We start from the raw sequence: 72,089 nt of genomic DNA on the forward strand, positions 1-72,089 counted from the left end.
TTTTTCAACAAAAATCGGACGGTCTAGAAGTTTTGGAATGGGCTGATTTTTTGCCAGGATGATCCCCTCACCATAGAGATCATCCTCACAAAAAATCAGCCCATTCCAAACATTTTTTCCCATATAAGACAAAAAGGTGTGTCGCAAAGGGGGTCGTAATAACGCTGTTCATATATATATATATATATATATATATATATATATATATAGAGAGAGAGAGAGAGAGAGAGAGAGAGAGAGAGAGAGAGAGAGAGAGGATATATATATATATAGGGTCACGTTCAATGGCAAACTTTCAGGCAAAACATTTTTCAAAACATGAGTTAGAAGTTTTGGAATGGGCTGATTTTTGGTGAGGATGATCTCTACGGTGAGGAGATCATCACCACAAAAAATCAGCCCATTACAAAACTTCTAACCCTATCAAAAACAGTTTACAAAAATGGACGGTCCACGATTTTTCAACTTGTAAACATGGGTTAGAAGTTTTGGAATGGACTGATTTTTGGTGAGGATGATCTCCTCACCGTAGAGATCATCCTCACCAAAAATCAGCCCATTCCAAAACTTCTAACTCATGTTTTGAAAAATGTTTTGCCAAAAAGTTAGACATTGAACGCTACCCATATATATATATATATAGGGAGCGGTTCGGCAGCCCTAAAGTTTGCCAAGTTTGGTGCCAAACATTTTTTGTAAATCACTTTTGATGGGGTTAAAAGTTTTGGAATAGGCTGATTTTTCGTGAGGAGGATCTCTACAGTGAAAAGATCATCCTCACAAAAAATCAGCTCATTTTGAAACTTCTAACCCTAGTTTACAAGTTGAAGAATCGTGGACCGTCCAATTTTTATAAATCACTTTTGATGGAGTTAGAAGTTTTGGAACAGGCTGATTTTTGGTGAGGATGATCTCCTCATCATAGAGATCATCCTCACAAAAAATCAGCTCATTCCAAAGCTTCTAACCCATATTTTGAAAAATGTTTGGCACCAAATTTGGCAAACTTTAGGGCTGCTGAACCGTCCCATATATATATATATATAAATCATCAAAAAGAAGTTTATTGGTTTAGAGGAAAAATTGATACATTTTTCTATTCCTCCATTGGATTTCTTTAAACTTGTCGAATACACATCCCCAAATCCATAATTTGTTATTGAGTTTAGAGCCTCTACTCTTGATCGGGGCATCACCCATTCTCCATTCCTAAAAAGATCCCTTACTACGAGAGCACTTTCCTCATGGGAATCCGAAATCGAGTGGATCACAAGAAATTGGAAGGGTAATGAACCGGCCACTGAGGTCAAAAGAAGCAGCTTTTGTGCTTTCATCTACCATGTATGGATAGAAAGATGCCGGAGAATTTTCCAAAATGAATACCTGCCAGCTTCTCAGATCGAAAGACTAATTGGTGATGTTGATGGTGATGGTGGTGATAATGAGGACATTGAAGTTATTCTTCTATTCATTTAAAAAAAAAAAAAAAAAGACCAAAGCCAAGAGACAAATTATCAATTTGAAAAATAAAAGTGTAATCTCAAATAAATGTAGAGAGCCATGTCATTATTTTTTTTAAAGATAAAAAAATGACATTTGTCACATAAAAAAGTGGATTCCTCCAAGATTTTGAAGAATGTCTGTTTTAAAATTGACTTGTGTTACACGCCACAATTTTCAAGTTTACACTTTGCAACATACAATATGTTATAGTAGCATATATAAATATATTTTTTTTTCCATTGAGTTTTATAAAAATTTGTAGAAGTAGTAAAATTCGTTAAAAAAAAGAAAACATTTTACTCTTTTTAAACTTAACATTCGTGAATTATTTAGAATAGTTCAATAATCCGGAAAATAGAAGTTTCATTGTAAAAAACGAAAAATTTGTGAATTTTTCAAGAATTAAACGGGATTGCCTGATCTCTCTCACATGTACGCACCAACACAAAATCACCTTCTTTGAGACTTCGAGTGGCACCAAAAAAGGACCCTATTTTTCTTTTGGGAACAAGATTCAAGATCAGCCTAATGCAGCTTTTGGAGACAAGAATCAAAATCAGATTTTAAGATCAATCAATCGTCTCATGCCCACCCAAAAAAGAGAGTAATATTGTCCAAGAAGCAACCCTTTTCATCAAAAGAGTATAATTTTCCCTACTTTTATAGAAAATTCTAGCCTCATGTGTGTGGTTGAGATGGGAAGATATTCCCAAGATTCCCTACCCACGGATCTCTAGAAAACCAATAGCCCTAAGAAATCAGTTTTTTTTACTTCCCACCAGTCTTATGTCAGCAGTTAGCACATGATCATTTGTTGGATCACACGATGAATCCACAACTCATCGAAAGAGATGTTTGAAACTTAATCTAAAATGGGTTAGGTTCTGTTAATTCAAGAAATGTCACAAGATCTTGACCGAGTGAACACAAAATCTAATGGTTGAAAATTATTTTCGAGATAAGTATAATCGGAATATGTATTTTTGAGATACACATAAAATCTCAACCATTAGATTTTGTGTTTATACAGTCAAGATCTTGAGTTATATTTCTTGAGACAACGAACCGACCCATCTAAATATAGACAGAAAGAAGTAAAAGGAAAAAAAAAGCTTCTATTAACATACCAACGACATCAAAGGGTGTCAAGGGGTACCCATTTAACCAAATTGGAATCGAAACCGAAAACCCCCATTTTGGTTCATTAAAGCCTGTTCTAAAATGGAATCGAACCGATAAGAACTGGAACCGTTAGGTTCTATCTAATGGGTACCTGGAATTGATTTATTTTTTTCTTTTCTTTCCATCCTATATATGATTTAAGGTAATTTTTTATTTCAAAATAAATACATGTTATATAAAATTCTTCAAGTTTTCATATAAATTATCGATTGGAGCTTAAAAAGAGCTACTCTTCTAAAAATTTATTACTTTTAATTAAGATAAATTTTTATTTTTGAAAAGAACCATTCATTTGTGTCTTTAATATAACAAATTATAACTAATTTAATAATTTTGTTGATAATATGTTAAGTTTTGGAAGATTTTTTTTTTTAATAATGATTTGAAATACTTTTTTTGTCATTCAATTGTTGAGAACTAGAACCGATGAGTACCCCTAATTTTTAGTGTTCTGGTTCTATTTATTTTGGAATCAGACCTAGAATCGATAAGAAACAGAACCGAACTAAATATAATGGTTATGATTCTAAATTCCTTAGGAACCAAACGATCGACACCCCTAATTAACCATTTAATTTCAAAAGGATAGGTGTGTTGTTAGTAAACGTTGGTATGCTAATAAAACTTTCTTAGATGGGAATTTTTTTTTTTTTTTTTTCAATGTTCAGGAGTCCAAAATGATCTGTTAAGAGGCAAAGGGGGGCATAAAGCCCATCCTCCACCCCTTCACTAACATGGAAACTGTCACATAGATTCTCAAGATACAAAAATGCTCCAACATTTAGAAAATGAACATATTTGAGGGGTAATTTGGTCTAATGATTTATAGCACTAGGATTTGAAAAACTAGACACATAAGGTATTTTCAGTAAGTTGGTTGAACTTTTTATCAAAAAGAATTTTATTCAGTAAATACAATTACTCATATGGGCTCATAATCCATGCTCAGACCGAAACACACAAATATGTGGTTATCCTAGTCTTTGTCCAACATTAATTTTTAGGCAAAATTTATCAAAATATGCATCGAAAATTGAATAATTTTCAAAACAGAGCACTTTTGAAATTATTTTCAAAAATGATAATTTTACTGAATTTATTTTGGTAAATACAATACTCACATGAGTTCATAATCCATGCTCAGACCGAAACACACAAATATATTGTTATCCTAGTCTTTGTCCTACGCATTAATTTTTGTCAAATAAATAAAGCATGCATCGAAAATTGAATAATTATCAAAACATAGAACTTTTAAACTTATTTTTGAAAACGATAAGTTACCATTTTTGAAAATATTTTATTTTACAAAATAGTAGAAACAGTAATTTCTAAAATTTTAGTACTGACAATATCATTTTTTTTAATAGTTCAGTGTCAAAGGGATCCTTTGTATACTATACAAAAATAAATTCTTATCTCATGTCAATGAATTCTTGTTGACATTGAATATTTAAAAAAAAAAAATTCATTGTCAATGAGATCCTTTTGACATTGTATAAAAAAAAATTATGACCTCATGTCGAAAGGATTATGTGGATATTAAGTATTTATTTATTTTTTTAAAAGTTCTTTATTAATAGGATCCATTTGATATTAGACAAAAATAAATTTTGATTTAATGTCAAAGTTTTTTTTTTTTTTTTAAATATTCAATTTCAACAAGATTTTTTTGATATTAGATCAAAATTTATTTTTGTGTAGTGTCAAAAATAACCCATTGACATTAAACATTTAAAAAAAAAAGTATTTTCGGTACTAATATTTTGGATATTACTGTTTGTATCATTTTGGTAAAATAAAATAATTTCGAAAACAATTTTTTTTAACAATAATTTATCGTTTTCGGAAATAAGATGTATAATGCCCCGTTTTGATAAATTTCTCTTAATTTTATGTGAATTTTGGGGAATCTCTTTTAAATTTTACGATTTTGTTTACATGAGCAATGTGGATCAAAATAATAACCAAGGTCAGAAACAAAATACAGGTTGAAGGAGGCTATTTTGGGATTATATATTTTCATTCAAAACTAAGCTATAATGTTATATATAAGATGACAATCATAACATCACACAGTAGGGCATACAAGGCCCAATGCGATTTTTTTCAAAAAATGGGTCCAAAGAACCCACGCAATCACTTGCAAAATATAAAATGTCATATAACTTAACAAAAGAATATCCCATGATTCATAGTTTGTAATTGTTTTCATCATTTTGATTTAGAAAAAAAAAATCCAAACCTATTTTTTATTTCTTAGGGCCTGATTGATTCAGCTGTCAGCTTCTGCTGTCAGAATCTGCTGTTAGAATCTGCTGTCAGAATCTGAAACACTGAAAAACTTGCTTGATAGAGCTTTCTAAAAGTGCTGTGCTGTCAGAATCTGGTAATTACTGCTTGATATAGCTTCAAGAATTTACTGTATTAGGGTAAATTGACCAAAATACCCTTAAGGTTGATAATGCACCTAGAATACATTAAAAATTATCAGAATACTCCTATAATTATATAATTACACTAAATATATATAAATATAATAAAATTATATAAAAATTAAAATAATTATTATTTTAATTTTAAAATGTCTATAAAAATTATAGAAAAATTTATAATTCTATAGAAATTTCGGCAGCATCTCCTCTTAAAAATGAACATATGAAATTTTCCTAATAAACAAATACCTGCATAATACGCAATCCAAAATTCACATTGTACATAACACATCCACATTACATCGCATATACATAACACATCTACATAACATCTAATTTACATTCTGACATCATTTAAACATAATAATCATAGTTAATATAATGAGTAAAACTGAAATAAAAAAAAAACATGAGTAATAACAAGAGTAGCGCATAGAATGGAACATGTCATATTCTATTTCAATAATATAACATGATTCATTGGTTGAACAATAATTGTTGTGTGTGTGAGCGTGTGTAAGTTAAAGAAAAAAAAATATATATTTTAACTTTTGCACAGTGTATAATCAAAGAGAGAAACCAGGAGGCAATGTCAGGTTACCATATAGATAGCCGGAAGAACGCACAGTTCTCAGTCCCACGGTGAGGGAGCCCTGTGTTCTCAATCTTTGATTGTACAAAATACAGTAATTATTGTGTATGTGTGTGTGTATTTGAAGTGTGTTATTTTATTTTATAAATTTTTAAATTATAAAAACAAAACAACTCTATTGAAAGAACATGTAAGGCAAAAAAATGTTGTGATAGGACAATAATGTGAGCACCTTGTGTGATATAGCCTTTTACTTGTATGTTGCGTTGGACAAGGACCATATGTGATAAATATCCTAGCATAGTTTGAGAATGACTAGTTTAACAAAAGAAAACTACAAATAACTAAAAATAATAAAAAAAATCTATGGCTAAGATTAGAATTCATATACATAAGTAGGTCCAAATGGAGTTTTTTTCTTCAAGAACCAGTCTACTAGTTTAAACTTATGATAGAGTAATAGAAAATGACCTAAATTCTATCATGTTCAACTTATATTCAAATACGAATTTTTGGTAAGTATAAAATGATGGGTTCTAGATAAGGTTGAATAAATTAAAAGAAATTTAGTAAAGAAGAGAATAGATGTAGAAATATGGAGAGGTATGTTAAATCACCCTATGAATTATTATCAGATTGCCTTTTTAGTTTCAAATTTATATATCACAATAGTCCACCAAATATTGCATAATGGACAAAATCATGTCTAAATTCCATTTGCCCATGATTCACCTATTTGACGAACAATGCCGAAGGAAAAAAAAAAAGAATCATAAGAAGTGTTCCTATCTTCTTAAATAAAAATAAGTTGAGCAGAGCAGTTAAGGAGAATTTGTTGTTCATCATAAAAATAAAAATAAAAATATTGAAATACTTATCACCATAAACTTGTTAACCATAAACTTCTAAAAAGCAATTCATCCATAACCAGGTATGTTTTCTCAGGTATGTTTTCTTCCAAAACCATACTTGTTCACCATAAACTTCTAAAAAGCAATTCATCCATAATACTTAACATCTCTTTTCTTATCAAAAAGAAAAACAAATACTTATCTTCTTTGTTCAGTTTTTTTAATTTTTTTGAAAGTTCACAAGCATAATAAACACTCTTCTAATGTCTTTAAATGGGTCCCCAAACCAGAAATTGAGGCAAGCAAATATACATGGGCTGATATTTACTCCTCCTGGCTGATCTAGCTAGCCTATTACAGTTAGAGGACTTAAAAGGAACTTGTAGAAAATCACATTTGACAGAAAAATAGTGTGCACACATTGTAGATCTTCAGGTGGGGGTATAAACCTATGTTAATTGTAGATCTGGATAAGCAAATCGACATCAATTTTTTTTCATTAGGGGTTTCAGATCTTGGTGAGTTGTGTTTGAGATCGATAACGTGATGGGTATACAAGGTAATCTGATGCTGTAAACCAAAAACCCCAAACAAAAAATCGTATTCGATCCACATAAAAAAAACCCCAAACAAAAAATCATATTCGATCCACAAAAAAAAAACTCAAATTAAAATAACATTCAATGGAGAGAGAGAGAGATAGAACTGAAAGGGTTGATGAGCGGCGCAGAGGTCGAACTCCTGCTGTGAAGGCTCTGTCGAGAGAGATGTGCAAGAGAGAGAGAGACAGTGAGGTCTGAGACGTAGATATGTGCGGGTTTGAGATCTACCAACTGTGTGAGTTTGAAATCGATGAAGACGAAGAAGACAATGAGGTCTGAGACGTAGAAGACATAGTGAGGTTTGTCGATGGAGAGAATATAGAAACGATGAAGAGACAGTGAGGTCTGTCGATGGAGACAATGAGATCTGAGATGAAGAAGATAGTGAGGTCTAAGACGAAGAAGATAATCGATGCGAAGAGACAGTGAGGTCTGTCGATGGAGAGAATATAGAAATGATGGCGAGAGAGAGGTCTATCGATGGCGAGAGAGATGGCGAGAGAGAGGTGAGACAGTGAGAGTGAGGTGAAACAGTGAGGTCTGTCGATGGAGAGCAGATAGAATCGATGGGCAGGGGCAAAATAGGTATTTCACGTGAACCGTTTATTCGGTAATCTAATTCCCGTAAACGCAAAAGAAAAAAGCAACTCTTAGCCGCTTCACCGATTTGCGTTTCAAACCGCAAATTACGAACGCAAATTTTGAAATTTGGAAAATCTGCACGAAGGTGTGATTGATTCAGCTGCAAAACTCAGGTTTTCACCGCAAACGCAGGAAAATCCGCGTTTGGAAGCGGAATCAATCGGGCCCTTAATTTGGATAATCAGATATGAACATACTTTCAATAATAGAAGATTGTCGTGTAATTGTCTTGTATTCTATTTCCTTTATTAAGTTTACGAAAAAGGAAATTATGAAATATTTTCTTTTAGATTTTTTCTATTTTTGGGGAGATAGACACGTTTTAGTAACTCTCAATTTTATAAATAAAAATCTCTACGAATGTAAAACCCAAGGGAAAATAGTAATTGTTCTTGATCTAATTGGTGGATGTAGATATACTGTCAGACCACGTAAATTCTTGTGTTTGTGTGATTTTCTATTCTCTTTGTTGCTTCGTTTTATTGTTTCATGAAGACGTAGCTCTAGATGTAATTGAATGGAGGAACACTATTCATTTAGTGAACCCCAAATCTTCGGAATAAGGCTTTTGATGATGTTTGACCCCCGAAAAGTAAGAAATCAGTTCCAAGTGCTGTAGGAGGGAGATGCAGTTAACTTATCTCTTCAATAATTCAAGACTCTTGTATTCCTATCATTTCACATGACCTTTTCCTCATTATAGTTATTGATGGTGGTGGTTCCTACCCACAATGGTGGGAGCTTCACTTACTGCAATTATGTTTTTTCTTTTTTATCACTTGTACAAAGAAATTTAGGAGCTATATGGCAGATGTAGGCCTTTTAATGGGGCACTCATCCTTCTCTTGTCATTCATACATGTTCATGTTTGACAAACACTAGAACATCATTGTGGTCCTCAATTTCTCTTCATTGCTTCCATCTTCAACTAGGTCCCATTTGAGCTTCATTATGTCAGTTACATATATATTGGGTATTGCAGATTCCTTCTAAGACTTTACAGTCATTTTCAACTCTCATATGAGTATGTATGCTTTTTTAAAATAAAATAAAAATGGATACCCACTTGGAGTCTTCTCAACTCTTAGTATAAAAATAAATAAAAAATTCATTTGCATTTTTTTTATTTTTTATTTTTTATTTATTTCATTTATGGGAAGCATTCGGAGGCCTTAAAGAGAGCCAAGCATTGTGCCAAACATTTTTGAAAATATGGGTTAGAGTTTTGAAATGGGTTGATTTTTTTGTGAGAATGATCTCTATGGCGAGGAGATTATCCTCACCAAAAATCAGCTCATTCCGAAACTTCTAACCTTAGTTTACAAGTTGAAGAATCGTGGATCATCTGATTTTTGTAAATCACTTTTGATGGGGTTAAAAGTTTCGGAATGGGCTGATTTTTGGTGAGGATGATCTCCTCATCATAGAGATCATCCTCACAAAAAATCAGCCTATTCCGAAACTTCTAGCCCCTATTTTGAAAAATGCTTGGCACAATGTTTGGCTTTCTTTAGGACCTCCGAACACCACCCTTCATTTATAAGAAATTGAACATGGCAGAGTTGGATAAGTCGAGAGACTAGGAAAGCTAAAATTAGAAATGGACATATTTGGAAAATATATACGAATTACTCAAATAGATGATGAACTAAGAGAAAGTCGGTTGAGATGATTTTGGCATGTTTAAATAATGCCGATTTTAAAACCAATTAGAACAAATGTTCAATTCAAAATCCTAAAAGAGCAAGAGGAAGTATATATATATGGCAATGGAAAAAAGGGTCACTTTTTTTTTTTAATATTCAAAATAGAGCTATTTGCTAAAATAACTCATATTTTTGGACAAAAAGGCCCTCGCCTATAGTTTCTCTAATAAACCTTTGAAAAATAATCTTTAAAATTGTTACTTCCTCCCTTCCAACATTTTATGCTAGAGAGAGATCCATTCTTTCTACCAAAAAGTTGTTAGAGTTCACTATAAATGCTCTAGATTTGAGGAACAATGGTGAATCTTGTAGATCGACGCATTCTCATGTTCAGTCCACAATCTATTGAAGATTTCTACCTAATGTTGACAATTTTTTTCAATTTTTTTTAATTGTTCATATATTCTTATAATCTCACTACATTTCTCATCCATAGTTATATAAATAAAAAATGATAGCAAAAAAATTTGATTTCATGGAATTTTTATGAAATTATTTTAACATCGAGCCTCAACAATATCTATTGTCAAGGTTCAAAGATGTCTACATTTTTTACTTGCAAAAACTTCTGTTAGAAAATTTCATCGAGGTTTGACTATAGGTTCAATACTAAATAAATTTTATTAAAAAAATCATAAAAATTTCGTGAAGTCAATTTTTTTTGCTACCATTTCCATTTATATAACTATGAACGAGTAATATACCAAGATTATAAGAATAGATAAAGGATTTAAAAAAAATGAAGGAAATAGAGGAGAAATGATAATATTGGTGGAAATCTTCAATAGATCGTGGATCAAACACGAGAATGCTTAGATCTACAAGGTTCACCATTGTTCTTCAAATCTAGAACGTCTTTGGTGACCTCCAATGAATTTTTTGTAGCTTTTGATAGATTGAATAGATCTCTCTCTCTCTCTCGGTGAATTCCAATGAATTTTTGATAGCTTTTGATAGAGTGAATAGATCTCTCTTTCTCTCTCTTTCAATGATATAAAATGATAGGAAGGATGAAGTTACAATTTAGAAGATCATTTTTCAAGGGTTTATAAGATAAATTCTAGGAAAGGGTATTTCTATCCAAAAACATATAGTCCTATTTTGAGTATTAAAAAAAAGTGGCCAATTTTTTTGATTGCCATAAACCTATGGAATTTTTATGCAAAATGTTATATATATTCACTCTTAATGACAGAATACTTGATTTTGGACTGAGTGGAACAGTGGAATCTGAATCGTTTAACTGATCCCAAACTTTTGGGATAAGGCTTTGTTGTTGTTGTGAAGTCATTAGTTTAGGCTGTCTATGAAATCATATTCAATGACCTAGATTTACTTACAGATAACTGTGTCAATAATTTATTCTTCAACTTATTCTCCATCTCACCTAAATATGAAAAAGAAACTCATAAAATGGACCTCGAGGGAACACCTATTTCATGGTTTACTTACTTCTTATTTTTATTTTTATAAATTAATATAATAGCTTGTAAGTAGTTGAATCCTATACAGTTTTACAGTGATCTTTACTTCAAATTACAATCCATTGTTTATAAGATATGTGTTGGGTCAGATGTCTTCAATTAAGTTCCTGAGAGGTACTGTCCATGAATTACTCAACTTGGGATATTTGATATAAGGTCAACTAGGGAATGTTAGGTTTCAGGTTTAACCGAACCACATAAATCTTATGTTTCTTGATTGTTCATTGTTTAAATCGAAAGAACTAAGGTTCCATGTTCACAATAGGAATGGTTGTCAAGTAATTTGAACAATCTAATCTCCTCTTTGGTGTCATTAACCACACCCAGACAGGATCCAAGACTCAAGTTCCAATTCTGCACACAAGATTGAATTATCACCTCAAATAATGTTTGATTTTTTATTTCCATCATATTTTATTGAGAGTGTCAGATGAGGATGGATGGATGATGATGGACCGTATGGGTCCACCAAGACCGTTGGTCGGGGGACCCAATCGCACTGTCCTGGCATATGACATGGCAACCTTGGCTTGTTGCATGTGATGGGGGGACCTTATAAGGGTGTCTTTTAAGTATAGTCTCTGTCACCCAAAACCAGGCAAGCTTAGCTAATGTATTATGAGTAGAACCCTCCCTTTGATTTTAGTTTTAGTTTTTTTCTCTTTTTCTTTTCTTCCCTTTCAAGCCCCCATCAAACACTCCATGTGCTTCCCAGCTTTCCTTCCCTTACTGCCCCTTTACAAGGAAAGAATCTTTCTTTAAAATGGATGAGTGAGAAAGAGTGGCACGTGCCAATCATGTAGGTTCTTCTGGCACATCATGTGCATCAATCACCAGTCCTCTTCATATTATTCTTTCTCTTCTAATCCTCACTCTCTTTATATATCAACTAATGTATCAAAACCACAAAGATGAGACTCAACAGAAGACACACAATGAATGCATCATCATAATGCTAAGATGAGCAGCCTAGCTCCCTGCACCCACTCCTGGTAATTAAATCTTCACAACCCAAACTCCTGTTTCATCTTCAATATTGATTTTTTTTTTCTTCCTGTTTAGGTGCTTTTCTTGATTGATTCTCTTTTATGGGTGTTTGAAGGTCAATTAGTGAGGACTCACTTAGAAGGTATGTACACCATGCAAGTGAGAGTTGCATACAGGAGCTGTTGTCTGCTTCGGACTCCAACAGGATTGAAAGTGGCGACGATGGATGGAAGATTCTCACACTCGAGAATGGCGTGGAGATATCAAAGCGTCGTCGGTCTAATTCACTACATATCTTCCGTAGCCGATGGTTACTCAAATCCGTCTCTCCTCAACAATTCATCACTGTGGCCAACGCTATTGATGCTGCCAAGGTGAAATTTTTTTTAGTAGATTTGAATTTTTTATCCGAAGAAATGCATTTGTGTGAATTTTAGACACAATAGTGAAAATTTCTCTTTTGTTGCATTAGCAATGGGACTCTGATCTGGTAGAGGCCAAGTACATAAAGGATCTTGGCGACAACCTAAGCATCATTCGTCTCAGATTCGGAGACGGCTCGAAACCTCTCTTTAAGAACAGAGAATTCATTGTATACGAGCGACGTGAAACCATGGATGATGGGACCCTGGTAACAATTATCTCAATTTAATTTATTTTTATTTTAAAAAAATATCACAGCACAAGAGAAATACTAAATATTGCGGTTTTAGGTGGTTGCGGTTGCTTCACTGCCAAAAGAAATTGCAGCTGGACTGCAACCGAAGAGAAATAATGCAATTCGAGGACTCTTGTTGCAGTCAGGATGGGTACTAGAAAAGCTGGAAGATGATTCGTGCATGGTAACATACATTGTTCAGGTAAAATCTCAATTCAATGCAATGTTTCGGTCAAGATAAAAAAAAAATCGAGCCATTTTTTAAATGGCACGAAATTTTAAACCATAATAACAACTAAATTTAACTCAGTAGTAAAGATGAGGAAACTGAAAGCTAACCAATTGATAGGTGTTTTTTTTTTTGGTTGTTGATTCAGTTGGATCCAGCGGGATGGCTACCCAAGTTCTTCGTGAATCGACTCAACACAAAGCTGGTCATGGTCATTGACAACCTTGAGAAACTAGCACAAGCTTCTCCCATCGACGGTGAAATATGATGAAGCAATGGAGAAAAGAAGTGACAATGAATTATAATAGCAATATATATATATATATATATATATATATATTTTAAGGAATCTTGATCTTAAGCGGTTTTATACAAAATTGAATGGAGGAATAAGATTCATTTGACCAACCCCAAGTTTTTTGGATTTGATATTGATGATTATAAAGTGAAAACTTGGGCTCCTTTGTGTAAGACTTCATCACGTCAGTATGTACATTAAAATTTCAAAACAATCTTCTATTACTGGTTGAATTCACTCTAAATAACAGAAGACTTGACTTTGGACATAGTAGAATAGAAGAATATGATTCCCAAATCCTTGGAAACATGATACTAAAATGGTGACGTAGTTGGTTCTTCCGACCCCCTCAATCACGCCATTTCTCTTCTTCTAGTTCTATATTGTTCTTAATTCCGAATACGTGAACTTTAGGCTTGCATTGCCACTTGCAAACCCAAATAAAAATATTAGGGGGCACTTCAAGTTGACAGCCAACTTAAGTGATATAAAAACCTTCACATGGATCATTGACTTCTTAAAGATATGTATGCTGAAATACAACTAGCATTAATAGTTTCTTGGATACGATAGATTACACGAAATCAGCAATTTAACACACTACTTATAAATGGAGTAATCCTAAAAGCAGCAAGCTTATATCAAAAACTGTCACTACTATGCACCATAAAATAATTCGATTTCTTGAGGACAGTAAGGATTTGTTTGTTACATATTCCAGTTTCTGCTTCAAGATTCTGTGTCTAGTAGAAGCAGAAGCTCAGAGCCTGGGAAACTGCGTCCAAGAGAATCTTATTTGTTACAGAAGCTGACGAAGTAGTAGAGAGAGGTCGAATTGATTATGTTGTTTGATCGATGAGTTAAGAAATAAGGTCATTTAACATCATACGTTTTTTGGGTATTGGCATCTCATTGTGCTTTGCGCGTGAAAGCAACACCAAGAAGGCTTCTCAAAAACACAATTTTGGGTTTCCCACAAAAGTTATTGAAGCAGAAGCCATTTCCAACAAACATGCTTTTCCGGCTCAAAGCTCAAAAAACTGCCGATAGCAGCTGTAACAAACATACGCTAAGTATTTCCAAGATGGAACTGCTTCTTGATGCTTCCAATAAAAGGGAATAACTGTGCAACTTTAGTGAAATTCAAAGGTGGTAGCATTGCTATCAAGTCAAGCTTTAAAGTCCAGTTGTTGAGTCCTACACGATCAGCAAGCTAAGCTAAGCCAGTCCAATCGAAGAGGGACCTACCACCTCATGGAGGTGGCTGCTTTTGATTTTTGTTAAGATTCAAAATTGACTTGTGATGAGTGCTACATTTCCTGTGTACATCATCAAATTCCATGAACTTCATTCTCAATCAAGAAAGAAGGAAATTATCATTAACCTTCCCGCATGGTTTTATTTTGGCATAATTAATTTTGTATAAGTACAAATAATTTTTTTACACATTCCAAATATTTTATAATATTTCAATTTTGTTTGGTGAACAAGGAAAAGAAAGATGAGATTTTGACCTATGTATGTACATGGGAGGATAAGATCTCAGACAGGGCACAACTTGACTATAATAAGCTTGAATAATTGGGTCATAGAGCACTTTAGTAGGAGAGGTCATAGAAGTTTAACAACTTGTCAATATTGAATCTCAGTAGGTAACAATAACAACATAGCCTTGTCCTAAATATTTGGAGTCTACTAAGTGATTCATGTTCCTCCATCCCACTCAATCCAGAACCAAATCTCATGTTATTGAAAGTGAGCTCATATCTAGTTTCAATTTGATATTTCTTTTAATAGAGCTATAATTGGCTTTTGGTGAACATGCCCAAACCATGTCGACTTCGTAGTTGTTTATCACATATTGGAGCTATTCCTTTTATGTAGGTCACATTATTATGAAAATTTAAGTGTACAAGTCTAACTCTAAGATTATGACGAGTTATGATTGTGCTTTTACACTTATTTCTTTCCTTTCATAAAATCCCAATGCACACTTCCTAAGTTTTCCCGTGATTTTTGTAATGTTTCAAGCATTTCCACACTGATTGAAATATTTTCTGAGCTAATCAAGATATATAACAATATTGAAATTTAAAATGGTCACCCTCTACTAACCCTTGGATTCAATGTCATTGGCCTGTGAGAAATTGTTGATGAATTTCTAAAAGTTCATGAAAAGAGAACCATCTTGGACCTTTTAGTAAATAAAAAAATAAAAAATAAAAAAAAGCCTTATCCCAAAGATTTGGGGTCAGCTAAACAAATCACGTTCCTCTGTCTAGAACCAAGTCTTTTGTTATTCAAAGTGGGTTCATAAAAATGAAAACAAAACAAGACATTGAAATTCCATATGAATAAATCATGGTGTTACCAGAAGGATTGCTTTGTTCAATAACTCTTATTGCTGCTCGCTGACTTCTTTGATTTCATCGAAAGATCTAACCAATAAACAAATATTGATATAAAGTAAGGTGAGAGATGACCAATATTGCAGCTAGTTTCATTAATTTTCCAATTACCTGCAAAGTCTCCATACTCTAAACCAATGAAAAAGAAGGACCCAAAAATTTCAAGGGCTTGATCCTTGAAGCTTCTGACTGATTGAACTGTTCTTTACTAGACGAAAAGATATCCAAACTTGATTGAAATGTTTTTTGTGCTGATCGAATATGGTGTTGATTATAGTAGAATCATTCGGTATTTCGCCATCACTCCTGTTTCTTCACAAACTGGACAACCTAGGAGTCTGCCAAAAAAAAAAAAAAGTACAAAATAAAAGGTGAGAGATCAAATTCACTATGAATAAAGATGATAGTATTATTTTGCATTAATAATGATAAATAGAGTGATAGGCTAAGCTGCCCGCCACCACAAACTTCAACAAATAACTGGCTGAAGATCCTAACTTGATCTCTGTCACTGAGATAATAAGGTTAGAAGAAGTTACAAATCATGGTTCACATCAACTTGTTTATGGTATGACATCACACCTACCAGAAACAAGGGTTATTGGAATGAGTACATTAGAAAAATGCCATGCATTTTTGGCAGAATAAAATGGTGAACGTTAGCTCGGGAAAAAGTGATGGAATATTTAATATGCCAGTGTTGGGAAGTCCAAATATTCATACATGTGAAAGATGGAAAAATCATGAATTATGGCACACAAGGTCAAGTTTATGTGAACAAGTGAAGCTTTTAGTGAGACTTTCCCCAGTGGAGAACATGAGAACCTCTTAACTCTAGCACCACCATTTCTTGCCTGGAAATTTTGCAGCGTAACGCATAAGCCCACATGAATGCAAAGTAGAAATAGTAAATAGAGCCCACTTCGCCCAAATTACTTATAGTAACTTCTCAAAAGTAAACAATGGGTACATAAATGTATGCCACAAAACAATTACTATAGCAAAATGAGGCATTTGAAATTACATTTTTCTTTGCAATGGCCACACATCAAAAGCTAATTTCTATATTCAACATAAATTGACTAATATACCGCCAAGGAAGTTAAGTTCTCTGTAAATCTTCATATCTATCCAACAGCGTGATTTCCAGCTTGTTTTCATGGTAGAGAGAACCCACTCATGAAGCAGGAAGATTAGCCAACCAAGGGAGCATCTTTGCGTGGACTAAGTCAGGCCTGTCATCATGGGGGCAGTGCCCTACTCCTTCCAGGACAAAAAGGCTTATATTTGACAGTCGAGAAGGGAGGGAGGAGAAGTATCTCCCCACAGGACCATCAAGAGGGGTAAATGGGTCTTGATCACCCCATATAACAAGAATGGGTAACGAGATCCTCGGCATTAACGGCACTGGGTTTGGTCCTGGTGGGCCTGTCACGATAGAAACAAAGGCATCAAGTGCCCCTTCATCATCAGCTGGTCTCTTGATTATCTGCATTTCAGAAAACTCAACCATTCAGTAGTCAGAATGTGAATTTTTCTTAAACAAGAAGTTCAACAATAGGAGGGTGATTTTACCTCTACCAAATCTTCGTCTACAGAATCCTTATTTCCATATACAGACAGCAAGATATTCTTCAGATTCTCTCTGTGACAACCCAATAGTATTAGATTTTTTGTTTATTCTTCTTGGCTTCCAAACTAGAATAAATATAGCAAGGGTGAGTACCTCTGTTTGACACGCTCGAAGATTGCTGATGCAATAAACCGTTGCTTTAATAAGAAATCAATCAACAAAAACAAAGGAAACAATAGTTTGATTCTCCAATCATCAACAATTGCCTTGTTGTTCATGCCACCAGCACAGTTTAACAACACAAGCCCTCGAACAAGACCATGTGTTGATTCTGGTACAAGGAAATAAGAATTACACACAGAACACAACACATATTTACATATTGATACATATCATAACATAATGCAATAGGCATACTTAGAACAATACAATATATCGGAGGATAATTTATCAAAAGATATGATATTTTCCATGCTTCATTTTTTGGTTTGGGTTAGTTAGACACACTAAGAGAAAATTTAAAAACCCTATGTTACCCAGATATGTGACAAGTGTATGGGACTGCTATGGTGTGGATACAATGTTTATACTTAAATTGGAAGTACTCAAAACAGAAATGAATTTTGAAGTTATCCATGAATTGTAGTTAAAACCATGCTGGTCTGAAGATTTGCTGTAACTTACCGGAGGCAGCAATAACACATGCAAGGCTGCCAACAGAATTCCCAATCAGCACAGTCGGCTTCTGAACAATTTCATCCAAGAAATCCAGTATCAACTGTTCAAAGTGAACATGGTCAGGTTAGTAGGAAAGAGAGGTAGAGGACGAGGAAACTTGATGATAGTATAATACTCCTCGTAGAGCATAGTTAAAAGTATACCTCAGCCCATAATTCCATGGAATAAGCGAAGCCTGACGGCTTATCCGAGGCACCAAAACCAATCAGGTCAATGGCATAAACAGTGTTACTTTGGGCTAGTATTCCAATATTCCTGAAACTCAGGAAGATAAGAAGTGGAGTTTTATACCATCAAAACCTTAAAGAGAAACAATATAACAATTAAAATGTGAACAAGTGTAGGAGGATTTAGTATCGAAAAACACAACTAAGGTTCTCCTTAGAACAAGTAGAAGGAATTGAATACATGTTGAGAAGTAGTCACTGAAAATCAATGACGATGTTGGCATTGAATCCATAAAGAATGGGTTCAAATCTATCTTCACAATTCTACCCATTAAGCAATTTGTTATCGTTCACTGGTAGATCAGGTTCAATTCTGTCTCCATAGTTCTACGGCCCAACCCAAATCTTTCTTCATAGTTCTACCCATTGAGCAATTTGTAACTGTTCACTGGTAGAATGGGTTCAAATCCTTCTTCACAGGTCTACCCATTAAGCAATTTTTCATTGTTCACAGGTAGAATGGATTCAAATTTGTCTCCATAGTTCTATCCATTAAGCAATCTGTCATTGTTTCAGTAGTGTAATGGGTTCAAATTCATCTTCACAGTTCAATCCATTAAGCAATTTGTCATTGTTCACAGGCACAATGGGTTCAAATCTATCTTCACGGTTCTACTTCTACCCATTATGCAATTTCCCATTGTTCATCAGTAGATTTTTCCTGGCCTTATTGTTGAAACTATAAAAGTGAAGAAAGAGTATAATTAACTAATACCTGCGCCAGTGAGGGATGGAAGCCCCAAAGCCATGAACAAGAAGCAGAGGAGGAGGGCATGGGTCCAATTGTTCATTAGGAGAAAGTTGAACAAAGTAATTGATTTTGTGTCCTTTCCACTCCCAAGTCTTGCTTTTCTCACTTAACTCTCTCACTTCCAATTCCAAGCTGTTGTTGATGCTTGTTAGAGATGCGTTGGTGATGGGATGATGATGAAAACGATGGATAAGGGTCCTTCCTCCTACACTGAAACATTGTCGTGGCTGCACAGCTGCAGAATATGTGGAAGAATTGATGAATTGTAGAGGATGAGTTAGTGGTGAGAGAAATGTTGGAGCAGCAACACCTACCATTTCTCTTGATTTTCTTCATTTAGTTTTCCTTATTTTATTTCCTCTCCTCCACACACCCAATAATTCACCAACCAATGGAAATGGGTCGTGTCATACTCATCAAGAATATCTATGGCTATGTGATTATTTCTTTTTCTCTTTTTGTTTTTTATAGAGCTGCTATTAGCACACCAACTTTTACCTATCAAAAGGGTTGATGCGTAGTAAATAAAAGTTGGTGTAGAAATATAATTTCTCTATTTTATAAAGGGACAATGATCCCCAAAAACCTATTTTTTGAAATATGTACCAAAACGTCCTTTATAAATAAAATATGGACTATTCAGTATTCATTTTATTAAATATTAGCCTAAAAAAGATTTTTAAAGTGAAAATATCATAATTACCTTTTCCATAATCTTGAGATTTTAAGAAATATGTTTCTTTAAGAATATTTGAAGTAATCTTATGTTTTAAAAGTTACTGGCTTGACTCTTGATTATGGTCATCTCTTCTATAACATTGGAAAAAAAAAAAAAATTTCTCTTCCAAAACTAGTGATTTTTAACTCATATAGATGATGATGATGATGATCTCCAGATTGTACCTCATCACACATCCTAATGTGAAAGTGTAAATAAACCATAAATGCTTTTTGACTTGTGTCTTGAAGAAAATATATATGGTTCTTATACACTTTTCACTTGATTATGTACGATGTAAGGTTCAATCTTGAGGTCACTTTAGCATTATTCTATAAAAATAACTTTTATTACAAAGTTGCTGGGCTCCCTTTATTTCACGAGCCCAATGCGAAGTGGTTTGATTTGAAACAAATCACAGTTTGCTACAATAACAACAAATTAAGTAATGCGAATTGGAACCATGATGAGATTTGATCCTTCTCCACACCCAGCTCGAAAAATATTAGTTACAGACCTTGGAACCAGCTCTATGATGTATGAACAACTTCCCTCCATCTTTGTTAACTACTTTTTTTCTCATCAATTGTTGAAAATAGACTCAATATTTTACATTGAAAAGTAATAATATCTACCATGTTGAAGCTACTTGGAGTTAGGTTGCGAGATTAACAAGATAACAATATTCGTAATGTTAGTCAAGACATGGCAAGAGTGAAATGAAACACAAGCAGCTGTGGACATAGGATGAGTGAAACTATAATGGGAAAATTACTTAAAGGACCCTAATCAAGGGAATTTTTTTTTTTAAATAATCCCTAAATTTTGAGCGGTCTCTTAATAGTCTATTAAGTAAAATTTTCTTTTCTTGACAATCTTTGAAAGTTATCTCTCACATTGAAAAGGATTTAAGAAGGAAAAAGAAGTCATTTTCAAGAATTTTTTTTTCAAACATTTTGAATTTGTATGTAAAAAATTAGGGTTTTTTCTTAGTTTTTGGATGAAAAGCAATCAAGAATGATTCTTATGTTATAGATTGAAATCATTTAAACAAGTTGGTATCTCAAGTTTTTAGTCAATAATATTTCTTGTATTTTAGTCGAAAAAACTCGAAAATTGAAAATTAGTGGATTTTACCATTGTCGAGTTTATCACTTTTTATTTAAAAAGTGGTGAACTCGACAATAAATAAAAAGCGTCGAGTTCAATAAATAAAAGGTGGTGAACTCGGTAATAAATAGTGATGAGTTTGACAGTAAAAATTGTGAACTCGACAATAAATAGTGGTGAGTTCAATAGTAAAAATTATGAACTCAACAGTAAATAGTGGTGAGTTCTAAAGTAAAAATTATGAACTCAACACTAAATGAAAAAAACGTCAAGTTTAACAATAAATAAAAAGTGGTAATCTCAGCAATAAATAATAAAAAAGCGATCAGTTCGCTAATAATGAAGGACCAAGAAATAAAAAATTTATTAGATGTCCTATCAAGCTACCACTCAAATCTTAGGGATTATTTAGAAATAAATCATTTCACCAAGGTCCTTTAAAGTAATTTTCCCAACTATAATTGACCTATGAAAAGGAGTGAAAATATAATTTTCTTTTTTGAAGGCATGAATTAGTTAAATAAAATTTATTTACTTTCTTAGAGATATTCTCATTTTTATGTTATAAAATAAAGGACATTGTTATGTTAATATGCATGAGTAGTCAAACACTATACAAGCAAGTAATATAGCATTTGAGTAAGGTAAGAAGGTTCATGAAAATGGATGTTTAATAGACATATTAAGTTAATGCACACCAAATTTGCCCAAGTTCTCATCTCTCTCTCTCTCTCTCTCTCTCTCTCTCTCTCTCTCTCTCAATATATATATATATATACATGTTTGATTTTGTTAGCATGTGCCCTAAGTGCACACATTAAGGTGCAATAAATACACTTTGGAAATTTGAATGTGAGGGTATTTTGGTAAAAAAAAATTAAGGGCATTTTCCATACAAAATCTGATTTCCAATAGTATATTTATTGCACTATAACGTGTGCCCTAAAAGACCCTATATAAAAATGTGGGACATATAAGATTAAGATGATTATTACATCTCCTAATAGTACCATAGTCTAAGGAGGGATGTATAATCACCATGGTTTTTTAAATCTTCTGAGACCGAAACGTATTGCTCGAGTTAACTTGATTTCAGAGTAGAACGAGACCAACTCACAAAACCATTTTTTGACCTAGAACTATGACTCATGTTCATTTTTTATTTGACTCACGAGACATCTCAAACGTATCGAAAAACTCGTCTGAGACGACTTGGTATCGGGCCTGGACGAGACGAGACGAGATGAAAATACTGAGTTTAAAAATCATGATAATCACTTATCGAACATAGAACATGATTTAAATTTGATATTTAGATTATTTCTGAGATTTTTATACAATTGCACGTGCCACTTTCTATCATGTTTTAATTACATTTGTTACAATAACTTGACTTGGTTTTCTATGTTAAATACAAAAATAAAGAATATAAAATCAAAATTCTAATTTTTATATAGCATATATTTAGTAAGCTATCCGAATTGACTCATTCCACATCGAGTTCACCAACTGAATGAACTTTACTATGGTTTAATAATAGGATTAAGAAGGAGCAGGGCTGTCAATGGGCCGGGTTTTGGCACAATCAGTCCAGGCCTGCTATGGACCAGGTTTATTTTTAGTTATTAAATCCTTTTAGTATTTGGTCGGGCAAAGCCCGTTTAATAATAGGGCCGATTTTGGGTTTTGAATGTAGGCCTGACGGGTGGCTACTATATTAACTCATATATAATGTCCATCAAAACATAAATGAAGTCAGAAAGTCGTTGTCATATTCTTGAGAAAAAACGAGAGAAAGGAAGCGAGGGTAAGAGAGAAAAAGAAAGAACGAGAGAGAGAGAGAAAGAGACTGCTTGAGAGAGAGAGAGAGAGAGAAACTTGTTTGGATCGAAAGAGAGAAATGTTGTTTCCAGCAGGTTATCGGTTCGTTCCAAGCGACAAAGAGTTGGTGACTTACTTTCTGCTTCAAAAAACGTTGGGAAACAGTCCATCATCTCATGGTGATGTTATCATGGAGTTTAATGTTTACTTAACGGCACCATGGAATCTTCCAATTATCAGTTCAGATATCAGTGGAGTTATTGAAGAACGATACTACTATGCTCTAAGAGAGAAGAAATGTAAGAATGGAGGATCTCGAGCTAATAGAGAAGTAAGTGATGGAGGTGGTCGATGGAAAGCCTCACGTGGAGACAAGAACATTCTTGATGCACAAGGAAATATAGTTGGTCTCATGAAAACTCTAAACTTCTTTAAGTTCGATAAATCTAGTAGTAAAAAACAAGTGAAGACAAACTGGATCATGCATGAGTACAGACTTGCATCAAATATTGGCCAACAAAATGAGGTTTGTAGTCAACTTTGTTTATTGAGATGTTTACAAAAACATGACCTAGATACTTTTGATGAATCCGATTCACTGGTCATTTTAATTACCAAAACATGAATGAAAATGATATCAGACGTTTTAAACCTATGATCTCGCGTCACTGAAAGACCTCTCGTTCAGGTTTTGGTAATTAAAATAAACACTTAGCCGAAATTGTAATTTCGTCAAATTCGGCTCACCAAATGATAATTTACCCTTTATTTAATTATTTATTATTTTATGTATTTTTTAATGACTTTCTTAAATTATTACTAAATCTTTATTTTATGTATTTCTAGATTCATGAACTAGTTCTTTGCAAGATCAGAGAGAGAAAAAATAATGATTCTGAAAGACACGAAGAAAATGTGGCCTTCTCTAACAACAATGAAGAAGAAACCATTAATGGTTTCGATCAAGTAGAGGAAGTAGAAACCATTAGTGCTTTTGAAAGACAAGATTACGATTATCAAAGCCAAGAAGTAAACAAGTTCTTCTTCAACAACGAAGAACCCCGCATTAATGGTTGTGAAGGAGAAAAGGAAGAAGGTGCGGTTGTCTACCCAAATGAAGTACCAAGCTTTAATCCTACGGAAAGACAAGAAGGCGTGGTTTTCTTGGAAGATTATGATTCTGAAAGACGTGAAGAACTATTAATCAATAATGTTTCTAAAGAAGTAGAAAAAGAAAAAGAAGACGAAGAAGGTGTGTTTGACTACCACAACAAAGAACCACAGATTAATGAAATACAAGAAGAAGGTTTGGTTTGCTCCAAAGATCACGAATATGAAACCCAAGAAGAAAACTTGGTCTTCTATGAAAACGAGGAACCACTGATTAATATTTTTGAAGGAGACGAAGAAGAAGGTGTGGTTTTCTACGACGATTACTTATGGGATATCCAAGCCTGGGATATGGAATACCTAAGAAATCAGAAACGACAAAAATTGAATTAGGGAGATATATGGGGTCGATGGTATGGATTCTTGGAATTTGTATTCTTTGGATTTATAGTTCAAAGATTTTCCTGCTCGGATAGAGCCGTGGATGTTTCCCCAAATCGGGGTTTTACCACGTTAAAAAAATTCCACTGTGTCTTCTAATTTGGCCCAATATTTTAAAACTTGGTAATTCGGATTAACTCAACTCTCAAGTTGAGTCTATCTTGATTACTTGCAAATCTACAAAAGCAAGTTAATAAACATGTTAGATCTAACAAAATAAAAAATATATATCGTAAAATTATGTTAATGCTACCCAGCTGAGATAATTCAGATTCGACTTGATGCACTAACTATTTGGATCGACTCTGTTTTTGTGATAATCAGTGCTTTAAAATCTGATTGTCTATATGAAAATAAATGACGGTAATTTATAAAGAAATTAAATAAAAAAAAAGAAAAAAAAGGCACATGTGTATATACATCTTTTATTTTGTTATTATAAATGCAAGTCTGCCGAACCTAATCCACTCAGATCCAACCAATTTTGGGTCCAATATTCACTTTGCTTTTTAAAACTATGATGATAATCACACTTATAATAAGTTTAATTATCTTGTCCTCATAACTGATCACTAGTATGGGGATAGTTTTTCAAGAATGCAAATTAATGAATAGTTTTTCAAGAATGCAAATTAATGAATAGTTTTTCAAGAATGCAAATTAATGAATCTTGTGTAGGTAATAGTGAAAGGATCTCACTATCATCCATGAATGTTTGCAATCTTGACAAATCACGTAAATTCCATTTTCTGTTTTTCTTTATGTTTGATGTGCATTAATATTTTCTAATGTTTGCATTGAGTATCATGCCCAACTGTCAATAGTACAAAACAACAATAGAATAATATACAGGGGTGATTATGAAATTTCCCATTTTGAAGAAACACATTTTCCTTACTAAATAGTAAGATTTCAAATCTTTGTAAGGTTTGTTGGGCCCACATGAATCATCACATTAGCAACTAACACAACAGCCTTCTAGATATTATGGAAACCCTCACATTCAAAACAAAAATAAAAAATATTTTTTTAACTTGATCATCAACTGAACTTTTAAATTTGAAAGTGAAAAATAATCATTTAAAAAAAAAAAAAAAACAAATTGTTCTTTGAAGTTGATATATAGAATTTATCAATTAACTGGAGTACCTTACTTGTCTGGCTTGGCAAGACATTTTGAAAACTTCTTATATTTCTCTTTTTGATAGAATGATTTTTCTACAAATACAACTTAACATAAATAATATTATTTTGTCATTGTTGTAAATGTAATAAAATCTCACAATTTTATTATTAACTAATTAGAAGATACATTTTCATGATAATTTTTGGGAAAAAAAAATAGAGATTTGGAGATGACTAATGTAAAAAAAAAAAACCAAAATGATGAATTTTTATTTATTTATTGTAGTGTAAGTGATCCATTATTTCCAGCACTGGAATCAAGCTGATGTCAGCAAGCAGAGGAACACTGGAGATCAACTACATCATCATGCTTCGATCCATTCAGTCATTAAGACATCCTCTTGATTGTATGGAGCACAAATACTTAAATATAAAAATATGTGAGTTGTTCAACCCAGAATTTGTTCCTCAATTTCCATAATTCTTCTTTTTTTTTTCTTTGAATTAATAAATATATCTTTTTCCTTAAGAATTTAATTGCATCAAACCCTTGATCCCAATACCGACCAACATCAGTCAAATCAGTGCGCACAAATTCCATCTTAGGTAGATTTGATTAGTACATAAATGATCTTTAGAAAGATTTGATTAGATTAGCTAAGATTATCTTTATCTAAATTGTATTTCTATTTAGAACTGCTGCATTTTAAATATCAAACTAATAATTCATTGAAAATCTAAGAGAATGAATCCAAATCAATTCTTCTTTAGCCTCCAATGTTGGGAAATTATTGAGGTGGATTGGAACTTGTATTGGGTTGGCCTCTTCATGATCCGTAACATGGGCTAACATGGGCCAAACGAGCTTGAGCTACACGAGATAATGATATTGGTTGATATTTGGGAAAATTTTTGCTAAATGTCCCATCAAGCTATCACTCAAAATTTAGGGATTATTTAAAAATAAATCCTTCCGTCGAGGTCCTTTAAGTAAATTTTCTAATTATAATTGACCTATGAAAAGGAGTGAAACTATAATTTTCGTTTTTGAAGAAATGATTTAGTTAAATAAAATTTATTTACTTTCTTAGGACCTCCGAACGCTTCCCATATATATATAGGCATTATACTTTACAGATTATAATAATGGATGTTAGCAAAGACATTATAAGCTGTTTTTCATAAATACGATAAGCAAGGACATTATTATGCTTATTGGGCAATGAATATTTTGTAAATATCATAATGTCTTGACTCTTGAAAAGTTATTTACAAATATACTTACTAAGTGATGACGAGGAAATTCTTACTTCTTTTTTTCTTTTTCACTAAAGTGTAATTAGATATTTAAAAAAAAAAAAAATAGAAGAAGTAGAAAAATAAAAATAAACGAAGTTTAAAATGAATTGCATACATCCTTTATTGACCTTCTTCGTATTTTCTATATTAACGATTTTTTACTTAAAGTAGTCATGAAATTGTACTTAAAATCTCTCATTTCATGTGATGGATGAATGATGGTGAAAGCACTTAATTAAGTTCCTGTATATATATATTCAATTAAAAATTTTCATTTCATAATAAAATAGAAGTTAAAGTTTTCTTTTGGACACCATGAGAAACACTTTTTTTTTCAAGTTAGTAAGAAGTTTTCAAACCGTATCACCTTGCGGCATCCGAAAACATGATCTGATGCCACATGGTTTTATCAGTTAAAATTCTAAAAGTTTAAAAAAAAGTTAATTTCAATTTTAAATTTGGGGGTCCACCAGTCATCCATTTTCAACACTTTGGGTTAAGTTCAAAATAGATTTTTCTTTTCAATCTACTTTTTCAATGAAATGTGTTTGATTTCCAATGTAATAATCTATCTGGCCCAACTACCTTGGTAAGATATGAAATCTTACCAAGTTAATAAAACTAATTTGGTTCTTTTTATTTTCTTATTAATAGAAGGGGAAATAAAATTTAATAGTCACACCTTAAAACACACATTAAAGATGTGCCAAGTACCGCTAAAACCGTATCGAAGAATTTAGGACGAGTTTGAACTCCAACCATACTAACTAAAATGACTCTGCAAAAATACACTTACAATAAAATGTTTCACAATTGTCATCGTTTTTTTATATTGCCAATAAGTAGGAACAGAGAATTTCACACTCTTCTTTTATCAGTCCTACTTTTTTTCTCTCTCTCTCTCTCCAAAATATTTCAAGGTAGAGAATCCCAACTTGAGTGAGCTGGTGTGCTTTTGAAAGGTTAAGACTCTATAAAATAGCAAATGGAAAAGGATATTGAGCCTAAGTACGTTGGAATTGCTTTTAGGACTTAAGCTTTGCATCCTCTCTCAATTGTCACTTTGGAGAGCTAAATGCCTCTCAAGCTACTCCAATGCACTTTACTATAGGCTCTCAAATTTGAAATATTTTTGGAGAGAGGTAAAAGAAGAGGGTAGGATTCTCTCTCTCTCTCTCTCTACTTGTTTTAGCTAACATAGTTGGAGTGAAGGCACTTGAACATACAAAATGACTATCCACGTTAAAATGCCTAGCAGTCAAAGAATTCAGAGATGCGTATTTGCGTTGGAGTTGCTCTTAAAAGGCTAAAATTTTCTTTATAAAAAAAAAATCTGAAGTGAACCACTATTATTGTCATTGTTTCCCTACTTATCATTTCTTGAAAAGTATTCGTTGCACGAAGAATGGATGAAGAACATCACAATCCATCTTCTTCTTTGTCCTGCTTGCTGAAACTGGAGCTTGGGGATTCGTACTCGACCTTCAATCTGGAGAAGGCAGTGTGCAGTCATGGATTGTTCATGATGGCACCAAACTTGTGGGATCCATCAACCAAAACCCTCCAACGCCCATTGCGCCTCTCTGACTCCACCACTTCCCTCACTATTCGAATCTCCTCCTCCTTCTCCTCCTCATCCTCCTCTTCTCTCCATGTTCTTGTTCTAGGCACTCATTCTCTCTCCCCACTCGACCAACAATTTTTGCTCGTAAGCGCCCACTCCTAACCTACTAATACTTCCAAGTTCATATTAATTTGATCTCGAATTCTGTCTCTCTATGTGTCTATGTCATAGTAATAAATTTTCGATAGGGTAATTATTCAATAGTGGTTTGTGACTATGGTGTGTGTTTGTTTGTTTGTTTCAAGATCAGGTAGCACGGATGCTGCGGTTTTCCGAAAGTGATGAAATGTGCATAGAGGAGTTCCATAGGATTCACCCAGAAGCCAAGAACAGAGGATTTGGCCGAGTTTTTCGATCCCCCACCCTTTTTGAATATATGGTTAAGTGCATGCTACTCTTGCTAGTCAGTCTTTCTCCATATCATCCCCCCCCCCCTTTTTCTTTTTCTTTTTTTCTCTTTTCTTCTATACAATTAGTGGAGAATGGGGATATCAATGTTTTGGAATTTTTAAGGTGCAACACATGGATATAACTATCCAATGACGGGCGTATGTAACATTTATATCACACATTATGTATCATGGTTTTAGAACTAGTTTTGATGTCTCGTCTCGGACGAGTTTTCCGATATGTTTGAGACATCTCGTTCAACAATGAGAAAAATGAACATTGGGCTTTAAATCTCGTCCAATACGTTGACTTGTCCGTCCATCTCGTTGTTGGGCAATATGTCTTGGTCTCCGACGACTTTCATGTTATCTATAGCCTTGAGGACATTTGCTGATAATGGGATAATTTCCTGTCAAGGGTACAAATAATAACTCTAGCACATGATTTGTCCATTTCACGGAAAAGATGATATATTCTTGATAAATTGTACCACATTATATCAATGTTTTCGTCCATTCATATAATTATTAGCCTATAGATTTCTCCACATCTATAGTTTCTATATCGGACATGGATACATCGATTTCTCCTTATTTTTTGTTCCCATAACGAGATCTATTCAAACTTAAATGTGAGTAACACTCCCTTTTCTGTCACACTACACATTTCCTTTTGCATGTAATGTTGCTAGGAAACAACCAATTTTCTCTTCGAACACTTGCCACTATGATATAGTTTATATTGAGTCCAAGGAAGGGCTACCTTGCTAACCATGGGTCCTGAGTTGAACCATGTCAAGTCTCTTCAAAGTCATGTTCAACACTCGGTCAATGAGTCAACTGAATTGGAAGTTTGACCCTGGTGTCAACTCCATAAATTCAAGTCCTAGTCGTTATATTACTTGTGCAGCATGAGTTCAATAATAGGATATTTTGGTGGAAACGAAGGACAAGACCAACTTTTTAAGATCTGAAGGCGTGAGATGAGGCATCAAGATTAAAACCAGTGTTTTATTCCATTTGGCATCAACCTATTGAACGAAAGGAAGCATATTGGAATTGAAGAGTTGTATCCGTGTCTCGTTACCATTTTCCATATTGTAGCATCTTAGCTTGCGAGATATGAATTTTGAAAAGGTGGTTGCAATGAGCTATGAGCTATTTGCTATTGGATTGAAAAACAATCTACAATGTGTAGGAGTGCATTTTTGTATGTATTCTGTTGGCAATTCAATATGCAGAACAGGACAGAGGGATTCAGGTCTTGCCTGACTAGCTTTTGTCAGCATTCTAAGAGATTTCAGATACTCCTTGGTCTTTGCGAGTTTAGAGACACTTTGATAAAAATACTTGAAATATTTCCCTAAATTTTTTTGTAAAGGTTTAGTTTGGCACCCTTTGGTGATTCAGCTAGGGTTTTGATGGAGTTTGATCTTCGGAATAGTGAACCACACTAGAAGAGAAAGAATCTAGGATATGATTAGCAGAAATGGAAAGAAACTGTGTTTTTTTTTATTGGAAGAATAGAAGGATTGTGTAATTAAAAAAAAAAGGTAAAAATCCCAAAAAATTTAACACTCTTTTCTCGATGCTCGGTTTTTCATTTGAGACTTTTTTATATGATTATCCTTGATGATTTATTGTTCTGTTCCATCTAAGTAGTAATTTCCTATTTACTTTTTATAGGTGGCCGAGGACTTTTACAATGGCTAGAGCACTTTCTGAGCTTCAGTTGAATCTGAAGTCTGACTCATTTAAATACCTCGGCACAGAAGTTGTTTCTCAAGATCCAAGCTGCTTGAAACCTCAAACTGATGGTTTCCTTCCAATACGCCTATTGGAAGAGAGTTAAAGAGAAAGTGATCAATGAAGAAAATATCTGCAAATTTAGATTGTAAATTTTCCAAGAATGAAACCAAGTTGGAAGCTGAAACCACCAATTGTCACCAATAGACTACTTGTTTTCTTAGTAAGGAGAAACCAAGCCTAAGCTTCCTCTTCTCTGTCGAAGAAGATGATTCTAATGGGAAGCGCAACTCTTGCCAACTTTTGAACGACAATAATAAGTTTGATGCATGCTCAATTTCAGATCAGACATTGTCAGAAGGGAGAACCGACTCTTCCTATGGAATTGGAGATTTTCCTAGCCCAAAAGAGCTGGCAAGCCTTGACGTGGATTTCTTGGCAAAACGCTGCAAGCTTGGATATAGAGCAAATCGAATAGTAGAGTTACTGGGAGTATTACAGAAGGAAGGTTTCAAATTGAACAACTTGAAGAACTGGATTGCAATAGTGAAATCCCATCTCTCTATGATAAGCTGACCAAGCAGTTGATGGAAATTGATGAGTTTGGACCTTTTACTTGTGCCAATGTGCTCATGTGCATGGGTTTTTACCAAGTGATTCCAATTGATTCAGAAACTTTTACGCGTTTGAAAAAGGTTTGGAATTGTTAATTGTTTCTTCCTCATTCATGAATCCCTATTGTAAAAAAGTGATAAACACTTGAGAGGTTGTTTGTGCAGATCCATGGAATAAGTAGCACGAGTCAAACTGTTCGAAGAGATGTTGAAAAGGTCTATAGGAAGTATGCACAATTCAAATTCTTGGCTTACTGGTAAAATTAAACAAAACAACTCTTTTGAATTCTCTCCCTTGTGCTTTTCATGATTGAAAACCTAAATGTTTTTCTATATTAAATTAGTTTCATTGTTCAGTTATGTCTTTGATCAAGTCAGAGCTATGGAATTTTTATGAGAAATCGTTTGGGAAGGCAAGTGCAATGCCTCCCTCTAATTATCATCTTATTACTACCAGTAACATGAGGAGTAAGCAAAAAAGTAAACAGAAACACAAGGACTAAGATATCTTAATAAATGGATCTTGCTTTCATTTGAACGACGAAGTCACGTAAGCTCATTGAAGTTAATTCTAACGTAAGGTTTGTTGTCCAAAACTTCTCAGGGGAACAGTAGAATGCATTAACTCTTTTGTTTTATTCTCAACTTATACTCTCTTGTTTTGCGATGTTTTTGCATCGTGGAGAACATTTCTTGACAAAAGATGTATGGTTTTAGAATGTAATATAATTTTGTTATATGATTTATTTTGGACTTTGGTTAACGAATATAGATATAACCTGCTGAATATCTGATTGAAGTGAATTCATTTTGAAGGGCAAATGAATTCAATTGTTAGGCCCCGCCTTGCACTTTTAACAACCTTGCCTGGGAAAATATCAGAAGAGAAGGAGCCACTTAGCTAAGCAGTGAAGGCTTGAGGACATTTTTCCACTTATTTTCCATGAGCAATCGTACATACTAAATGAGGAAGTCAATTGTAAGGAATTTAAGGATTCTATGTTTTTTTCTTTTTTTGAGGATTTTGCTTGTTGGTAGGAGCAGGTTTTTCTTGGGACTATTAATATATATTTTTTGCACTTGTCCGAAACATTTGTGATATGTTTGTTAATAATGTATTTATGAAACTTGAAACTATAGTGAGCAACTGAGTCCGAGACCTCATCATGGATTTTGATATTTATTTCACATCCCTACTTTTTCATCAATATTTGTGATGCTTCATCCTATCGCACACAGATGTGCTTCTCAACGGTTTCCTTATTTGTTTGCCAGTTTTTCTTTTGTTTTCTTCTGTTTTCACTAAACGACTTCCACAATGATGAGTTAGTTCGTTTAGGGAGATCCACTGAAAAATCTGCCAAACTAATGTTTTGGAGAACCTTTTTGCCGATACAATGGTTTGCCAATAGATTAAAGATTTGATAGTGTTATCTGATATTTAGTAATTGCATTCCATAATAGAAACAAGGATTAGCGAGAAATCAATCTCAAATCAATTCATTCTACAAGATGATGCAAATAGCTGTCTAATCAATTATTTCACTATCTTTGGACCACAATAAATAGCTATTATTTTACGAAGAATTATTGATGGAGGAATGTGATTCATGTCAATATAGTTGGGATAGAGGTGGTGATGATTATATAGCAAAAATTGTCGTGGTCATAATGGTGATGATGATGATGATGATATAGCAAAATTTGTCACAGGTTATAATTACTAGCACAAATGTAGTAAAAAGTCATTTTCCCAAAATGTGACTCACCTGAATTTCACTTTTATAAGGATCCCAAATTTATCAAAGTCCATGTCATGCTCATCTGAAATACATCATAAAAAACGAAATGAAAACCAGGGGAACTAATTTATTAACAGCCGTGGGAATGAAATTAAGTATCCAATGAAACTTCTCCAGCAATAGCCATCTCTTGGAAGTTTCGACTGAATGTCTCGTTTATCTGAGCAATAAGGTTTCTCAAAGTTGGAAGCCAGTTTTCCTGCAAAATCTCTTGGATCAGAAATTTTTTTTTCAAGCAATGACAACTAGTTTACAATTCTACAAATATAGAAAAAGTATATGGATAAACTTTCAGAATAATAAGGAGAGAGAAGACAAAATGGAGAAAAGAAACAGCAGGAATAGCAGATACTACAATCACCAAAAAATTAACTATCTGTATTTTCACCTTCAGACTGTCTATTTTACTTAAACATCGTTTTGTGGCAATGACTTCTATTTGTAGGAAAATGGTGAGGATGGATATCAAACAACTAAACACCCAAAAAATGATAAAATTACCTTACGCTGACGATTTTCATATTCTTCCAGAACATTGTGGTTTAGAAAAAGAATAGAATTTGCTTCAGAAATATTATCTTGAATTGCAGCTTCCAATTCCTCAATAGTACCAAGCATCTGCAATTAGAAAAAGTGCAAAAATAGTGAACATTAAGCTTCAAGGAAGCCTAATCCCGGCAGATCCAATTATATTACTTGAAAAATGGTCAAAAAGGAAAACCAAACAGCACAACCTTCAACTATCTATTTGTAAATATAGGTTCGATCTATGTAGACATTTGCATCCGTTACATATTGTTTGAATGGTTAGTTCATGGAAGGCAGGTAAGATTGTGCTATGTACCCACATTAATGTTCACCAAAACTGAAATATAGTGACAGCCACAACTAATGATGTGATGTGGATTGAAAATACAGACTAAAACAAAGTTCATAAATAGTCAAAACCTATGCAGCCTTACCGAAGAATGTGTGGACTCCAGTGGCTATAACAATGGCCTCGATTTCACCTTGCTTGCAAGTGGACCCAGAGAAGACTTCATCACCAGGGTTCTTTGTGACTGGTAGGGACTCTCCAGTGCGGGCTTTCCTGTGTTTCATTTTTTTTTTCAAGCATCATAATAGCTGCAATTTCCATGACCCATGATAGATGAAGTGTTATTATTAAAGAAGAAATTGATAAAAGCTTACCCTTAGAGCAATCTTCTTGAATTTATTCATCGTAGAGAAACGCATGAGGTGTGATAAGATAGCAGAGTCTAGAGGTTTATACGGGGGAACTCCATCATCCACAATCCATGGGTGACCTGTTAGTATAGAAACCCACTATCACACTCACAAGGAAGAATCAAATGCCCGCAACTACCAATCGATCAGTCTTTCGTGTCACCACATTACATACTCTCACAATGAGTTTTCGCACCTTCAAATGAGTGTCTGAGCAAATACTCCTGATCAACCAAGGACTATAAAGTGATAAACCTTCATGTCCATTGTTCAACTCTAAAGGCAGTCCAATCAGAAGCATAAATAAATTGAATACAAATAAAAGTACCTAAGATAAAGGACTCAGAGTCCGTGTTGATAACAAAAAATCAAATTTTATTTGATGTTCTTATTTTTTAAACATTTCCAAGTGAAGGATTCTCAATGAAAAAGTGATGAAAATGAAATTTGAAGAGAAGCAAATATGTTAAAGCACTTCAGTAGAGGTGAAACTTGACTATAACACATTGTACTGAAGAAAAAAAAATGGAAACTAGAACTAGAAGACTTAAAATGTTTTAAGGTGAAGAAGATGAGCCGCGAGGCACTCATGGATGTGTGAACATCATTCATTCTAAGGAGGGAGGCTTCCACCTCACGCTACTTTAAAAAAAAAAATGCTACTAAGTTATGCTTCACAATGGTGACATTGCCATATGTCTACATAGAGAACACACACCTGTGGTTGTTCTGAACAGCCATCATTTCCAGAGTTCCATTTTACGGTTCGTCTTGGACTTTTGAAAGAGGTGAAAAAACTGAAAAACAAAGAAAAAGAAAGTCAATATAAAAGGAGCACACACAATTCTCTGTTTCTTTACTTCAATGATTAATTACCTGGTGCATTGAGATAAACACAACAGAGATTCCTAGCATAAAGTTTATTGTCAGTTTATGACCAAATAATGCAGCTGATGCCATGCCCGTAAAAATTGTAGCAACGGTTGATGAATATTTCTTCAAAATTGTGTCTGCATGTATCAAAGAAAATTTCAATTAAAATGGATTCTACAGAAATATTTACTAATGTATAGAACACTAGTTCATAAAAGCCACCAATTTAGAATGAGTGTACTAGAGAGTTGTATGTAAAAACTAAAGCAACAATGCATAAACAATAAAAATAAAACAGAAAAGATAAATTTATTAAGCATTTTCCCCTACAACTTTCTCAAGATGTCTGACATGGGAATTTTTTGTTCTCATTTTAGTGTCTGTGATACTTGATGCAGTATATCCTACTTAAAGATTTGGTGAAGAATAAGAAAATTGAAGAAGAACAATCTAACCTACATATTTGAAGAAAAATGAGGACAAAATTCCCTGAGCTGCATTGTTTAATATCCAAAGCATGGTAGCTTTCGAGTGTCCTTGAAGGATATCAAAGCTATCAAGCCCTAGAAACAATCAAGATAAAATCAATTATGAATATGACATACACAAAAAAAATAATATTGATTGCACCACTGCTAGGGGCCACTGATGCTTGCAAAGACAAAGCTATTGACATCAACTTTGTAGTGGCTAGTCCAGAGGCAACATGGCCAGTCTGGCCTTCCATAGGCTCTCTTGAACAATGGTGACATGGCCAATCTGGCCTTCCACAGCTACGTCACTTACGAATGAGAATAATTTGAACAAGCTTTGGAACAGTGATGGTTTGTTGTGATGGAAACATAGGAGTAGGTGGGGGAGGGCTCGCCAAAATAATTGTTAGTTGAAGTATCTAGCAAAACTGATCATACCTAAAGGAGGTATGCATACATGCACCCCTGATTTTTCTCGATTGGCTGCTTGCACTTTGGACATGGCTTGGAGTAAAATAATTTCCTGAGCATTGGATCAGCAATATAAATCAGTATCGTGTAGAAAATGTAAGACAATTAACACATCGAAAGAAGAAACCACCTTATATTCAAACAAGCATGGACTCCAAAAAAGTACATTACCACAACTATCACTCAAATATATAAACATTTAAAATAATAAAAGTTGCGATTTCAAATAACAGAATATGTTATTTTGTGCTTATATAACTTGTAAACCTATTAAAATGGATATTGTGGCTAAAGTCCTGCATCCTACGATGGGGCAGGCATCTCAACAGATTTAAAGTGTTCCTTTCATATCATTAGTCCTCATAGTGATCCATATATAGAACTCATAAACAACTAGAGTGATAGCTCCTAAGCATATTTGGATTAAACATAAAGCATAGACTGCTACTTAAGAGACTCTCTTGTCTACTTAATCAAACAACTCTTGCAATAAAAATGCACCTCATCTCTGGAAGAGAAGCACTTTATATCTATACCAATTAATCATGAAAACATACATATAAGATTAGCAAATTGTAGCAGCTTTGGTAATAAAATCATATAAAAATGAAAAGCAAATAATAAAATAGGAAATCGAACAAGTTCACATGAATGGACATCATTTTTGTTAGGATTCTGCAAGACTATATAGATATTCCAAGATTTTTCTCCCCCGCTTCATTTATAGGTAACAAAGCCCATATAAGCTATTGTACCTGATATACACTAGGTTCTAATGCCACCCATGTGTTTTTGATTGATTAGCTTTCTGTTGCATGGTACTATAGCCTGCAAAGTTATATTACAAATAAATATCCACACTTAAAAATAGATGTTCTAAAAACTGAAATATTGTGTTTATTACTAAAATAGCAGAGAATGACCAATCGGACCCAAACAATCAATCTTGGTTTGAATCCGACCAGTTCCCAACCATTGCAAATATTATTCATATTGACACATTCTAATATCCCTTTGAATGAATTTAATATTCTGAAATGCCCATAGTTTGATGCACCTAATATAGTCATGTGTAACAAAGCAGAATGGAACTCAAGGTAAAACCAAAATACTACTGTTTTATATGCTTGATTATAAGAAAGTACCTTTGCAAAAGTAAATTTCCTACTCCAACCATCACCTATTCAGTCATTATCAATATATTCCACAGGGCCAGAAATGCCAGTTTGAGAAGCATATTCAAATACACTGCAACTGTGATGTTCATCCATCAACACAATGAGCATTTTTTGTAAAACATAGAACTCAATTACAAGCAAACAACTAGGTAATCCCTCCTATTACACAAGTTCTTCAACAATGACCACATTCAGTTTGGCATCAATTTGTTTGAAATATCACTTGATAAAATGACACTATGAAAATTATAGGTGACACAATACATACCTGCTATAACTTTGAAAATTGCACATTCAGTGGGTCTTTCACTAAATTAGCATATATAAATAAGTATGGCAATCCCATGGAATAGGAGATATTTTGTCCTTGAAATTCAATCTCATAGGCTTTTGTCTTAGAAGGTTTCTTGTTTCTACAAGAACTCTGCTTTTTTCAGAAATTTTTTTCAAACTTCGCAAATCCTCATGTTATTAAGAGGATGTGTCACAACAAAATGATCAAATGAACAGGCAATACTAAAAACAAACCTATAAACAAAATGAGCAAAAAATCGACTTATGGTCAAGAGGGTAAACCAAATATTGCCAATTTAACAGGGGATGTTTCTAAGATACATTAAATAATATGATTTATGTGGAAGAAATCCATACCTTAACAGCCCCAGCACTGCTGGGAATGATATTAAATGAAGCAGCTCTTCCACCTCTCCAGTCCTTGCTGGATGGTCCATCAACAGTTTTCTGTGAGGCTGATATCAAAAAGGCAAATTAATTAATGTAAACAGTGGTCATGAGGCCTTGGCAAGGGTAGCAAGACAATTGAATTTATTAAGAAAAATCATTTAGAAATATATATAGAGAATTAAAATAGAAGAGTGCATGAAAACAGAGGAAGAAAAGCAATACCTGTTAGCACTTTAATACTCCTTGGATCATCATTTTCCCTCCTACCATAAAAAGGCAGAAAACTATACCAAAATTGCAAAAAAAATTACAATGGAAAAATATATGTAGAGAGTACACCAACTTTTAGAGGTGATCCTCACCATTGTAAGTCCATAATAAACTCTATCGGAGCATTAGCATATACATTGTTAAGAATATCATACAATTATTTTCCATAAAGTTCAAAGAATACACTACTAAAAAAATTTGTTAGGAGATATTAAAAAAAAAAGTCTCTTTTACTTTTTTCTCCCTAAAATCAGAAACTACCTGCTACGATTAATGGTCATGGTACCCGGACCATGAGTCATCACTCTAAAATACAAATTGGGTAGACTTCTATGAACTTTTTGTATAAAAATCTGTATATTTAGCGAAGTTAAAAAAATCACTCTAAAAAAATCGATACTCAATGTGAGCATTATTCCTCAGTGGTCACCCATAAGGGTGTACTCTCAGCGTGTGATGTGTGGGCGATGCACATGCCCCGAGATTAATTCTTAGACAAGACCATGGTCTATGGACTGGGCAAAGCCTAGAAAAGGGCCCGGTTTGCTGTCCATAGGGATACCCAATTATCAAAAAAAAAAAAAGGATGCTGCCATGATCCAGGATCAGGATCACTGAATAATTTTTCTAATATCAGTTATGCGATATCTTTTTGTAATTCTCTCTAAAATAAAACTATTAAGGCATGTTTAGATTATAGAGTTGGATTTGAAATTTCCATGAATCAACTCTAATTCGTGGATTAAATAGGCAAGTTCCAAGAGTTATAAATCCCCAAATCCAAGAGGACTACATGCCCTCTAGGCCTACTGTGCCATGCCACCCAGATCTATTGAGCTGGAATTCTGTGTTGGAAAACCAATTGATAGGGTTGGGTTTCTAAGTTGCTAAGCAAGCAAGAGATTAGCAAAAACCCTAAGCAAAGAAACAAAAAATATTCTTAAAAGATCAAACAAGACATTAAACCCTACATCAATCGGAATTCCACCTAAGAAATGCAACGATCTCAACTGAAAACTAACAAACCAAATCAGATCTAACTAAGAATCGATAATAGGGTTCCAAAATCATAAAAAATGATAGATCGAAAGGAAAATTAAAAGAAATCAAGATCTTACCTGAGAGACGAGGGGATTTTGACGATTCGAACCTTAGGTTTCGTAGATCTAAGACGAAGAACCGATCGACATTGAGGGACGAATGGATTTTCGCAGATCACCTTCCCTGTCCTCTCGATCTAACTCTTTCTGCCTTTCGTCTTTCGTTCTAGTTAGAACGAGAGAATAAGGACGATTTCTTCAGTCTGGTTCGGATTAAAACCCATGGGTCACGATTTAGAAACGGCTCCAAACATAAAAAACGGTTTAAAACCATCTTTTATTAGAAACGGCTAAAATCCGTATCACTCTCCTGTTCCAAAATAACCATTTTTTTGTAGTGGGATCTTGTGTTCGATTGTCAATGTGATAATTTATGTGGGCCCAACGACCCTTATTAATTTTTGAAATCTTACTAAGTTAATAAGGAAAGGTTCTTTATATCATATTTTTATTTATAATGAGCCAAAGGCCTTCGCTATATGTAACGAGTCATCTCCTCGATTTTTGAGCTCGTTACGTTAATTCTGACATCCATTGAGTCTGTTGGTTGTGAAAATGTGCATTTCACTCTTTATTATAAAGAGAGTATGACACCTAATGGGTCTCTTGGAGATGCTCTAAGTAATGACAACGAAGTCCTGCTTCTTTTTTTTTCCACTACATTCCCTTTATGAGCATTATAAAGGATTGATAATTGCGAATGATGCAAATGTCCTGTGATGTTATTACCTATTAGCTACATGATAATTTAATTTTAAACCCCATCCCATGAAATCATCACTATTAGGGAACATCCCCTCCCTCCCCCCGGGGGTCTCTCTCTCTCTCTCTCTCTCTCTCTCGCGCTCAAAATGCAAGATGAAGCATATCCCCCTAACAAAACTCTGTATCATTGATTGGAAAAGAGATGACAATGATTTTTGAATTATTTTTTTCACAAAATGTCCAAAGTATACTTTCAAAACAAAATTACTGAAGTGCAACTAAATATTAAAAAAAAAAAAAAATAGAAGAATAAGAAAAACATTGTTTTTATTGGAGAAGGAATGAAGGAGATGACGATCACGTCTTGACATGTACAGACCAATAGAACAAATTACAAAATTATATGTAGAAATGTGGGACGTATAAGATTAAGATGATTATTACATCTCCTAATAGTACTATAGTCTAAGGAGCAGGGGCGGATTTACAGTGGGGGCAATTCCCCCACAAGAATTTCTAAAATGCATAGAGAGGTATTAATAATTTAAAAAAAAAATTTAACATTCTACTGCTTTGCCCCCACAGAAGTTTTGAAAAAATTTTTATTTGTAATTTGCCCCCACAAAAAATTTTAACATTCTACTGCTTTACCCCCCATAGAAAATCAGACAATTTTTCTATTTGTAATTTGCCCCCACGAAAACAAAATCTTGGCTCTGCCCCTGCTAAGGAGGGATGGTATAATCACTTATCGAACATAGAACATGATTTAAATTTGATATTTAGATTATTTCTGAGATTTTTATACAATTGCACGTGCCACTTTCTATCATGTTTTAGTTAAATTTGTTACAATAACTTGACTCGGTTTTCTATGTTAAATACAAAAATAAATAACATAAAATTCTAATTCTAATTTTTATATAGCATATATTTAGTAAAGCTGTCCAAATTGACTCATTCCCCATCGAGTTCACCAATTTAATGAACTTTACTATGGTTTAATATTAGGATTAAGAAGGAGCAGGGCTGTCAATGGGCCGGGTTTTGTCACAATCCGTCCAGGCCCGCAATGGACCAGGTTTATGTTTACTTATTAAATCCTGAGTGTTTGGTCGGCTAAGCCCGTTTAATTATAGGGCCGATTTTGGGTTTTGAATGTAGGCCCGACGGGTGGCTACTATATTAACTCATATATAATGTCCATCAAAACATAAATGAAGTCAGAAACTGGTTGAACGAGAGAGTGAGTGAAAGAGACTGCTTGAGAGTGAGAAAGTTGTTTGGATCGAAAGAGAGAAATGTTGTTTCCAGCAGGTTATCGGTTCGTTCCAAGCGACAAAGAATTGGTGACTTACTATCTGCTTCAAAAAACGTTGGGAAACCATCCATCACCTCATGGTAATGTTATCATGGAGTTTAATGTTTACTTAACGGCACCATGGAATCTTCCAATTATCAGTTCAGATATCAGTGGAGGTATCGAAGAACGATACTACTTTGCTCTAAGAGAGAAGAAATGTAAGAATGGAGGATCTCGAGCTAATAGAGAAGTAGGTGATGGAGGTGGTCGATGGAAAGCCTCACGTGGAGACAAGAACATTCTTGATGCACAAGGAAATATAGTTGGTCTCATGAAAACCCTAAATTTCTTTAAGTTCGATAAATCTAATAGAAAAAAACAAGTGAAGACAAACTGGATCATGCATGAGTACAGACTTCCATCAAATATTGGCCAACAAAATGAGGTTTGTAGTCAACTTTCGTCAAATTCGACTCACCAAATGATGATAATTTACCCTTTATTTAATTATTTATTATTTTATGTATTTTTTAATGATTTTCTTAAATTATTACTAAATCTTTATTTATGTTTTTTTAGATTCATGAACTAGTTCTTTGCAAGATCAGAGAGAGAAAAAATAATGATTCTGAAAGACACGAAGAAAATGTGGCCTTCTCTAACAACAATGAAGAAGATATCATTAATGGTTCTGATCAAGTAGAGGAAGTAGAAACCATTAGTGCTTTTGAAAGACAAGATTACGATTATCAAAGCCAAGAAATAAACAAGTTCTTCTTCCACAACGAAGAACCAACCATTAATGATTGTGAAGGAGAAAAGGAAGAAGGTGCGGTCATCTACCCAAATGAAGTACCAAGCTTTAATCCTACGGAAAGACAAGAAGGCGTGGTTTTCTTGGAAGATTATGATTCTGAAAGACGAGAAGAACTATTAATCAATAATGTTTCTAAAGAAGTAGAAAAAGAAAAAGAAGACGAAGAAGGTGTGTTTGACTACCACAATAAAGAACCACAGATTAATGAAATACAAGAAGAAGGTTTGGTTTGCTCCAAAGATCACGAATATGAAACCCAAGAAGAAAACTTGATCTTCTATGAAAACGAGGAACCACTGATTAATATTTTTGAAGGAGGCGAAGCAGAAGGTGTGGTTTTCTACGACGATTACTACGAAGAACCGTTATGGGATATCCAAGCATGGGATATGGAATACCTAAGAAATCAGAAACGACAAAAATTGAATTAGCGAGATATATGGGGTCGATAGTATGGATTCTTGGAATTTGTATTCTTTGGATTTTATAGTTTTTAAAGATTTTCCTGCTCGGATAGAGCCGTGGATGTTTCCCCAAATTGGGGTTTTACCACGTTATAAAAAATTCCACTGTGTCTTCTAATTTGGCCCAATATTTTAAAACTTGGTAATTCGGATTAACTCAACTCTCAAGTTGAGTCAATCTTGATTACTTGCAAATCTACAAAAGCAAGTTAATAAACAGCTGAGATAATTCAGATTCGACTTGTTTTTGTGGCAATCAGCCGTGCTTTAAAATCTGATTGTCCATATGCAAATAAATGACAAAGTTATACACTTTTCACTGGATTATGTACGATGTGAGGTTCAATCTTGAGGTCACTTTAGCATTATTCTATAAAAATAACTTTTATTACAAAGTTGCTGGGCTCCCTTTATTTCACGAGCCCAATGCGAAGTGGTTTGATTTGAAACAAATCACAGTTTGCTACAATAACAACAAATTAAGTAATGCGAATTGGAACCATGATGAGATTTGATCCTTCTCCACACCCAGATCGAAAAATATTAGTTACAGACCTTGGAACCAGCTCTATGATGTATGAACAACTTCCCTCCATCTTTGTTAACTACTTTTTTTCTCATCAATTGTTGAAAATAGACTAAATATTTTACATTGAAAAGTAATAATATCTACCACGTTGAAGCTAGTTGGAGTTAGGTTGCGAGATTAACAAGATGACAATATTCGTAATGTTAGTCAAGACATGGCAAGAGTGAAATAAAACACAAGCAGCTGTGGACATAGGATGAGTGAAACTATAATGGGAAAATTACTTAAAGGACCCTAATCAAGGGATTTTTTTTTTAAATAATCCCTAAATTTTGGGCGGTCTCTTAATAGTCCATTTAGTAAAATTTTATTTTCTTGACAATCTTTGAAAGTCATCTCCCACATTGAAAATGATTTAAGAAGGAAGAAGAAGTCATTTTCAAGGATTTTTTTTTCAAACATTTTGAATTTGTATGTAAAAAATTAGGATTTTTTCTTAGTTTTTTGGATGAAAAGCAATCAAGAATGATTCTTATGTTATAGATTGAAATCATCTAAACAAGTTGGTATCTCAAGTTTTTAGTCAATAATATTTCTTGTATTTTAGTCGAAAAAACTCGAAAATTGAAAATTAGTGGATTTTACCATTGTCGAGTTTATCACTTTTTATTTAAAAAGTGGTGAACTCGACAATAAATAAAAAGCGTCGAGTTCAATAAATAAAAGGTGGTGAACTCGGCAATAAATAGTGATGAGTTTGACAGTAAAAATTGTGAACTCGACAATAAATAGTGGTGAGTTCGATAGTAAAAATTATGAACTCAACAGTAAATAGTGGTGAGTTCTAAAGTAAAAATTATGAACTCAACACTAAATGAAAAAAACGTCAAGTTTAACAATAAATAAAAAGTGGTAATCTCAGCAATAAATAATAAAAAAAGCGATCAGTTCGCTAATAATGAAGGACCAAGAAATAAAAAATTTACTAGATGTCCTATCAAGCTACCACTCAAATCTTAGGGATTATTTAGAAATAAATCATTTCACCAAGGTCCTTTAAAGTAATTTTCCCAACTATAATTGACCTATGAAAAGGAGTGAAAATATAATTTTCTTTTTTGAAGGCATGAATTAGTTAAATAAAATTTATTTACTTTCTTAGAGATATTCTCATTTTTATGTTATAAAATAAAGGACATTGTTATGTTAATATGCATGAGTAGTCAAACACTTATACAAGCAAGTAATATAGCATTTGAGTAAGGTAAGAAGGTTCATGAAAATGGATGTTTAATAGACATATTAAGTTAATGCACACCAAATTTGACCAAGTTCTCATCTCTCTTTCTCTCTCTCTCTCTATATATATATACATGTTTGATTTTGTTAGCATGTGCCCTAAGTGCACACATTAAGGTGCAATAAATACACTTTGGAAATTTGAATGTGAGGGTATTTTGGTAAAAAAAAATTAAGGGCATTTTCCATACAAAATCTGATTTCCAATAGTATATTTATTGCACTATAACGTGTGCCCTAAAAGACCCTATATAAAAATGTGGGACATATAAGATTAAGATGATTATTACATCTCCTAATAGTACCATAGTCTAAGGAGGGATGTATAATCACCATGGTTTTTTAAATCTTCTGAGACCGAAACGTATTGTTCGAGTTAACTTGATTTTAGAGCAGAACGAGACCAACTCACAAAATCATTTTTTGACCTAGAACTATGACTCATGTTCATTTTTTATTTGACTCACGAGACATCTCAAACGTATCGAAAAACTCGTCTGAGACGACTTGGTATCGGGCCTGGACGAGACGAGACGAGATGAAAATACTGAGTTTAAAAACCATGATAATCACTTATCGAACATAGAACATGATTTAAATTTGATATTTAGATTATTTCTGAGATTTTTATACAATTGCACGTGCCACTTTCTATCATGTTTTAATTACATTTGTTACAATAACTTGACTCGGTTTTCTATGTTAAATACAAAAATAAAGAATATAAAATCAAAATTCTAATTTTTATATAGCATATATTTAGTAAGCTGTCCGAATTGACTCATTCCACATCGAGTTCACCAACTGAATGAACTTTACTATGGTTTAATAATAGGATTAAGAAGGAGCAGGGCTGTCAATGGGCCGGGTTTTGGCACAATCAGTCCAGTCCTGGTATGGACCAGGTTTATGTTTAGTTATTAAATCCTTTTAGTATTTGGTCGGGCAAAGCCCGTTTAATAATAGGGCCGATTTTGGGTTTTGAATGTAGGCCTGACGGGTGGCTACTATATTAACTCATATATAATGTCCATCAAAACATAAATGAAGTCAGAAACTCGTTGTCATATTCTTGAGAAAAAACGAGAGAAAGGAAGCGAGGGTAAGAGAGAAAAAGAAAGAACGAGAGAGAGAGAGAAAGAGACTGCTTGAGAGAGAGAGAGAGAGAAACTTGTTTGGATCGAAAGAGAGAAATGTTGTTTCCAGCAGGTTATCGGTTCGTTCCAAGCGACAAAGAGTTGGTGACTTACTTTCTGCTTCAAAAAACGTTGGGAAACAGTCCATCATCTCATGGTGATCTTATCATGGAGTTTAATGTTTACTTAACGGCACCATGGAATCTTCCAATTATCAGTTCAGATATCAGTGGAGGTATTGAAGAACGATACTACTATGCTCTAAGAGAGAAGAAATGTAAGAATGGAGGATCTCGAGCTAATAGAGAAGTAAGTGATGGAGGTGGTCGATGGAAAGCCTCACGTGGAGACAAGAACATTCTTGATGCACAAGGAAATATTGTTGGTCTCATGAAAACTCTAAACTTCTTTAAGTTCGATAAATCTAGTAGTAAAAAACAAGTGAAGACAAACTGGATCATGCATGAGTACAGACTTGCATCAAATATTGGCCAACAAAATGAGGTTTGTAGTCAACTTTGTTTATTGAGATGTTTACAAAAACATGACCTAGCTACTTTTGATGAATCCGATTCACTGGTCATTTTAATCACCAAAACATGAATGAAAATGATATCAGACGTTTTAAACCTATGATCTCGTCACTCGAAAGACCTATCGTTCAGGTTTTGGTAATTAAAATAAACACTTAGCCGAAATTGTAATTTAGTCAAATTCGGCTCACCAAATGATAATTTACATTTTATTTAATTATTTATTATTTTATGTATTTTTTAATGACTTTCTTAAATTATTACTATATCTTTATTTATGTATGTGTAGATTCAAGAACTAGTTCTTTGCAAGATCAGAGAGAGAAAAAATAATGATTCTGAAAGACAGGAAGAAAATGTGGTCTTCTCTAACAACAACGAAGAAGAAACCATTAATGGTTCTGATCAAGTAGAAGAAGTAGAAACCATTAGTGCTTTTGAAAGACAAGATTACGATTATCAAAGCCGAGAAATAAACAAGTTCTTCTTCCACAATGAAGAACCCAGCATTAATGGTTGTGAAGGAGAAAAGGAAGAAGGTGCGGTTGTCTACCCAAATGAAGTACCAAGCTTTAATCCTACGGAAAGACAAGAAGGCGTGGTTTTCTTGGAAGATTATGATTCTGAAAGACGAGAAGAACTATTAATCAATAATGTTTCTAAAGAAGAAGAACCACAGAATAAAGAAATACAAGAAGAAGGTTTGGTTTGCTCCAAAGATCACGAATATGAAACCCAAGAAGAAAACTTGGTCTTCTATGAAAACGAGGAACCACTGATTAATATTTTTGAAGGAGGCGAAGAAGAAGGTGTGGTTTTCCACGACGATTACTACGAAGAACCGTTATGGGATATCCAAGCATGGGATATGGAATACCTAAGAAATCAGAAACGACAAAAATTGAATTAGGGAGATATATTGGGTCGATAGTATGGATTCTTGGAATTTGTATTCTTTGGATTTTATAGTTTAAAGATTTTCCTGCTCGGATAGAGCCGTGGATGTTTCCCCAAATCGGGGTTTTACCACGTTAAAAAAAATACCACTGTGTCTTCTAATTTGGCCCAATATTTTAAAACTTGGTAATTAGGATTAACTCAACTCTCAAGTTGAGTCAATCTTGATTACTTGCAAATCTACAAAAGCAAGTTAATAAACATGTTAGATCTAACAAAATAAAAAAATATATATCGTAAAATTATGTTAATGCTACCCAACTGAGATAATTCAGATTCGACTTGATGCACTAACTATTTCGATCAACTCTGTTTTTGTGATAATCAGTGCTTTAAAATCTGATTGTCTATATGAAAATAAATGACGGTAATTTAGAAATATAGAAAAAAAAAAAAAAAAGGCACGTGCGTATATATACATTTTTAAAACTATGATGATAATCACACTTATAATAAGTTTAATTATCTTGTCCTCATAACTCATCACTAGAATGGGGATAGTTTTTCAAGAATTCAAATTAAAGGATCATGTGTAGGTATTAGTGAAAGGATCTCACTATCATCCAATGGATGTTCGCAATCTTGACAAATCACTTAAATTCCATTTTCTGTTTTTCTTTATGTTTGATGTGCATTAATATTTTCTAATGTTTGCATTGAGTATCATGCCCAACTTTCAATAGTACAAAACAACAATAGAATAATATACAGGGGTGATTATGAAATTTCCCATTTTGATGAAAAACATTTTCCTTACTAAATAGTAAGATTTTAAATCTTTCTAAGGGTTGTTGGGCCACATGAATCATCACATTAGCAACTAACACAACAGCCTTCTAGATATTATGGAAACCCTCATATTCAAAATTAAAAAAAATTATTTTTTTAATTTGATCCAAGGTGTTGAAAATGAATATCAACTGAACTTTTAAATTTGAAAGTGAAAAATAATCATTTAAAAAAAAAAAAAACAAATTGTTCTTTGAAAACTTCTTATATTTCTCTTTTTGATAGAATGATTTTTCTACAAATACAACTTAACATAAATAATATTATTTTGTCATTGTTGTAAATGTAAAAAAATCTCACAATTTTATTATTAACTAATTACAAGATACATTTTCATGAGAATTTTTAGGAAAAAAAAAATAGAGCTTTGGAGATGACTAATGTAAAAAAAAAAAAAACCAAAATGATGAATTTTTATTTATTTATTGTAGTGTAAGTGATCCATTATTTCCAGCACTGGAATCAAGCTGATGTCAGCAAGCAGAGGAACACTGGAGATCAACTACATCATCATGCTTCCATCGATCTTCAGTCATTAAGACATCCTCTTGATTGTATAGAACACAAATACTTAAATATAAAAATATGTGAGTTGTTCAACCCAGAATTTGTTCCTCAATTTCCATAATTCTTCTTTTTTTTTTCTTTGAATTAATAAATATATCTTTTTCCTTAAGAATTTAATTGAATCAAACCCTTGATCCCAATACCTACCAACATCAGTCAAATCACTGCGCACAAATTCCATCTTAGGTAGATTTGATTAGTACATAAATTATCTTTAGAAAGATTTGATTAGATTAGATAAGATTACTTTATCTAAATTGTATTTCTATTTAGAACTGCTGCATTTTAAATATCAAACTAATAATTCATTGAAAATCTAAGAGAATGAATCCAAATCAATTCTTCTTTAGCCTCCAATGTTGGGAAATTATTGAGGTGGATTGGAACTTGTATTGGGTTGGCCTCTTCATGATCCGTAACATGGGCCAAACGAGCTTGAGCTACACGAGATAATGATATTGGTTGATATTTGGGAAATTTTTTGCTAAATGTCCTATCAAGCTATCACTCAAAATTTAGGGATTATTTAAAAATAAATCCTTCCGTCGAGGTCTTTTAAGTAAATTTTCTAATTATAATTGACCTATGAAAAGGAGTGAAACTATAATTTTCTTTTTTGAAGACATGATTTAGTTAAATAAAATTTATTTACTTTCTTAGGACCTCCGAACGCTTCCCATATATATATATATATATAGGCATTATACTTTACAGATTATAATAATGAATGTTAGCAAGGACATTATAAGCTTTTTTTCATAAATACGATAAGCAAGGACATTATTATGCTTATTGGGCAATGAATTTTTTGTAAATATCATAATGTCTTGACTCTTGAAAAGTTATTTACAAATATACCTACTAAGTGATAACGAGGAAATTCTTACTTCTTTTTTTCTTTTTCACTAAAGTGTAATTAGATATTTAAAAAAAATAATAGAAGAAGAAGAAAAATAAAAATAAACGAAGTTTAAAATGAATTGCATACACCCTTTATTGACCTTTTTCGTATTTTCTATATTAACGATTTTTTACTTAAAGTAGTCGTGAAATTGTACTTAAAATCTCTCGTTTCATGTGATGGATGAATGATGGTGAAAGCACTTAATTAAGTTCTTGTATATATATATTCAATTAAAAATTTTCATTTCATAATAAAATAGAAGTTAAAGTATTCTTTTCGGCACCATGAGAAACTCTTTTTTTTCAAGTTAGTAAGAAGTTTCCAAACCGTATCACCTTGTGGTATCTGAAAACATGACCTGATGCCACATGGTTTTATCAGACAAAATTCTAAAAGCTTAAAAAAAGTTAATTTCAATTTTAAATTTGGGTGTCCACCAATCATCCATTTTCAACACTTTGGGTTAAGGTTAAAATAGATTTTTCTTTTCAATCTACTTTTTCAATGAAATGTGTTTGATTTCCAATGTAATAATTTATCTGGCCCAACAACCTTGGTACGATGTGAAATCTTACCAAGTTAATAAAGCTAATCTGGTTCTTTTTGTTTTCTTATTAATAGAAGGGGAAGTAGAATTTAATATTCACACCTTAAAACACACATTAAAGATGTGCCAAGTACCGCTAAAACCCTATCAAAGAATTTAGGACAAGTTTGAACATCTTCTTGAAGCAACTTCAATGCAAATAAGTATAATTGGTAAGTATTTTATACTAGAGAGTCATTCTCTTTGCTCAAGGGGTTAGAACTCCAACCATACTAACAAAAATGACTCTCCACAAATGCAATTACAATAAAATGTTCCACAATTGCCATCGTTTTTTTTTATACCGCCAACAAGTAGAAATAAAGAATTTCACTCTCTTCTTTTACCGGTCCTACTTTTTCTCTCTCTCTCTCCAAAATATTTCAAGGTAGAGAATCCCAACTTGAGTGAGTTGGTGTGCTTTTGGAAGGTTAAGACTATAAAAAGCAATTGGAAGAGTATATTGAGCCTAAGCACATTGGAATTGCTTTTAAGGCTTAAGCTTTGCATGCTCTCTCAATTGTCACTTTGGAGAGCTAAATGCCTCTCAAGCTACTCCAACGCACTTTACTATAGACTCTCAACTTTGAAATATTTTGGAGAGAGGTAAAAGAAGAGGGTGGGATTCTCCTCTCTCTCTCTCTCTACTTGTTTTAGCTAACACAGTTGGAGTGAAGGTACTTGAACATACAAAATGACTATCCCCGATAAAATGCCTAGCAGTCAAAGATTCAGAGATGCCTATTTGCGTTGGAGTTGCTCTAAAAAGGCTAAAATTTTCTTTGTAAAAAAAAAAAAATCTGAAGTGAACCACTATTATTGTCATTGTTTCCCTACTTATCGTTTCTTGAAAAGTATTCGTTGCATGAAGAATGGATGAAGAACATCACAATCCATCTTCTTCTTCGTCCTGCTTGCTGAAACTGGAGCTTGGGGATTCTGAAAACGCCCTCGATCTGCGGGGTGCGCGGATCCGCTTTTGACTCTTGAGGTTTGGGAGTCGCTACCTAGTTATTGTGGTCTAGGAACCAAACTGACTCTAACATGGATAAAAAGAATTAATCTACCACAAAAAATCTGAATTCGGGGATCATGTTACGGGGTTGGAAGGTGTTAGGCACCAACCCCGCCCGGCCAATGTCGGTCTCTACTTATCCCAAATAAATCTACATCGCTAATGACAAACCTAGAAAAAAAATAATAAAAAAGCTTACCTTTGATCTGCAAAAGTGCTATTCCCTCAGATCTGGTGAAAACGGCTCCTTGTACCATGTTCCTTACTTCGTTCTATCTCCGGATCTGATTTCTGATCTCCGAGGTAAAGTATCTCATTCTTGGATCTGGGTGCTTCGAATTTGTTGTAGATTTTTAGGATGTTTTTGAGAGGTTTTTGGGTGTTTTCTAGGCTAAAATCGGAGTAGGGGTGTTAGGGAAGGAGTTGGGACTCCAAAATTAGGGTTTTGGGGAGGCTATGTAGGCTTCTTCACCTACTTTTCCTAGGGTTTTTTCTTTTATACGAAAATAGGGTGTGGAGGCTCCTATTTATAAAGTTTTTAGAAGCATTTAGGGTTTGATTAGGGTTTCTTTTAGGGTTTCAATTAGGGTTTTGACTTAGTCTTTAGGGTTTTAGGGTTTTGACTTTAGTCTTATGAGATTGACTTGATTAGTTTTAGATTAGGGTTTGGATTTAGGATTTTGACCTTAGTCTTATGAGATTGACTTGATTAGTTTAGATTAGGGTTTTGATTTAGGGTTTTGACCTTAGTCTTATGAGATTGACTCGATTAGTACCTTGACTTCAGTCTTGCTTGATTGACTTTAATTTTGACTTCAGTTTCACTTGATTGACTTTAATACCTTGACTTCAGTCTTGCTTGATTTACTTTTAATTTTTGGAGAACCCCCTTCTATTATATCTTTAATTCTTTGGACCCCCAAATGGAGGGGTCCTTAAAGAAATATCCCACGAACCCTCAACAATTTTGCCTGAGAGTCCAATTAATCGATTTTTTAGGTTCAACTTTTTAAATTAATTTCATTGATGTTTCACTTTAATTATTTAATATTTTATTTATTAATTTCGAATTTTTTAATTATGAAAATTGTGAAATTATCGTTTTGCCCTCGAAGATGATTTTTTACGTTTTAAGTCGTTTTTCAATGTTCTAGGATGTTTTGGAATCAGTTTTTTGTAAGGAATTTAATGGGAATGTTGGTTTTTGTCATTTATGAAGTTTTTTGTATGAAATGATCGTGAACTTTATGAGGGGTATTTTCATAATTTTGTCAAATTTTGTGAAAATTGGCGAAGTGGTTTACTTGGTTTCGATTTGTTGTTTTATGTGTTTGAACGGATTTTCCTAAGCGTAATGTAGGCTCTAAGGTTGTTTTGAGGTTAGGGGTATTTTGGTAATTTAATCATTTTTAGTGATTTTTATCGTGAAGCTTCTTTTTGATTTGCAAGATGATGATTTCTATGTTTCTGGGGTCGTATTTTCCTAGCGTAGCGTGGTTTCTAAGTTTTGTCAGTTCGAGATACCTCATCCGGATTTCTGAAACATATCTGGTAACAAAATAAAGTATTGGAATAGACATCCATCATTGGGAACCTTTGCGATCAGGTTGACGACTTGATTAATCAAGCGGATGCAAAAATGAGGTGTCTACAGATGCCCCTCTTTGGCAGAGGGTTGAAGCAAACTAGATAGCAAATCTATCTTGGTAGATTAGTGCGATATCCGAATGCCAAAGCTAGTGACAGTTCATTTTGCAGCTTGATTTAACAATTCGTCGGGGTATTCGGATCATTGAGCATAAAACTCTCCCCGAACTAGAAAAATGTCAGGTCCTTGAGCGCGAGCTCTCACTGGCAGTGTCAAATCCTTGAATTTTGAAAAATTCTCCTTGACTGATATAACAACTGTGCAAGTGTGTGGGCTCAAAATCTGAGATAGATTTCAAAGAGTTTGAGTTGGAAATGAGTCAAAATGAAGTAAATTTAAACTGAGCGTAAACTGAGCATAAATCCAAGAAAACCCTTGGCGACAACCGAGCAAGGTCCAAGATAACCCTTGGCGGCAACTGAGCAAAATCCAAGATAACCCTTGGCGGAAACTGAGCAAAGTCCAAGATAACCCTTGGCGGCATTTGAGCAAAATCCAAGATAACCCTTGGCGGCATCTGAGTAAAATCCAAGATAATCCTTGGCGAAAACTGAGCGAAATCCAAGATAATCCTTGGCGGAAACTGAGAAAAATCCAAGATAACCCTTGGCGGCATCTGAGCAAAATCCAAGATAACCCTTGGCGGAGACTGAGCAAAATCCAAGATAACCCTTGGCGGCAACTGAGCAAAATCCAAGATAACCCTTGGCGGAGACTGAGCAAAATCCAAGATAACCCTTGGCGGCATCTGCACAAAATCCAAGATAACCCTTGGCGGAAACTGAGCAAAATCCAAGATAACCCTTGGCGGCAACTGAGAAAAATCCAAGATAACCCTTGGTGGCATCTGAGCAAAAGCGAAAACTGAGCAAAGTCCAAGATAACCCTTGGCGGCATCTGAGCAAAGTCCAAGATAACCCTTGGCGGCATCTGAGCAAAATCCAAGATAACCCTTGGCGGCATCTGAGCAAAATCCAAGATAACCCTTGGCGGCAACTAAGCAAAATCCAAGATAACCCTTGGCGGAAACTGACTGAGTAAAACTGAGAACAAAGAAATAAATCTGGGAGAGAAACGATTGAAAATGAGTCTGGAGAAGAGTGGTTGAATCTGGGAATGAATAAATTTGGGACAGAATGGATGTCCTATCTCCTATGTGAGATTCAGAATGCATTTGTTTGAACCTCAAGGTTTTAAAAAAGTTTTGTAAATTTAAAATCTGAGTTTGAACCTCAAGAGTTTTTTGAAAAACTGTTATCAAGAGGATAACCTTAAGTTTGGAATTCTCATTTTAGGATTAACATTGCTCAAAAACAAAATGTCCCTAGTTTGACAATAAACATGGCATTGAAAATAATTGAACACATCATAAAGAAGATGCCCCTGGTATAAGGAGGAAATTACATATCTAGATGAAAAAGAAAAATGCCCCTGGTATGAAGATTTGAAATATTTGATTACCACAAGCGCAATAAAGATTCAACTTTTAATTTTGATTAATTTTATTAAAGATTTTGAGTCAGGCTCAAGAGAACAAAATATTTCCTTTTGAGACTCATCATAGAATTCACCTTTCTCTCCATTGGTTTATTTGGGGAAGTAAGAATTTTCAGATCGATCGTAGACAAGATACTTGTGGCTTCTGAATCTATGCCTGGTTTAAGCTGAGTATTGAACTTGATTATTCGGATTTCTGACGTTTCAGCTCGAACCGCTCTCAGCTTGGGATTTTCTTCTGTTTTTCTTTGTTGCTGTAGCTTTTACCTAGATCGCCTTTTCAGGTTTTCAATCTAGCGAGCTTGCTCTAACTTTTGCCTAGATCGCCTTTTCAGGTTTTCGATCTAACGAGCTTTTTCTTTTTTTCTTGGCTCTGATTGTTGTCAAAGTTGTCCTTTCAGATTTTCAACCTTGCGAGCTTGCCTTAATTTTTGCCTAAGTCGCCCTTTTTGGGTTTTCGACTAAGCAAGCTTCATCATTTTTTTTTATTTTTTTCTTCTCCTCTGAAGTTCTAGAATTACTGTCTGATCATGCTTTGCTACCCTCCTTGACTTTTTCACACGGTACTTAGGAGGACTTTTATAGGTAGGCTTGGGACTAGGCATAAAAATAAAGGAATTTTGAGGCTCAAAAACCCAAATGCCCCTTGTGTGGCATTTCATTTAAAAAAATTTTCTTGAACTTTCTTCCCCATTTTGGATGATATTTCTTTTTCTTTTGAATTTTTTTCTTTATATATTTTTTTATTTTGATGTGGTCGGGCCTGAAGTAACTTCTTAGGTTGCCTACGTACCCCAAATTTTTGGGATCAGACCAAAACTTTGTTCAGATTTTCCCTCCCCTAGGTTAGGTGATCGGGCTGAGAAAGAAAAAGGCATCATTTTTTTTGAAAAGACTGCAAAGGGCTGAGAAAGGAGATAATGAACTGGGTAGCAGGAAAATTGATTCGGCCAAAGATGACCTTAAATGTAGTACCGTTTGATCCGGTCAAGGTTGGTTGACTCTGGTAGTTCACTTTCATCATGATCTTGAAGTCTGACGACTTTTCCAAACAGTATTTCCTTAATGAATGAATTTCTCCAATTGAGTTCAGACTTTCTCCTATAATTGAGGAGGAGTGTTCAATTTTCTTTGAAGTCTGATAGTTAAATCCTTGACTTGTAAATGATGAGCTTTGACCTTTTTTTTAAATGCACGGGTGACTCTTCTTAGATAAGCTTGCACATGGTACAGGGCTTTAACTCGTTTTCTTTGATCAAGTTTAATTCTTCATACTGCTGTCGAACCCAATCTGTTTCTAACAAATGATTTTCCAACAAGACCCTGAGAGACGAAATTTCCATTTCAACTGGCAAGACTACTTTCATGCCATACACTAAGGAGTAGGGAGTAGCTTCAGTAAAGGATTGAATTGAAGTTCAATATGTCCATAGCGTGAATGATAATTTTTCTGACCAATCTCGATGTGATTGACATATTTTCCTGATGATAGTCTTGAGACTCTTACTAACTGCTTCAACTGTTCCATTGATCTGAGGACGGTAGGGGGATGATTTGTGCTTCCGGATCTTCAACTTTAAACATAGAGTAATGATTTATGCTTTGAAGTACGACCCATTATCAGAGATCAGTTCAAAAGGTACCCCCATATCGACTGATAATATGTGATTTGAAACTCAAGATGTAGTAAGGATAGTGCTGATACATTTTATAACATCTTCTTTGATTCCATCGATATAGACGAGTATCTATTCCGTGTTGAACAACACCCAAGCTTGTACCTAACATACCCTCATATGATCACACGAACAAGTCTTTTGAAATTTCTGAGTAAATTCATTATCCCCTGGTGTTCCTTTAGGGATAAGATGGTTTCTATTTGAATCTCTTTAAGAATTATTTTTTGTTTCAAGGTCAAAGACCTTTCCTTTCTCGATTAAAGGTTGAGCCCGACTCTTATCTTCTTCTTCAAAAACGAAATCTATCAAATTATTAGTTAATTCGTTAATGCGTTCGAGGTATTCAAAAATTTCCTTTATCCGATCAATTTCAGATGGGACAACAGACACCTCTATAGACTCGATGAACTAACTTGACTCAATAGGAAAGAGTAGACTCAATCTAAGGAAGACATGACCTTGCTGGAAAAAGGGACTCGAGCTAACCCAAATGACTCTTGAAAACTCAAGATAAGTACTCATACGAGTTTGATTAGGACTGAGGACTGAGATATTGCTTATAACCGGTAGGATTGAAGCACTATGATCTTTAAAGAACAACTGGACGATGTTGAGAAATTTTGAGGTCATTTCTGACTGTTTGACTTAATATTGATGTTTACTCTAACTAACCGGATTTACAGTCCTAGCTAGACGATAGACGATTGAGCTTAGATACAATGATAACCCTTAAACCTCTTTGAAGGTGAATTTAACCAATTTCAGTGTCACCCCCTTGATAACATTTTAAATGAACCCTGAGATTTTATTGAATTTTGTGCACCAATCCATTAAAAAATTCATCCATTCAATGATTATTCAGAAGAAAAATAATTATGTTGCACTCTTGAAAATATTGGAAAATAATGTTTTTATTTCACAAATCTGATTATTTTTTTGCAACATTTTTTGGTAGTTTTTCAAGGTCCATAAAAACTTTTCATGCAAAAATAGATCTTTTGCAAATTATTTTTCCTTCTTTTTCTTTTCTTTTGGAAAACATTTTCTTCTGGAAAATATTTTTTCTCTGGAAAATAGTTTTTTATTTGGAAAGTATCTTCTCTTGAAAAATATTTTTTGGAAAACGTTTTTTCTTAGAAAACATTTTTTTTAGAGAATAATACTTTTTTTGGAAAACACTTCTTTTGGAAAATATTTTTTCTGGAAAATACTTTCCCTTTGTAAACTATTTTTCTTCTTTGAAAATTTGATTTCTATTTCGATTTAAATGGCCCGGTCCATCAGGATTGTTGGATCGAGTTGGGCTGGGTCATTTGCAAGAGATGGATTTTTTATTGGGTCGGTGCACCCATTTTGATTTTCAAAAATAACATTTTTTATCCTTGAGGACAATCATACACTCTGATCTCATCATTCACATACATCTATTTCATCATTCACATGCATTCTGATCTCATCATTCACATACATTCATATCAATCACAAAGTCTCATAAGATTCCATTCAATGAACAACCCGGGAACACCCACGATAAGTTCGAGTCGTGACCTACTGGGAAGGTTTCTAGACTCTAAGCTTACTACGTGCAATGCATTTTTATCTGGCCACCCTTGCCCAAGCACACCTATATACCTTTCGATACGTGGTGACTTGGTTTGATATACCGTATAGGTGATAATCTAAAACCTCAATTCACTTCTCTGAAGCCAAAAATAGCCAGTTTGATCTCCAGTTGAGAGGTGGCGCACAATGCTGAGCAAGGGCCCACTTAAATACCTCTCGTCTAGAATAGACGTAGTCTATCCCCCTCATATAGTAGGGTACAGCGGGGCAAGATCTGCTTAGGCACCGGTTTTGACCAAGAAGTGCAATTGATACACTTAGATTATCTTTTATACCTACGGGTACGAGTCAAGGGTTGTAGCTTTCATAAATGGTTTGGCATCCCACGAGGGGACCGACCACGTACTAGTACTACGTTGGCAATCGGGACATGTGACTGTGTGGCTCACAATAGGTCAAAGGCTCAGTTCGCTCCAGCCTGGGTGCATCAATATATCTCTCAGAATCACCTGATCAGACGGTATTGATGCCCCCAGTTTGATATACCTTAAGGTACGTGACTGGAGTTGTGGGTTTTATGAATGACGTCGCATCTCCGAAGAGACCGGGCCACGCACTAGTGCCACGTTGGCTAAATGGGACGTATAAGTGCTCAAAACAGTAACCGTGCATGTGGTGTGTGCAAAACAGGGTGGGGTGTGCCCGGGGCCTTTTTCAAACACGTGGGCCCATGGGCCAGATTATGTCATCACATATGGATATCAAATGAATATTGATCAAGAAAATAATCCCAAACCCATCACATCGAAATTAAGATGAAATCAAACACATCACAAATATATCTGTCAAGATCATGGCAAATCAATTAATGAGCATGGCATATAATAATTGATCAAACAAACATTGCAATAGGCATAATTTTTATGATTTTTAAGGTCCAATCAATGATCACTTTTGGGTGATCCAAAATAAATCAAGATTCCAATAGGTGTTACATTGATGATAGAATGACAATGGTTGAGATGAGCTCACTCTCAATAACATTAATTGTGCCATCATTAGATAAATTCAGATTTTCTATGAATTAAGAAAATACAATCTGAACTTGCATCGATGATATCTCAGGCTCCCGATAACGAAATCGAGTGAACTCAAGTTCTAAATTAATCTACTCGATGAGATCTACATTTTATTAATAGGTATCCAGACTTAGTTCTCACCAGAATGTTCTGTAAAAACATTTTAACGTTGATGTCCCAACTTTCATTCAGAAATAATTCCAGATTTACAGATTGAACTTGCATCGATGATATCTAAGGCTTCCGATAACGAAATTGAGTGAAATCAAGTTCTAAATTAATCTACTCGATGAGATCTACGTTTTATTAAAGGTTCCCAGACTTAATTCTCACTAGAATATTCTGTAAAAACGTTTTAACGTTGCTGTCCCAACTTTCATTCATAAATAATTCCAGATTTACAGATTGAACTTGCATCGATGATATCTAAGGCTTCCGATAACGAAATTGAGTGAACTCAAATTCTAAATTAATCTACTCGACGAGATCTATGTTTTATTAAGAGGTTCTCAGACCTAATTCTCACCAGAATATTCTCTAAAAATGTTTTAATATTTCTGTCTAACCTTCATCATTCCATCATTTTCATAGGTTAATTTGAATCTTTCATTATTTAGGGGTCATCAAAAAGTGATCCTTAATTGGAAAAAAAAAATGCAATACCCAAAATCATCTACAATCAAGACAAAAAATAAATAAAATAAATCCAACTAAATAATAAAAAAACTAGGTCATCTTGGCAATGCTCACATACTTGGGATTTTTCAAGTTTGATCCTCAATAGTCCTCAGTGGAGTCGCCACTGAAAGCGTCCTCGATCCGCGGGGTGCGCGGATCCGCTTTTGACTCTTGAGGTTTGGGAGTCGCCACCTAGTTATTGTGGTCTAGGAACCAAACTGACTCTAACATGGATAAAAAGAACTAATCTACCACAAAAAATCTGAATTCGGGGATCATGTTACGGGGTTGGAAGGTGTTAGGCACCAATCCCGCCCGGCCAATGTCGGTCTCTACTTATCCCAAATAAATCTACATCGCTAATGACAAACCTAGAAAAAAATAATAAAAAAACTTACCTTTGATCTGCAAAAGTGCTATTCCCTCAGATCTGGTGAAAACGGCTCCTTGTACCGTGTTCCTTACTTCGTTCTATCTCCGGATCTGATTTCTGATCTCCGAGGTAAAGTATCTCATTCTTGGATCTGGGTGCGTTGAATTTGTTGTGGATTTTAAGGATGTTTTTGAGAGGTTTTTGGGTGTTTTCTAGGCTAAAATCAGAGTATGGGTGTTAGGGAAGGAGTTGGGACTCCAAAATTAGGGTTTTGGGGAGGCTATGTAGGCTTCTTCACCTACTTTTCCTAGGGTTTTTTCTTTTATACGAAAATAGGGTGTGGAGGCTCCTATTTATAAAGTTTTTAGAAGCATTTAGGGTTTGATTAGGGTTTCTTTTAGGGTTTCAATTAAGGTTTTGACTTAGTCTTTAGGGTTTTAGGGTTTTGACTTTAGTCTTATGAGATTGACTTGATTAGTTTTAGATTATGGTTTGGATTTAGGGTTTTGACCTTAGTCTTATGAGATTGACTTGATTAGTTTAGATTAGGGTTTTGATTTAGGGTTTTGACCTTAGTCTTATGAGATTGACTCGATTAGTACCTTGACTTCAGTCTTGCTTGATTGACTTTAATTTTGACTTCAGTTTCACTTGATTGACTTTAATACCTTGACTTCAATCTTGCTTGATTTGCTTTTAATTTTTGGAGAACCCCCTTCTATTATATCTTTAATTCTTTGGACCCTCAAATGGAGGGGTCCTTAAAGAAATATCCCACGAACCCTCAACAATTTTGCCTGATAGTCCAATTAATCGATTTTTTAGGTTCAACTTTTTAAATTAATTTCATTGATGTTTCACTTTAATTATTTAATGTTTTTTTTATTAATTTCGAATTTTTTAATTATGAAAATTGTGAAATTATCGTTTTGCCCTCAGAGAGGATTTTTTACGTTTTAAGTCGTTTTTCAATGTTCTAGGATGTTTTGGAATCAGTTTTTCGTAAGGAATTCAATGGGAATGTTGGTTTTTGTCATTTATGAAGTTTTTTGTATGAAATGATCGTGAACTTTATGAGGGGTATTTTCGTAATTTTGTCAAATTTTGTGAAAATTGGCGAAGTGGTTTACTTGGTTTCGATTTGTTGTTTTATGTGTTTGAACGGATTTTCCTAAGCGTAATGTAGGCTCTAAGGTTGTTTTGAGGTTAGGGGTATTTTGGTAATTTAATCATTTTTAGTGATTTTTATCGTGAAGCTTCTTTTTGGTTTGCAAGATGATGATTTCTATGTTTCTGGGGTCGTATTTTCCTAGCGTAGCGTGGTTTCTAAGTTTTGTCAGTTCGAGATACTTCATCCGGATTTCTGAAACATATCTGGTAACAAAATAAAGCATTGGAATAGACATCCATCATTGGGAACCTTTGCGATCAGGTTGACGACTTGATTAATCAGGCGGATGCAAAAATGAGGTGTCTACAGATTCGTACTCGAGCTTCGATCTGGAGAAGGCAGTGGGCAGTCATGGATTGTTCATGATGGCACCAAACTTGTGGGATCCATCAACCAAAACCCTCCAACGCCCATTGCGCCTCTCTGATTCCACCACTTCCCTCACTATTCGAATCTCCTCCTCCTCCTCCTCTTCTTCTCTCCATGTTCTTGTTCTAGGCACCCATTCTCTCTCCCCACTCGACCAACAATTTTTGCTCGTAAGCGCCCACTCCTAACCTACTAATACTTCCAAGCTCATATTAATTTGATCTCGAATTCTGTCTCTCTATGTCTCTGTGTCATAGTAACAAATTTTCGATTGGGTAATTATTCAATGGTGGTTTGTGACTATGGTGTGTGTTTATTTGTTTGTTTCAGGATCAGGTAGCACAGATGCTGCGGTTATCCGAAAGTGATGAAATGTGCGTAGAGGAGTTCCATAGGATTCACCCAGAAGCCAAGAACAGAGGATTTGGCCGAGTTTTTCGATCCCCCACCCTTTTTGAATATATGGTTAAGTGCATGCTACTCTGTAACTGCCAGTCAGTCTTTCTCTATATCCCCCCCCCCTTTTTCTTTTTTTTCTCTCTTTTCTTCTATACAATTAGTGGAGAATGGAGATATCAATGTTTTGGAATTTTTAAAGTGCAACACATGGATATAACTATCCAATGACGGGCGTAATTAATATTTATATCACACATTATCTATCATGGTTTTAGAACTTGTTTTGATGTCTCGTCTCGGACGAGTTTTCCGATATGTTTGAGACATCTCGTTCAACAATGAGAAAAATGAACATTGGGCTTTAAATCTCGTCCAATACGTTGACTTGTCCATCCATCTCGTTGTTGGGCGATACGTCTCGGTCTCAGACGACTTTTGAAATCATGTTATCTATAGCCTTGAGGACATTTGCTGATAATGGGATAATTTCCTGTCAAGGGTACAAATAATAACTCTAGCACATGATTTGTCCATTTCATGGAAAGGATGATATATTCTTGATAAATTGTACCACATTATATCAATGTTTTCGTCCATTCATATAATTATTAGCCTATAGATTTCTTCACATCTATAGTTTCTATATCGGACATGGATACATCAATTTCTCCTTATTTTTTGTTCCCATAACGAGATCTATTCAAACTTAAATGTGAGTAACACTCCCTTTTCTGTCACACTACACATTTCCTTTTGCATGTAATGTTGCTAGGAAACAACCAATTTTCTCTTCGAACACTTGCCACTATGATATAGTTTATATTGAGTCCAAGGAAGGGCTACCTTGCTAAACATGGGTCCTGAGTTGAACCATGTCAAGTCTCTTCAAAGTCGTGTTCAACACTCGGTCAATGAGTCAACTAAATTGGAAGTTTGACCCTGGTGTCAACTCCATAAATTCAAGTCCTAGTCGTTGTATTACTTGTGCAGCATGAGTTCAATAATAGGATATTTTGGTGGAAACGAAGGACAAGACCAACTTTTTAAGATCTGAAGGCATGAGATGAGGCATCAAGAATAAAACCAGTGTTTTATTCCATTTGGCTTGAATGATGTAGGCGATAAAAATGTGGCATCAACCCATTGAACGAAATGAAGCATATTGGAATTGAAGAGTTGTATCCGTGTCTCGTTACCATTTTCCATATTGTAGCATCTTAGCTTGCAAGATATGAATTTGAAAAGGTGGTTGCAATGAGCTATGAGCTACAGGATTGAAAAACAATCTACAATGTGTAGGAGTGCATTTTTGTATGTATTCTGTTGGCAATTCAATATGCAGAAGAAGACAAAGGCATTCGGGTCTTGCCTGACTAGCTTTTGTCAGCATTCTAAGAGATTTCAGATACTCCTTGGTCTTTGCGAGTTTAGAGATACTTTGATAAAAATACTAGAAGGATTTCCCTAAATTTTTTTGTAAAGGTTTAGTTTGGCACCCTTCTTTGGTGATTCAGCTAGGGTTTTGATGGAGTTTGATCTTCGGAATAGTGAACCACACTAGAAGAGAAAGAATCTGGGATATGATTAACAGAAATGGAAAGAAACTGGATTTTTTTATATTGGAAGAATAGAAGGATTGTGTAATTTTTTTTTAAAAAAAAAAAACGTAAAAAGCCCAAAAAATTTCACTCTTTTCTCGATGCTCGGTTTTTCATTTGAGACTTTTTTATATGATTATCCTTGATGATTTATTGTTCTGTTCTATCTATGTAGTAATTTTCTATTTACTTTTTATAGGTGGCCGAGGACTTTGACAATGGCTAGAGCACTTTGTGAGCTTCAGTTGAATCTGAAGTCTGACTCATTTAAATACCTCGGCACAGAAGTTGCTTCTCAAGATCCAAGCTGCTTGAAACCTAAAACTGAAGGTTTCCTTGTAATAATGCCTATTGGAAGAGAGTTAAAGAGAAAGTGATCAATGAAGAAAATATCTGCAAATTTAGATTGTAAAATTTCCAAGAATGAAACCAAGTTGGAAGCTGAAACCACCAATTGTCACCAATAGACTACTTGTTTTCTGAGTAAGGAGAAACCAAGCCTAAGTTTCCTCTTCTCTATCGAAGAAGATGATTCAAATGGGAAGCGCAACTCTTGCCAACTTTTGAACGACAATAATAAGTTTGATGCATGCTCGATTTCAGATGGGACGTTGTCAGAAGGGTGAACTGACTCTTCCTATAGAATTGCAGGTTTTCCTAGCTCAAAAGAGCTGGCAAGCCTTGACGTGGATTTCTTGGCAAAACGCTGCAAGCTTGGATATAGAGCAAATCGAATAGTAGAGCTTGCTGGGAGTATTAAAGAAGGAAGGTTTCAAATTGAACAACTTGAAGAACTGGATTGCAATAGAAAAATCCCATCTCTCTATGATAAGCTGACCAAGCAATTGATGGAAATTGATGAGTTTGGACCTTTTACTTGTGCCAATGTGCTCATGTGCATGGGTTTTTACCAAGTGATTCCAATTGATTCAAAAACTCTTAGGCATTTGAAAAAGGTTTGGAATTGTTAATTGTTTCTTCCTCATTCATTAATACTTATTGTAAAAAAGTGATAAACACTTGAGAAGTTGTTTGTGCAGATCCATGGAATAAGTAGCACGAGTCGAATTGTTCGAAGAGATGTTGAAAAGGTCTATAGGAAGTATGCACAATTCAAATTCTTGGCTTACGGGTAAAATTAAACAAAGCAACTCTTTTGAATTCTCTCCTTTGTGCTTTTCATGATTGAAAACCTAAATGTTTTTCTATATTAAATTAGTTTCATTGTTCAATTATGTCTTTGATCAAGTCAGAGCCATGGAATTTTTATGAGAAATCGTTTGGGAAGGCAAGTGAAATGCCTCCCTCTAATTATCATCGTATTACTGTCAATAACACGAGGAGTAAGCAAAAAAGTAAACAGTAACACAAGGACTAAGATATCTTAATAAATGGATCTTGCTTTCATTTGAACGACGAAGTCACGTAAGCTCATTGAAGTTAATTCTAATGTAAGGTTCGTTGTCCTAAACTTCTTAGGGGAACAATAGAATGCATTAACTATTTCGTTGTATCTCAACTTATACGCTCTTGTTTTGCAATGCTTTTGCAGCGTGGAAAACATTTCTTGACAAAAGATGTATGGTTTTAGAATATAATATAATTTTGTTATATGATTTATTTTGGACTTCGGTTAACAAATATTAGATATAACCTGCTGAATATGTGATTGAAGTGAATTCATTTTGAAGGGCAAATGAATTAAATTGTGAGGCCCCGCCTTGCACTTTTAACAACCTTGCCTGGGAAAATATCAGAAGAGAAGGAGCCACTTAGCTAAGCAGTGAAGGCTTGAGGACATTTTTCTACTTATTTTCCATGAGCAATCGTACATACTAAATGAGGAAGTCAATTGAAAGGAATTTAAGGATTCTATGTTTTTTCTTTTTTTGAGGATTTTGCTTGTTGGTAGGAGCAGGTTTTTCTTTGGACTATTAATATATATATATATATATATATATATATATATATATATATATATATATATATATATATATATTTTGCACTTGTCCTAAACATTTGTGATATGTTTGTTAATAATGTATTTATGAAACTTGAAACTATAGTGAGCAACTGAGTCCGAGAATTCGTCATGGATTTTGATATTTATTTCACATCCCTACTTTTCCATCAATATTTGGGATGCTTCATCCTATCGCACACAAATGTGCTTCTCAACGGTTTCCTTATTTGTTTGCCAATTTTTCTTTTGTTTTCTTCTGTTTTCACTAAATGACTTCCACAATGATGAGTTAGTTTGTTTAGGGAGATCCACTGAAAAATCTGCCAAACTAATGTTTTGGAGAACCTCTTTGCCGATACAATGGTTTGCCAATAGATTAAAGATTTGATAGCGCTATCTGATATGTAGTAATTGCATTCCATAATAGAAACAAGGATTATCGAGAAATCAATCTCAAATCAATTCATTCTACAAATTGTTATTTTCACTACCAAAACAGTCGATAACACTGCTCACCATATATGGTTCACTTCCAAACTCTGTACAATCAGTAAATTAAAAGCCTAGTTGTTGATCCATTAGAACTGTACAACATGGGCCAAGGGCACCAACCTCTGTTACACAAACAATACGACTAAATGCCAAAGCAGAGAGAGAAGCAATGACAAAAAAACTCAAACCCTTAAAGAATTTAAATGGATCTTTTTTGAAGATTTTGTTTTTGGTTGAGAAGTTGTTTTTAACATTTAAGACTTAGTTTCTTTTTCTTATTGTTGTTGTTTTTTTTTTTTTTTCCTAGGTTGTTCATCTCGACCTTCCTTTTTTTCCTCATAAATTATATATATAAAAAATTAAAAAATTATTTTATTAATATTTTAAATTACAAATAAACCCCTTAGAGACATTGTGTTTGCACGTGCCACTTTCTATCATGTTTTAATTACATTTGTTACAATAACTTGACTCGGTTGTCTATGTTAAATACAAAAATAAAGAATATAAAATTAAAATTCTAATTTTTATATAGAATATATCTGGTAAGCTGTATGAATTGACTCAGTCCGCATCGAGTTCACAAATTGAATGGACTTTACTTTGGTTTAATATTAGGATTACGAAGAAGCAGGGCTTTCAATGGGCCGGGTTTTGGCACAATCCGTCCAGGCCCGCTATGGATCAGGTTTGGGTTTAGTTATTAAGTTTATTTAATTATTTGGTCGGGCCAAACCCGTTTAATTATAGGGCCGATTTTGGGTCTTGAATGTAGGCCGGAAGGTTGGTAACTCATATATAATGTCCATCAAACATAAATGAAGTCAGAAACTCGTCGTCTTATTCTCGAGAAAAAAGAGAGAAAGAAAGCGAGGGCAAGAGACTTCTTGAGAGAGAGAGAAAGTTGTTTGGATCGAAAGAGAGAAATGTTGTTTCCAGCAGGTTATCGGTTCGTTCCAAGCGACAAAGAGTTGGTGACTCACTTTCTGCTTCAAAAAACGTTGGGAAACAGTCCATCATCTCATGGTGATCTTATCATGGAGTTTAATGTTTACTTAACGGCACCATGGAATCTTCCAATTATCAGTTCAGATATCAGTGGAGGTATCGAAGAACGATACTACTTTGCTCTAAGAGAGAAGAAATGTAAGAATGGAGGATCTCGAGCTAATAGAGAAGTAGGTGATGGAGGTGGTCGATGGAAAGCCTCACGTGGAGACAAGAACATTCTTGATGCACAAGGAAATATAGTTGGTCTCATGAAAACCCTAAATTTCTTTAAGTTCGATAAATCTAATAGAAAAAAACAAGTGAAGACAAACTGGATCATGCATGAGTACAGACTTCCATCAAATATTGGCCAACAAAATGAGGTTTGTAGTCAACTTTCGTCAAATTCGACTCACCAAATGATGATAATTTACCCTTTATTTAATTATTTATTATTTTATGTATTTTTTAATGATTTTCTTAAATTATTACTAAATCTTTATTTATGTATTTTTAGATTTATGAACTAGTTCTTTGCAAGATCAGAGAGAGAAAAAATAATGATTCTGAAAGACACGAAGAAAATGTGGCCTTCTCTAACAACAATGAAGAAGATACCATTAATGGTTCTGATCAAGTAGAGGAAGTAGAAACCATTAGTGCTTTTGAAAGACAAGATTACGATTATCAAAGCCAAGAAATAAACAAGTTCTTCTTCCACAACGAAGAACCAACCATTAATGATTGTGAAGGAGAAAAGGAAGAAGGTGCGGTCATCTACCCAAATGAAGTACCAAGCTTTAATCCTACGGAAAGACAAGAAGGCGTGGTTTTCTTGGAAGATTATGATTCTGAAAGACGAGAAGAACTATTAATCAATAATGTTTCTAAAGAAGTAGAAAAAGAAAAAGAAGACGAAGAAGGTGTGTTTGACTACCACAATAAAGAACCACAGATTAATGAAATACAAGAAGAAGGTTTGGTTTGCTCCAAAGATCACGAATATGAAGAAAACGAGGAACCACTGATTAATATTTTTGAAGGAGGCGAAGAAGAAGGTGTGGTTTTCTACGACGATTACTACGAAGAACCGTTATGGGATATCCAAGCCTGGGATATGGAATACCTAAGAAATCAGAAACGACAAAAATTGAATTAGGGAGATATATGGGGTCGATAGTATGGATTCTTGGAATTTGTATTCTTTGGATTTTATAGTTTTTAAAGATTTTCCTGCTCGGATAGAGCCGTGGATGTTTCCCCAAATTGGGGTTTTACCACGTTAAAAAAATTCCACTGTGTCTTCTAATTTGGCCCAATATTTTAAAACTTGGTAATTCGGATTAACTCAACTCTCAAGTTGAGTCAATCTTGATTACTTGCAAATCTACAAAAGCAAGTTAATAAACAGCTGAGATAATTCAGATTCGACTTGTTTTTGTGGCAATCAGCCGTGCTTTAAAATCTGATTGTCCATATGCAAATAAATGACGGTAATTTAGAAAGAAAAAAAATGCACGTGTGCATATACATTTTTAATTTTGTTATTATCAATTCAAGTCTGTCGAGCCTAATCAACTCAGATCTGACCAATTTTGGGTCCAATATTCACTTTGATTTTTAAAACTATGATGATAATCACACTTATAACAAGTTTAATTATCTTGTCCTCATAACTGATCACTAGTATGGGGATAGTTTTTCAAGAATTCAAATTAATGAGTCATGTGTAGGTAATAGTGAAAGGATCTCATTAATTCTGTTTTTTCCCATTTTGATGAAAAACATATTTTTTATTAAATAGTAAGATTTCAAATCTTGTTAAGGTTCTTGAGCCCACATGGATCACGACATTGGCAATCCAACACAATAACCTTTTAGATATTATGAAAAATCTCATATTAAAATTTTTTTTATTTTTTTTTTAACTTGATCCAGAGTGTTGAAAATGAACAATTACCAAACTCTTAGATTTAAAAGTGAAAAATAATCATTTTTAAAAAAAAATGATGAGTGGTCTGGATTTCTATTCCATTACTGCATGATAGATACCGCCAAGATGACATACCATCACTAGGCCTAGTTATATACTTGGGTTCACCCTTTGGAGTTCAATGGACCATTGTAATTAAGTAGTCCTTCACGGGTGGTTTGATAAATCTAGTTGGGAGGAATACTTATAATGGAACAAGTGGAGCAGCAAATATAATTATTTATGAGGAATTTAACAATGTCGGGCCAGGACCAATTACAATAGGTCGTATTCCATCCGAAGAATTTAGAATATTAAGTATATTTGAAGCAAAGATGTACATAGTAGGAGCTTTTATCAATAAACATGACTGGTTGCTAAGGTTGTTAGCAACTGGAGTACCTTACTTGGTTGGCTTGGTGAGACATTTTGAAAACTTCTCATATTTCTCTTTTTGATAGAATGATTTTTCTACAAATACCACTTAAAATAAATAATATTATTTTCTCATTTTTGTATAGGTTATAAAATCTCAAAATTTTATTATTAACTAATTACTAGATACATTTTCAAGAGAATTTTCTGAAGAAAAAAATAGATCTTGGGAGATTGCTAATGTAAAAAAAATAAACCCTAACGATGACTTTTTATTTATTTATTTATTGTAGTCTAAGTGATCCATTATTTCCAGCACTGGAATCAAGCAGAGGAACACTAGAGATCAGCTGCATCATCATGCTTTGATCGATCTTCAGTCATTAAGACATCCTTTAGATTGTATATAACACGTGTTATATAGTGGTTAGTTCTACAATAAAAATTATAAACTCAACACTAAATGAATAATCATCAAGTTCGACAATAAATAAAAAGTGGTAAGCTCAACAATAAATAAAAAAGCGGTGAGTTCGCTAATAATAAGGGATCAAAAAATAAAAAATATACTAAATGTCCTATCAAGCTACTACTCAAAACTTAGGGATTATTTAAAAATAAATCCTTCCGCCAAGGTCCTTTAAGTAATTGTTCCAACTATAATTGACCTATGAGAAGGTGTGAAACTATAATTTACTTTTATGAAGACATGATTTAGTTAAATAAAATTTATTTACTTTCTTAGAGATAATTTCATTTTTATGTTATAAAATAAAGTGCAATGTTATGGCAATATGCATGAGTAGTCAAACACCGTAGTTAAATTTATACAAGCAACTAATATGACATTTGCGTAGGGTAAGAGGGTTCATGAAAATGGATGTTTAATAGACATATTAAGTTAGTGCACACGAAAGTTGCCCAAGTCCGAATTAATATATATATATACATATAGGGAAATGTTCAGCAACAAACATTTTGGCAAAACATTTTTCAAAACATGGGTTAGAGGCCTTGGAATGGGCTGATTTTTGGTGAGGATGATCTCTACGGCGAGGAGATCATCACCAAAAATCAGCCCATTCCAAAACTTCTAACCCATAAAAAATGGTTAACAAAAAATGGACGGTCCACGATTTTTCAACTTGTAAACTGGGGTTAGAAGTTTTGGAATGGGCTGATTTTTGGTGAGGATGATCTCCTTACCGTAGAGATCATCCTCACCAAAAATCAGCTCATTCCAAGATCGCTAACCCATGTTTTGAAAAATGTTTGTTGCTGAACGGGACCATATATATATATATATATATATATAAAAGCATTATACTTTACAGATTATAATAATGGATGTTAGTAAGGACATTATAAGCTGTTCTTCATAAATACGATAAGCAAGGACATTAGTATGTCTATTGGACTGATATTTTTTAGGATGATCTTCTCATCATAGAGGCCATCCACAAAAAAATCGACTTAATCCAAAACTTCTAACCCATATTTTGAAAATATTATTATTATACATTGTGTTTACATATCTCCCATCATCCATATATGTATATATATATATATTCAATTAAAAATTTTCATTTCATAATAAAATAGAAGTGAAGGTTTTCTTTTCAGCACCATGAGAATAATATTAATTTAATATTTATAAGTAGGGACAATACCAATTTTATTCTTTTGTTATGACACGCCTCTAACTATTGGAACCATCTTTTATTCTTTTGTTTTGAAATTAGTAATGAATAGACCAGAAGAACAAAAAAAATTCTTCCAACTGTGTTGATTTTTGACTCGAAAACAATCCACCAAGTGGAGAGTCCTTACTAGTATGTGTATAGTTTCTTGACCTTGTGCTTATGATGATAATTTTCTTTAAGTCATATTCTTGCCGTGGATCATCCCTCAGATTGAGACCCTCCAATGAACTATTTTGGAGGTTGCTTGTGTAATTGTTTGTTTCTTCCTTCTTATTGCGTCTTTTAGAAAATATTCTTCATATATTTTATATAAAAATATTTCCTCTTTTGTTGTTTTTCTCTTTGGAGTTTTTGTTGTTAATACCACCAAAATGACAGAATTAGAACTTGTAAGAGAGTGTATGGACCTGTTTTGTATGTATGTATGTTAGGTTATGAAAGGAGTTGATGCTATGTTTTAATGAATAAATCTTTCATTTTTTTTTTAATTTAATGAGCTCACATTTAATCCTGACATTGAATTTGATGATTTTATCTTTTAATGAATCCAAACTTAGTAGGAAGAGTTACTAGTCCTAATTGTAGTCTAATATATATCAGATTTTTTTCCTTGCCAACTTATTCCCGAACCCCAACTTGGTGACTTTATGTGTGTTTGGTTGGGGATGGGGGTGAGGGGATGGAATAAAGAGTCAAATAGAGAATATGGTGAATGGAGTAAATAACAAGTTGTTATGATGATTTGGCCATTGTTATGTTAAATGATTTGGCATCAGGAGAATTATGTAGGTTTAACTATTTAGTGTATGTGATCAGTATGTACAATGCTGGATTTTGATCCCATTTAAATGTGCTTCTTGTTGGCATCTTGGGCTACTGGTTTGATCTTGCAGAATTTGGGTATAATTGGATTTATTAAGAAAATTATTTGAAAACTTAGGAATTGGAATTGACGTTTGCACTTATGAAAGATGAAAGATTGTTAAAAGTATATACAGATATGTGGGCTTTATATGATAATTTTAGACCCTTTACAACTTTGCATTCCAAGGAAAGTTGATTATTTCCTTAGAAATCACATAATGAAACTTAAAGAAAACAAAAGACGTGACAAAACTTAAAAGAAAATTTATATGTTCTCTCTTCTTACTTGAGGTCGAAACCCTTAATTTTTTTCATGGGAATATATGATTAAACCACTCTTCCATTTTGCAGGTGTGGAGTGATATAAAGATCAAAAGTATGTTCTCTTCCCTTCTTCCCATTTTGGATTTGAGATTTAAAATATGTTTCCTTTTATTTCTTTGTTTGCCTTTGATTTCTTTTACTGGTATAGATTTTTGAAAGCTAGAGAATTCAATATTGATAACATCCAAATGTGGGAACACATGCTTCAGTGGAGAAAAGATTAAGGAACAGATACCATACGTGAGGTGACATTATTATGTGCTAGTTGATATTTGTAAAACTTGACTTTTCACATGAAATCTTGGAATCTCCTAGCAAATAGCATGATTAATTGAGTACAAATTTTTCATACAGGTCTCAGTACATTGAGAAATTGTTATATCAATATCTTTTACTCCATACACATGGATGATGGAACATTTCTTGTTGCCTAGGATTTGTGATTTTAAAATCCTGCAATTCTATTTGAATCCCATATAACAAAATTCACAATTCACCTTGTGTAGAGGTTATTCATGACTATAATGAAGAGGATCTTATGTATTTTCTTGAATCATTTTTATTAGTCAAACAGAACAAATAATATGTTGGGATATTTTTTGACTTGGTGCTCTACGATGTTGTTACTTAGCGTTGGACACCTCATGATTTAGTGCCTTCTTATCACTTAATTTAATTTTCTTTTCGTGTATATTACATGTTTTAAGATGCTCAAATGTGTCCCCCTGTTACATGTCGCTAGAAAATTGAAACTCTCCCAATATAAGAAAGTGGACTTTAAATTTGGGTATATCTAAATTTTCATTT

General features: G+C 33.9%; 3 protein-coding genes and 1 long non-coding RNA gene across 6 annotated transcripts; 2 read left to right on the plus strand and 2 right to left on the minus strand.

Moving 5' to 3' along the window:
* The first annotated feature begins 11,831 nt into the window (after nucleotides 1-11,831).
* LOC147406570 (Polyketide cyclase/dehydrase and lipid transport superfamily protein) lies at nucleotides 11,832-13,333 on the plus strand. The gene is made up of 5 exons (XM_086434666.1): nucleotides 11,832-11,989; nucleotides 12,100-12,358; nucleotides 12,457-12,615; nucleotides 12,698-12,844; nucleotides 13,020-13,333. The coding sequence occupies exons 1-5, from the start codon at nucleotides 11,937-11,939 to the stop codon at nucleotides 13,137-13,139; spliced, it is 738 nt and encodes a 245-aa protein (XP_086290792.1). The 5' UTR covers nucleotides 11,832-11,936; the 3' UTR covers nucleotides 13,140-13,333.
* A 149-nt stretch (nucleotides 13,334-13,482) lies between these two features.
* Nucleotides 13,483-19,225, minus strand: LOC147406571 (alpha/beta-Hydrolases superfamily protein). Of its 3 annotated transcripts, XR_015176496.1 has the most exons (8): nucleotides 18,831-19,225; nucleotides 18,032-18,143; nucleotides 17,835-17,928; nucleotides 17,304-17,481; nucleotides 17,153-17,222; nucleotides 16,669-17,066; nucleotides 15,689-15,915; nucleotides 13,483-15,607 (listed from the first exon to the last, which is right to left on the minus strand). XR_015176496.1 is itself a non-coding variant. In XM_086434665.1 (6 exons), exons 1-6 carry the CDS (start codon nucleotides 19,181-19,183, stop codon nucleotides 16,755-16,757), a joined length of 1,119 nt encoding a protein of 372 aa, XP_086290791.1. In that variant the 5' UTR covers nucleotides 19,184-19,225; the 3' UTR covers nucleotides 16,479-16,754. The 3 variants fall into 3 exon arrangements, 1 of the variants encoding a protein (XP_086290791.1); XR_015176495.1 differs by having other exon boundaries at nucleotides 13,483-15,915; XM_086434665.1 differs by lacking the exons at nucleotides 13,483-15,607; nucleotides 15,689-15,915 and having other exon boundaries at nucleotides 16,479-17,066.
* Nucleotides 19,226-30,170: 10,945 nt separating this feature from the next.
* LOC147406572 (uncharacterized) lies at nucleotides 30,171-31,830 on the plus strand. Its single transcript, XR_015176497.1, has 3 exons — nucleotides 30,171-30,944; nucleotides 31,029-31,120; nucleotides 31,680-31,830. It is a non-coding gene; the product is annotated as an uncharacterized LOC147406572 (long non-coding RNA).
* Nucleotides 31,831-32,697: 867 nt separating this feature from the next.
* On the minus strand, nucleotides 32,698-39,077 carry LOC147406573 (CMP-sialic acid transporter 3-like). Its single transcript, XM_086434667.1, has 8 exons — nucleotides 38,960-39,077; nucleotides 37,794-37,834; nucleotides 37,539-37,636; nucleotides 35,677-35,761; nucleotides 35,221-35,328; nucleotides 34,769-34,902; nucleotides 33,167-33,283; nucleotides 32,698-32,864 (listed from the first exon to the last, which is right to left on the minus strand). Exons 4-8 carry the CDS (start codon nucleotides 35,738-35,740, stop codon nucleotides 32,757-32,759), a joined length of 531 nt encoding a protein of 176 aa, XP_086290793.1. The 5' UTR covers nucleotides 35,741-35,761; nucleotides 37,539-37,636; nucleotides 37,794-37,834; nucleotides 38,960-39,077; the 3' UTR covers nucleotides 32,698-32,756.
* Nucleotides 39,078-72,089: the final 33,012 nt, after the last annotated feature.

Source organism: Akebia trifoliata, chromosome 3 (assembly GCF_017979445.1).
Source record: "Akebia trifoliata isolate Shusen 1 chromosome 3, ASM1797944v1, whole genome shotgun sequence".
NCBI classification, from domain to species: domain Eukaryota; kingdom Viridiplantae; phylum Streptophyta; class Magnoliopsida; order Ranunculales; family Lardizabalaceae; genus Akebia; species Akebia trifoliata.

Coding starts and splice junctions, on each gene's coding strand:
- LOC147406571 (XM_086434665.1), bottom strand. CDS start 19,183: ATGGTAGGTGTTGCTGCTCCAACATTTCTCTCACCACTAACTCATCCT. Junction 17,929..18,031: donor CCATGGAATTATGGGCTGAG/GTATACTTTTAA, acceptor CACTTTGAACAG/TTGATACTGGATTTCTTGGA. Junction 17,067..17,152: donor TAGACGAAGATTTGGTAGAG/GTAAAATCACCC, acceptor TCTGAAATGCAG/ATAATCAAGAGACCAGCTGA.
- LOC147406573 (XM_086434667.1), bottom strand. CDS start 35,740: ATGTCCAAAGTGCAAGCAGCCAATCGAGAAAAATCAGGGGTGCATGTA. Junction 35,329..35,676: donor TGTATGCATACCTCCTTTAG/GTATGATCAGTT, acceptor GATTGTTTCTAG/GGCTTGATAGCTTTGATATC. Junction 33,284..34,768: donor TGTTTATCTCAATGCACCAG/GTAATTAATCAT, acceptor TTCTAATTGCAG/ATGCTTGGTACTATTGAGGA.
- LOC147406570 (XM_086434666.1), top strand. CDS start 11,937: ATGCATCATCATAATGCTAAGATGAGCAGCCTAGCTCCCTGCACCCAC. Junction 12,359..12,456: donor ACGCTATTGATGCTGCCAAG/GTGAAATTTTTT, acceptor TTGTTGCATTAG/CAATGGGACTCTGATCTGGT. Junction 12,616..12,697: donor CCATGGATGATGGGACCCTG/GTAACAATTATC, acceptor TTGCGGTTTTAG/GTGGTTGCGGTTGCTTCACT.